This window comes from Choloepus didactylus, chromosome 10 (assembly GCF_015220235.1).
Source record: "Choloepus didactylus isolate mChoDid1 chromosome 10, mChoDid1.pri, whole genome shotgun sequence".
In the NCBI taxonomy this organism is placed as follows: Eukaryota; Metazoa; Chordata; class Mammalia; order Pilosa; family Megalonychidae; genus Choloepus; species Choloepus didactylus.
The window spans coordinates 104,576,127-104,648,215 of NC_051316.1; the positions used below are offsets into that span (position 1 = coordinate 104,576,127).

Here is a 72,089-nt window from a genome sequence, read left to right on the forward strand (position 1 = left end):
CAAAATTTTTGTGTTTAATCTAGTCAAGGAGTTAAGTTACATGAAGAAGAGTCATCTAACTCTATTTCTTTTACTCTCCTGTACTTATATCTGCCTCTTTTCCTTCATGGGTGCTGATGGCTTCAGGCATGATGAGGGCTGGTTCAGCCTCTCTTCTTTACTCAGATGAAAAAATTCCTCTCATCCTTCAAAGCTTTGTAAAAATACCATTTTATCTATAAGAAATTTCCTACATCACTCCTCCCCCACTTTTCAAAACTCCAATGTTATATTTGGTACCATAAAATTAAGCAATTAATTTCATTTTGACATATTATTGTTCTCTGTCCTTTCACATGTGCCAAGAGGCAGCAGGATATAGTGGAAAGAAGGGAATCATTGTAGTCATGTAGAACCTGGTCAAACATATTCTCCAACTGAGCCTGTGCTCTTGCCCTGATAATTGTGGATATTAGCACTTATTCTGTAAAGCTAGTGCCTAATTACATTGTAAGGTATATGCAAAAGTGCCTAGTATATTAATGGTAGATACTCAATAATTGCTGACTTCTTTATTTCTTTCTCCATTATATTTCTTCATTCAGTGATGCATAAGCGCTAAACTTATAATAAGTGTTTAATATTTGCAGAGCACTTTGCAGTTCCTAAACTCTTACAGCAATCTTATGAAAGTGTATCACAATCCCGTTTTAAAAATGAGAAAGATCATGAGATCCTGAGAGGTTAAATACCATGTACAGGCCACAACATTTTTGGAAAAGTCTGCTAACATAGCCTGGCCCTTGTTGCTCCCATATCAAGACTCTTCCCAGAATATCATATCAAATGTTTGAAAACTGATTATGAGAAACCATTTATCCTAAAGGATTACTTACTTGTGTGCCAAATTTTCAGCAAAATATTCAGGATGTAGCCATGAATAATGCAGATTTAAACCATGTTCTCACGGAACTTAGAGGCTAGCAACTGGGACAATGAGTAGGCAAGCCTGGTACAAATGGATCAGTTTATGTTAATGCCAAACTCTTTCTTGTTAATGCCAATAATACAGAGGATTCCTACAAGAGTGATTGGTTAACCTGAGTCAGCAACCCTCCTAACATTTATGGTCCTTATGATTAGTAGTATTCAATTACAGCATTAGTGGCAGAACTGAAGTTAACTTGTCCCTTTGTCAATCAAACCTCTTAGTCCTCATTAGCACATATCAGAAACTTTCAGTTGCTAAGTGCTCTAATAGACAGATTGCTACAATTATTAGAAATAATAACCATTTGCTCTAGCTTCTTCTTCATAAGAGACTGCTTCATTGGTGCACAGAATGAAAGTTCTTCTTTAATGTAGTTCTACTTTCCCTTGGGCAGAAGTTCATCTTGACCTATAAATATCTTCACTTGTGGTTTGTGTTTTATTACAAAGTGGCTCTAAGAGACCCATAATATTGGATGCTAGAAGAGTCTTGGTAATAGATTACTGCTTATGTTGTAAGGAAGCATATATGACAGGAGTTTGAATCTACTTCTCTCCAAACCTGCATGTACCCCAAATTTGGGACACTCGAGCTCTCCCTGAGGATCATGGTTTATGTATAGCCTCAGAGTCTGCTTTCCACTTCTCCACTGGCCCAGGACTCAGTATCCTGTTCTAGATACCTACCTCCAGGCACTTGCTACTTCTTTCATCTTCCTACTGCTCCTAGCTTCTACCAGATTTATAGATATATATATTTTGGGGAACGGAGTATTTGTGGAAATCTTACATAACTTTAGAGAAACTAACATTAATTCAAAATTGTTTATTATCTATCATCTAGTTTCTTCTGAGGCAGGAAGGTCCCTCAGAGCACCTAGTCTACTATGTCTTTGAATTAATTCTCTAACCACCATATGAAAAAGAAAACAATCACAAATAAAAAAACAGCTAGTAATAATTGTTCACCAGGCTCTATTTTCATTTTTAAAGACTTAAATTCTTACGTTTTTTGATTCCCAGTTTTGTTTACAGTCTGCATTTATATTTCCATATCAGTGTATATCTAAATGATTGATTTTGTGTGTTGGCACAGATTTAACAAATGGCTCAAGAAATGTTCAAAAAGGCACATGGCCCAGTTTTTAAGCCATTATAGACTCCTGGGTGGTTTGGTCAAATTCATCAGTAAGTGAATATTGACAATGAGAGCTGTGTATACATCTGAAGTGGAAAGAATACATAATCTAATTTTGGATGGAGAATATATTCCTGATGGAAGAACTGAAGCCAATTATTATGGAGAAGAGATTAAGAATAATAAGGTAGGACTTTCAAGAGACTCTAAACAACAGTATAACCAGTCTACCCATCTAAGTCAGTGGCATCACAGAGCAGAACCCCCTGGAGATCAACGAGCATGCTGTTTAATCACACCTGGAGACACAGCACACAAATGCATCTGCACAGCTGGTGTGGTCAGCACCATGCTGTGATAGAACAAAGTAATCATCTGGTATACCACTTGGCTCTTCCCACCATCATTTCCTCATAATGCCCATTTAGGCCAGTAGGGTTGAGAGGACCCGGAATCATGGAGACCTACAGGAGTGGAGCTTGTGCCAACTGTGCACAAAAGATGTCACCAGGTGCCAGGTACAGTGTGAGTCTGGAGGCTCAATCTATATTAAAAATGCAATTGGATGGATGCTGAGTAATGAGGATGATTTGTATTTCTGGTCCATTTCTTGCTTTTGACTTGCATCTCCAGCAGCCTCCTAGACAACCTCATATTCAATATAAATGAAATTAAACTAATAATTTTCTGCTCCTTATCTATTTTTTGCTCCTATGTTCCATGGCACATCAAATGACAGACCCATCTGCCTTGTTTCAAGCCTAAACTCCACCCTTTCCCTTCACTATGTAAGATTCAGGGTTTTATTCTGTTTTACTCACTGCCTTATCTTAGGAAATCTAAAGAACTATTTGTAGAATGAATGAATGAACAATAAGAATACAAAACATTTTTAATAGATTGCTAGGGTCTATTGCACACAATATATAATTTCACTGAGGAAAAAATTGGAGTTAGAGAAGACAAGCATCTTGGTGTTATCTGATTACTCAAACCAAACCAAAAGAAAACAATGCAAGTAAGCCTTTCCTGTTGAAGTATTAGATTCCCATTGCTGCTATAACAAATTACCACAAACTTAGTGGCTTAAAATAACACAGATTTATTTGTCTTATAAAATAACACAGATTTATTTGTTCAGATTTCTGGAGGTCAGAAATCTGAAAAAGGTGTCACTGGGCTAAGATTAAATTGTCACCAGGGCTGCATTACTTTCTGGAGACTCTAAGGGAGAACATTTTTTGTTTTGTTTTTCATTTTTCCAGCTTCTAGAGACTGTCTACAAACTTTGGTTTATCGTCTCCTTCAATTTTCAAAATCACCAATAGCCAATCATGTCTTTCTCATGATGTCATCTCTTTGGCTCCGACCCTTCTGCCTCCCTTTTTCCCACTTAAGGGCTGTTGTGACTGGAATCATGTGCCCCATATACACATGTTCAAGTCTTAACCCCCAGTCCAATGAATGTGAACTCATTCATAGTAAGACCTTCAAAGCTCCTTTTAGTTAAGATGAGGCCAAACTGAATCTGGGTGGACCTTAGTCCAGTATGACTATAGTTTTATATTCACAGATTCTGGGGATTTGGATGAGAATATATTTGGAAGGCCCATGATTCTGCCTACTTCAGTGCATTAGACAGGTAACCACAAATCTCACATTGTCATATGAGAAGAAATTGCTCTGATAATAAGAAGGCTTGATGAACTTTGCATCCTTGATGAATCTTGGTCCCATTTTGGCATGTTGAAGTACAACCTATCCTTCAAGGGTGATCTCAAATGTCACCTCCACAATTCCTTCTGTGATTGTTCTTGAGAGCATCCATTTCTCCCTTTTGAATTTCTATTGAATTGTAGTCATATGACAGATAACTTTAAATCTCATATAATGGATAGTTATGTTCACATATCTCTTGTCTTTAAGTGTAAGCTTCTTGAAGAAAAAAATCATTTTGGAACCAACATCAAGATACAACTTCCAAATAATACCTAATGACTTTGGCAAGACACTGTACTTCCTGGGGCTTCAGTTTCTTCATATATTTATAAAGTTTCCTCATAACAGATATTAAGCACAAGCACAATCCTGGTACCAGGGGTTTGTTCAAGGAAGTTATTTCTCTTTCCCACATCTGTCTAGGTATATTTACATATATTTGTATGAGGGACTACTCCAGGCTAAAGAATAGCCACCTATACATTTTTCTTGAATGACTGTGATCTCTGAGAATGCAGGAACCCTGTCTTTTATGTTCATGGCTATGTTGACTCTCAACAATAAATATTTGTTTAATTAATGAATAACTCTCAGCAAAATTGATAGGAATGGTTCTCTGTCTTCTGGCTTTATTCTCCTGACTAAATATCTTGTCACAGATTTCTTTGATTCATCTAGCTCAGTCCATATTCCTAAATCATTCACTACCATCTACAAAATGAACCCTGTTAAAGTTAAAAATATTTGCATAACTAAAGCTTCAAACTCTTTTCAATCTGCTTTCCTGCTGCTTCCATCACCCCTCCCTGCAGACATCACTTTTTTCCCCTCCTTGTAACACAAAGACAAAAAGAAGTGTAATTTTTAAAATGAATAATTGATATTTCTTCAGAGCAACCTACCTTATTCTACTTGTTCTCTTAATTTACTTGGTTTATACCAACTGATGACAGAAGCCCATTGTTTTGCTGAAACATTAACTTCACAAAGTCATTCCACTCCCATCTGCAGCACTAAAATTAATGATTCCCTCTGCAACATCTGTTTAATTAACTATCGGCACCATAGAAAAGGCGTCCAAATACCCCAGCGACTAAATCAGACTCAAATTAGGGAAATACAATGTTAAATTGTATCAGGGAGAAGCTTAATTTATCCTTCTGAGCACTGGCATTCATTAGCTAGCAGCCATCCCATGCATCTTCATAATGAAGTAGTGTCAGCAGTGCCTGGCTGTAAAGTTCTCATTTAGGGGCTGCTCAGGTCCCTCCAGCCATGGTCACTGGGGGGAGGTAGGAAGAGGGACTTAGAGACCCCCAAGGTGGCTTATCTTGCCCTCATTTTTCTTGGAAAGAACAATGAGGTTTCAACTGGGCATGTTCAGGCTGAGGGATTCTGGGAAATAGCAGTACTCTGGAGAAAGTGACATTTGTGCATTATTCCTATTAGCAATGGTCCGTCTTCCCTGAATCCTTTTAGTTATACTTGCATAATTATTTGCATTGACCTGCAAAAGCAGGAAACTTGTTTGGCCTCTTAGAAGCACTGGAGAGTCTCTTTAGTTTATTTTCCTCAGAACAGTCATTTAACAAAGATCTATAAAAACGTACTATGTCGACAGCATTGTGCTAGACACTTGAGAAAGGCAAATTAGACACAAATCCTGACCACCAATAATTTACACCAGAGAGAGGACACTGTAAACGTTAGTATAAGCATGTTTGTACATATATGAATAAAATCATTCAAGTTATTTATTGACCACCTAATATGCATCAGGCACTGTGCTAGTTCTAGGGATGAGAGCATACAAGCTAAATATGATTCCTGTTCTGACAGTGCTTACAGCTAATTTAAACTACACACACACACACACACACACACACCATTTAAATACAAAGAATAAAGCAAGCAACATTGTAAGACAAATAGAGTCCTACTGTTATAAGAGTACAGAAGGGGAGATACAGTGTTTAGTTTTGGGAGTGGTGTAAAAGAAGGAGTTCAGGGAATATGTAGCTTATGAGCTGGGTTTCTTTAAGATGATAGGATTTGCACAAGCAGCTATATGGAGAAAGGACTTTTAGAGGTAGAATTCAGGAACAAAGGAGGTAACTATTGTAGAACGTGGGGGACAGTGAACCATCAATATTTTATGATTATAAAAGATTCTTGAAGAGAAAGCATAAACCTCAACTTTCTCCTGCCCTCCTAGCCTCTCACCTGCAGATGGTCTGAAATAATGAAAGCTGGGTGGGCAGGCAGTATAGGGAGAGATCCTTACTTAATGGTGCTTGCTGTCTCTGTCATTTGAATCTGGTGAGGAGATGCCTCCCACTAAAAGGACCTAAGTACCTGGCATCCCTACCTAAGCTTGACATTTTGAATAATCTGTCTGACTGACATTCTCTCTAAGACTTTGGGCCCCTGATCCCATTTTAGCTCCATACCAGATTTTGATTTTGAAACACAGTTCAACTGGTTGGCTTCTGATGCCAAATCTCATGTCCTGACTGAGCAAAATTCATACTTAAGTGTGGTAGGTTGGATTATGTACCCCAACCTAAACATGTCTTTGGTCTTGATCTGTATCCCTGTGTGTATGAACCCATTATAAACAGGACCTCCTGGAGATGTTATTTTTAGTTGAGATGCAGCCCAGCTGAATGACAAAATGACGGTGAGCCTTGATACAGATTACTGGAGTATGTTATAAGCAGAGGAAATTCAGACATAGTAGGTGAGAAAGCCACAGGGTTGAGCTAGAAGCCAGAAATCAGTGGGAACCAGGAAGAGAAAAGAGAGGACATGGCCATGTGATGGGAAAGCCAAGGAACTCGAGGACTGCCAGCCAGCCAGAATGCTACCAACATTGGGAGGAAGCAAGCCTTTCAGTCTCTGAAACTGTGAGACAATAAATGCCTGTTGTTTAAGCAAATCGATTGTGTGATATTTTTCAGAGAAGCCTGCAAACTAGAACAGTAAACTTCTCTCAAATTACAGCATTCAGATTTGGATACAACTCTCTCCATATCATTTGACTGACACAGGTAACTATGATACATGCTACTTCCTAAATTTCTGTTATTTCAGTCTGGGTTCATTTTCTGCCCTGAGGAAGAACTATATAAAACAGGACTAAAAGTTTGGAGGGGAGAAAAGTCTTCTTGGCCGACTACCAAGCCTGGGTAAGAGAACAAAGTCAGTTAAGGAGAAATTGAGACAGGTGAGAATTGAAGGTCAGGCTCTAGAGCTCTTAGGAAAAATACCAGTCCATTGCACAGATAACCTAAAATGCATTGACGTGTTTGACTTGACACCAGCAAGATGCAAATCCGATGGCTGATTCAACAAATTTTCCACTTTGTGGGGTTTTTTTTGTTGCTATAGCAACAAATGTGGTGTGAAATTGCAAGTTTGCAAACTGTGCAGTCAGGGAGCTCCTGAAACCAAAGGCCTAGAAAAGCCAGAAGACAAGAAGGGAGTAGAGGAAACCAATCTTGAGTGGAGAGGCCCAGGAAATCATGACCTTCTCTCTTCCCAACTGCTAAGTCTTGTAATCTTAGCGGCTATGTGCTATTGAATATTGGATGCCAAATGTGCACATCCATCAGTTAAATCACATGCACCAAAGGAGGGATGCCATGTAGGGTTCTGAGTTTACTTCTTAAGGAGTTTCTGAAATCTGGTAACTTCTAGCAATGAAAACAAATGCCTAATGCATTAACATTATTACCGCAGTGAACTTGACTTGTTATCTGTGGGTAATAAGATATCTTTTACCTCCCTCCATTTTTTGCTCATTCTCCTGCCCTGCAGACCACTGTGGATCACCATCTCAATCTGAAAGCACATTTCAATGTGTGTCCCACCTTCCTTGGTCAACAGCTAGGATGTTTTAGTCCGTTAGCATCTGTGCTCTAATATTAACAGACCCAGATTCTAATTCAAAGTAGCAATTGACCTAATCTCCCTAAGCCTCAGGTTTCATTTATTTGTTTATTTGTCTCATTTTATTTTAATTTTATTTTAATCTGAAAAACAGTGGCAAAGTAGTACTTACCTCATAGGATTATTGTAGTAAAGATTATGAGTCATAAAGAACTCTGTATAGTGCTTGTCAAATGATAAACACTCAATACATTTTAGTTACTATGCTTATTATCAGCTGACTTCTAGAATAACTTTTAAAGAGGAGTGGGTATTTACTTTCTCTCTTTTTGTAAATTAAGTGAAAATTAAGTCTCTTTGTGATTAATGGGAAAAGGGTTGTGGTGGATTGAATTGTGTATACCCCAATTTGGACATATTCTTGGTCTCGGTTCACATTCTGGTGGGTGTGGACCCAATGGTAAATAGAATCTTTTGAAAAGTTACTTCAATTATGGTATGGCCCAACTGAATCAGACTGGGTTTTAGTCTAGATTATTGGACTCTTTATGAGAATGGAATTCAAACATAGAGAAAGCAAGCATTGGGGAGAAACCAGAAGTCAATAGAACCCAGAGGAGAAAGGAAAAGACATCGCCATGTGCATTGTCATTTGACTGGAAAGCCAAGGATCAAGAACTGCCAGCAGCCAGCTCCAGAACACCATAGCCTTCAGAGAGAAAGCATCGCTTTGTTGAAGCCTCGATTTTGGACTTCTAGCCTTGAAGCTGTGAGTCAGTAAATTTCTATTGTTTAAGCCAACCCATTGTATATTATTCGTTTTAGCAGCCAGGAAACTAAAACAGGGGTAAAAAGGAAAAAAAAAAAAAAAAAAGTTGAAAGGATTTCTTGCAGCTCTCATATATAATGACAATGACTCACTGCAATGGTCTTGAGGGGCTGGTCCCCAACATGAGGATGCCCTGGGAGTGATGACTCAGGCACAGATGATGGAAGGAAGTTCAGGATGACAGATACAAATAATCTCAAGCACAGATGGTGACAGGAAACAGGAGGGAAATATAGAGAAGGAGTTAGTATTAAGAAATCCTAGGAGAATACCCAGGCAGGAAAACAAATAGGGCACTCACTTGGAGAATCTAGAAAGCTACTTCAGAAATTGATGTGTGGAGGCAGATATTTGATGCCATGACAAAGTGTCTCCAGGCACTAAGATATCAGCCCCAGAACCCAGGATCAGGGCAAGTTGAAAACTGGATACAGATATTACAAAATAAAGACATGACCCTTCTCTGAAAGTGACACATATGAATCTGGGGTTGGGAGGTATGCACAGAGGAAAGAAAGTACGTGCCCTCAAATTCTAAAAGGGAAGAAAATGTCTAAGCTTGTAATGAACCAAAAATGTTGAAAATACAAATAATCCAGTGCATATATGATAGGATGAGAGCTACACTTCTATTTTCTTTGTGAATGTGATTTATAGAAAAAAAAAAATCATAGTAGAAAAGAAAAACAAGGAAAAAATGGCTTTTATAAATGTACTACATTTTAGGAGAATATTCATCTACCAAGTATGTGATGGTTAGATTCATGCGTCAACTTGGCCAGGTGCTGGTGCCCAGGTGTCTGGTCAAGCAAACACTGGCCTAACCATTACTGCAAGGACATTTGTGGCTGGTTAATAAACCAGGAGGCTGGTTTATTAAGTCATCAGTCAATTGATTGCATTTGTGGCTGATTATATCACCAAAGGGACTGTCTTTTGCAATGAGAGAGTTCAGTCAGCTGGATTTAATCTAATCTGTTGAAGATTTTTAAGGGAGAAGAGAGAGACTTTCACTTCCTCTTCAGCCAACCAGCCTCTCCTGGCTGGAGAGGTCAAAGACCTTCATCAGAGTTGCCAGCTCACAGCCTGCTCTACAGAATTTGGACTTCTGCATCCCCACAGTTGTGTGAGACACTTTCACAAAATCTCATATTTACAGATATCTCCTGTTGGTTCTGTTTCCCTAGAGAACTCTGTCTGATAAAATATCCAAGTACTTTGGGACTCCAATAATGTTTATCACACAAATCTTATTGAGTATTAGGCTACTAAGTTATAATGACTTGTATTCCTGTAAAGTGGCCTGGTCACTAGCACTGTAAAGAACAAAGAGTTTTGATCTAAAGAATAATGCAGAAATTGTTACTGTACTTGAGGCATGAGATCAGGGCAGACCAAGACTGACTTGACCTGAAGTCCAAGCTTTCTGGACTTAAGTTCTCTAGCATCTTCCAACTGAGGGAAGAACTGGGTTCAAAGTCTGCAGTCACCTGTGATTTCTGAGATATCTAGTGTATTATATTGCAACATGAAGAAATAAAAAATAGATTTTTAAATTGTTGTATTTTAAGTGTTTACATTGGAAATTTTTATAAAAGAATTTTCTTCAAAACTCACTTATATAAATATGGATTTTATACCAAAACACCATTCATACTGATACAACCATTTCTGTAAAAGGTCATTTATGAAATATTTAATAAATTAGACCCTTTAATACCCAAAATGTACAATGCAATAAAAGTATTAAGTCAAGAGATGGAAATATTTTCAATTAATTTAAGTATATTTATTTATTTATTATCAACAATTTCTTAGTTGAGTCCTATCATTGAAGCTCTGTGATTATATGTACAAGTTCTTTTGTCTAAATTTTCAGCCCTCCTGAATACAAGACTTAGACCAAACTACCAGTGCTGGCCCAAAATAGTCCTTGATCTTTGTTTGGGATTCCCAAGGTTTTAACCATGGATAGACAAGTAACACTAAACAAAATAGAGGCAGATAACTCTTTGGGAAATGTCATCACAGAGGTGACTACAAGATTTTCTTGCTCTTGCTTCTTCTACTTTTGAAAAGGCAGGAAATTAAGTAGGCAGGTACTAGAGCAAATACGCTAGCTTTTTTCTTGGTAGGAAATTGCTCTTTGCCTTAAATAAGCAAAACAGGAGCATGGCGAGGACAAATAGAAGGTGTAGGTCAATGTAAAAATCCTAACTAGATATAGATTGAAGCTTGGCCTCTGGCCAAGAGAAGACAGAAAAAGGTTATTTGAAGATAGGAATGAAATGTTCAAACAGGCAGAAGCTTAAAAGACTGGCAGGGGTGTTTTGCTGCCATCAGAGAGACGTGAGGTAGTAGTAGCTCTATTTTCTAGATCATTTCATAAGAGGCTACTTTGACTGTACATTACAAACTAATAGGAAACAATCTTCTGTTTCCCGTGTCTATTCTGGTTACTTCACTCACTCCTTGGCAGTCTCCATTTTTTGCGCTGTATTTATTCAACAGTGTAACTCTTTGGTTTGTTTTTGTCTATCAAATCAGAGGATTCATCTTTGTCTCCTGGGAGTCATTAAAAAATGTCTATAATTTGGAGCATGTGAAAGATTGGTCTTAGTAGCCCATGTCTGGATCTTCATTGCATTGTTTACTCTTGGATATGAGCTGTTTGGGGTTTCATTTGTGTTCTGTTCACTTGTGTTGTTTTTCCCCCTGGGATGAGAAATGGAGTCTCAGAAAGAATCTTAATTATTTGCCTGTCAATATTGTGTGGGGAGTCTAGGAGAGAGAGAAAAGAGAAAATATCACTGAGAAGTAGAAAGTACTCCAACATGAATCCAATTAATCTTACTAGAGAGAACTTAGCCAGCAGATGAGAGCGACTGAGTTCTGATGCCACATTAACCTAAAGCACAGATATAAAGAATAAGCAGAAAAAAAATTTGGTTATCATCATAGGGCTTAAAGTTGATTTAGAAATAAGCATTTTAATCAAGTTTGTGTTTAAGACCAAGACCTCAATTACCTTGAGCTACTGCTAACTGGCAAGATTTTCTGGGAAAACTTGTAGCTAATACACCTAAATTTTATTTAAAATATATTCACTCAATACTTGCTAATTAATAATGAATGGAAAGTAAATGACTTTTGGTATTAGCCTGCTCTTTAGACTTAATGGACATAAAAATACACTACAATCACTTTTATCTTAATTTCAGTTTCAATCATTTCTGCTGCTGAAATGCTAAATACACCACACATACATACACACATGTTGGAAAGGAGGAATGAATCAATGAGGTTTTACATCTCTGCTGTGATTGACTATAATTCTAGAAAAGGGATCCTAGGACATTTAATACATGCCCTGTACATTGGCCGCATGCAAATTATTCCATTTACTCTCCACAATGACTTTATCTAATAGGCATTTTCTCCATTTTATAGCTTGGAAAACAGCCTGAGGGAATTAATCCAAAGTTACTTGGCTAGTAAATGGAAGAATCAGATTTGTGTTAATACAAATCTTTCACTGTTATCTACTGTACAATGCTATCCAGAATGAGAAATGATTAAATAAATGAGATTGTTAAGTAACTGAACAATCCCTAAATTTGGATATATTGTGTTTAGTAAAACTATTGGACCAAATTTTCCAGTACCAATGTAATTTAAAAAGTGCTAGCCTGGGAATCCAGATATATGGTCTGCTATCAATAGAAAAATTGGACTTATTTAGATGAATATAATAATCTCCACTGAACTCAGTTTCCCTATAAATTGAGACGGTGGCCTAGATAAAATCTAAAGTATATCCTCTGATTGGCCATAATAGATACTTTCTAGAACTTGAGAGATCTTTTTCTGGGAAGGATTCGGAGTTGACTTTCAAGACATTTTGTGTGGGTCATATAACAAAGCAACTTAGGAAACCACAGGTTGCTTGCATTCTGGTACTTAGATCCCCTTTGACATATTATTGAACTATTACATAAATCTGCATTTAGTGCCCTGTATAGTGTGCCTATTCTTTGAGGATGGGAGCCTTGTCAGCACCTCTCTCATGGAATTTCAAAGTTAACATGTGAATGATTGTTTAATGAAATCTTGATTGCTGAATGGGCTGTTTACATGGAGTTCAATTAATAACACTTTGGTTACTAAAATCTACATTTAACACAATAAGGTGGATGGCATATCATAATCTGGATTTCTGATATTCAAATTGGCCTTCCTATAGATTATCTGAATGAGTGAGATTCTAAGCTTGACTACATTTTTAATTACTCTCAAAATTATGATTACCAAATCAACCTTGAGTTAGTCTGTATCAGAGATGACAAATATATAACACACTGGGCTTCACCATCCCACCTGTGTCCTGGTGAACATTGCTAATATGCAGTGGAGCATATGCATCATCACAGTCCTTAGTACTCAATATTGGACTTTAAGCTTCTCACTAGTAATTGATTAGAGTTGACACATGAATTGAAATCTACTTGCCTTTCCTAATCTAGCAGAAATAAAATATTAATAATCCAAGTTGGACCTGGGGTGCAATATTGGACTAAGGGCCTTTATTCTTAAGGGGCACATTTAACAAGCATGAAGTATTAGATGGCACCAGACTCTCTTCTCCTCCAAAGAACTGTATGAAAAATAGAGGAAGTCACAGTGAAGAATGTGCAGGAGCTAGGTAGCTGCCAATGACTTGATACTTGCTATTGGTCTCGTTTAAGTCTTTGGGCACATTTTTCTTCCTGGTGGGAATTATAAACCTGGCACATACCAGGAGAGTCATAAAATCCCCCTCTTGTATCTTTAATCAATCATGACTAGTATATCTACCATACATTCTCCAAGTTTAAAATAGAATAAAGTCACATAATAATCTTTCTCCCAGCCGCTAGACTGCCTTTCAGCACAATGACCCACACTCTATGGCTGTATTAACAGACACAATCTATTCTTTAATGGAGCTCAGCCATGGGGATTAGCTACCTGTAATGCAGTTTGGGCTGTCAAGCTCTCTACCAAACTGCTAACACATTACAAGTTATAGGCATCAATTCTTTCTAAGTGAAAAGGCATTTCACATTCAAAACACTTCAAACCTAATAACAGGAAATTATCGTGATGGATCCCCTTCAGCTGCTGAAAGGTAAAGAGATGGAGAGAAAAAAAAGACAGGCACCCAATCAAAAAATTCATATCAATTCTTTTTGATCTACCTGGGGCAGATTAAACCCGAGTAGTGGATAGGGCTGTCAAAAAGATTGCAGGAGCTCAGCTGTGCATCAGAAGTATTTTTGCTGGATGGGAGAAGGCAAAATCCTAATAGAACAGGAACAAAGTCCAACAGAAGGGAGACTCCAGTTTGCCTGCAGTCATAGCAGCCTGAGAAGTTCAAGAAGGTCAGATAATCCACATCATACTTAATTTCCCCCATGTTCAGGGTTATACCAGGACATTGATTCTGACCTGGAGCAGAAGAGAGCTCCAACTAGGAATGGGGAAACTGGAATATTCTAACTTCTCTGTCCTATTTTGTATGGTATCTCAAGTGTTCTCAAACTATAGAAGGGGCACTTCCCAAATTGAGGTTTGTCACTTGGTGCAGCCAATAAAAGTCAAACCAAACGGGGCGGAGGAGGAAAAGAGGGTTTATTTGGGCTGGCAGGAGGACTGGGGAAGATTTTCCAAATGAGCCTCCCTAAAGTGATTGTTCAATTGGCTTTCATACCCATCAGAGACAAGGAGAGATAAACATCTTTGTTAACAGGTAACAGAGGTCTGGAGAAGCTCAGTAGCTTATTCTACTTCCTTCAAGATTTACATCCTGTAAAACCTGGGAAGGTGCCTCACAGTCTAGGGAGATAAATGAAAGGCTTATTCATAATCTGGGAGGTTTGGGGCAAAAGATTAGAACTTATTCAGGTCTGGGTGCAGACTTTACATTTACATATTGCTCCTTTGTGAGGCTAAGAGCTCTCATTGTAGCCTGCTTCCAACTTTAAAGGTTACATTTTAAGACTACTTTACAATTTCCAGCTTGTTTATAGTTTTAAGATTATATTTTAAAAGTTACTGTTACAAGACCCTCAGTTGGTCAGAAGCTTTAGTTGCCTACAGAGTAAACAATGGAGAAAAATACTGACATTATCCCACATTTGGAACCTCCCGCCAAGACTAAGGGTCAAATTGCTGTTATTCCCACATAACTCAGTTACATCTATTCATTCGTATAGATGAATATATTAATTCATATATCCAATCACTTACCCGTTCTTGGTTTGTGGTTATGTTTGTGGTATGTTCATGGGCATAATAGGTTATATGGAGGTTTAAGGGGCTTTCAGGAAACCAGAGGAATCCCCTACACATCTAAAAAATTTAAACCATCACCTCTGGTACCACTGTCATAGAGATAGTACAGCATTCATCATCTTTTACCATTAAAAAACCTTCTAGTTCAGGGTTGGCAAAAAGGATTCAACTGGATGATTAGAGGGTTGTGCTGAGAAGGGCTCTGAGGCCCAACCTCTGCTCAGTGGGAGACAGTGTTAAGATTGACTATAAGTGTCTACAGTGGGAAGAAAGGGAGTTGAGCACTCCTGCTAGCTCTTCCATTTCTAACCTGATTACATTCTCATTTTCAGTTCTCCTTTTAAACTACATTTTATACAACAACCAAGTTAATATCCCACCTTTTGATGGCTGGTGATCTGGATTATTTAACTAATTTTGAACTCAGTTTCAGAGTATTTAAATGGCATAGCACAGCATCTTCATCTATTCCTCCAACAAATATTTATTCAATGCTTTCTAGACACTTTCAGGTCCCAGAGAAATGATAGTATGTTTAATTGACAAGGTCCGCAGCCTCATGGAGGAGGACTGATGGTAGTCAGAATAATCCCACCAATAAACAATTTCTAATTTAGGTAAGTGCCGTGAAGGGAAAACACATGTAATGAAAAAGTCATATAACAAAGGGATCTGTTATTATCTACGATGCGGAATGTCAAGAAAGGTTTCCTGTAACAAATGATGTTTAGGCTGAGAAGTGAAGGACACATAGAACTTAAGGCAAAGAAGCCAAGCAACAACATGTGCAAAGACCCTGAGGCAGAAAGGAGAGTGACATTTTTAAGAAAGACAGTTCCTTGTGGCTAGAGGACAGAGAAAAAGCGATCGGTGGCAGCAAGGGAGGGGCTGAGTCATAGGGCATCATCAGCTGTGTTGAGGATTTTGCTTTTCATTCTAATAACGATGGAAAGGCACTGAAATCTTGCAACAGGGGCATGCTATGGTCAGATAGATATTTTGCAAAGATCACTGTCACAGTGGTTTGGAATCCTATTGAAGAGAGGCAAGAGAGGAAACAACAGAAGATGGTTTTAAGTACACTAGAGAAATGATGAGTCTATCTGTCATTAAGATTGGATCAGCAATGTAGTTCAAGAGTAAAAACCAGTAGGGACATCGATGCCCAGGATTAGTCACAAAGGGACCAGGTCTACGACTTAAAATAATGAAAAAGAATAATGATATTAATATTTATTTAGTACTTACTCTGGGCAAGGCATTAAGTTATGCTGTGAACAATCCAAATGCTTGTTCTTATTTAATTCTTATATAAACCCTATCAAGCAGTCATAACTATAATCTCCAGCTTATGAATGAAAAAAATAAATGTTTTGAAAATACCCCATAGAAAGTAGAGAAGACTGGGTCTATACTTCAGAAAATGCAGGGAATTAACACCAGAACAACAGCTGAATGCTTCCCTGCTCCAGTCTCCTCACTTAGGCTGGTTTGTCTCCATCTTAGACACTCTGCAACGGATCTTCTACTCTGACCTTTTGCTCCTTATTAATGCCCACTTATCTTCTGAGTCTGCAGGGTCTCATGAATCCCCATCCTGCTACCATAGTCCAGCTTCCAGAATGAAAGGGACAATGTGGCTGAGGTGAGAGACGTGTGGGATGGAATTAATTTTTCTTAGGACCCATTTGATGAAACTCCCTATGATCAAAACACTGTCTTTACTTTTTTGACTCTGCCAGAAGCCCAAAGGGCAAGACAAATTTTCATCACTGTCAAAATGGGGCTGAGGAAGCCATACCTATTTTAGTCTAGTTAGAGGACACAGTTTAAGAGACTGTTAAGACTGTTTCATTAGTCATACAGCATTTGCACATTGATGACTGGAGGCAGAATATGACCTTAATTACATTAGCATGCTAGACATGATGTTTTCTTGAGGGCCAGGGTTTGAATGGAGAGGGATGGAAGCAGCAGCTATGGTCCAAGGGTGGAGGATTCCAAGCTATCATGTGATTGATAATTAAGGGTTGGGGTGGGGGAAAGCGAGAAAAAGGAAAACAGTGTGTCTCCACATATTTTATACAAAATAATTAGTAAGTAAGATAATTAGTAATAATGTGCAAAGAATTTATATTGCAAATAACTAATAAAATACAACCATAAAAATGCATATTCTAAAGCTTTGGACTTGACAAAGCACTTTGAAGTAGGAAGGTAATATATTGTGTTCTGGTTTAAAGAGGTTAATAAGTCACACATCTTTCTTCATTTTAAGGGTTGAAAAGAGCTAAGAAACGGTCCCAGTAATCAGACAGATGGGAATCAAAATATAAGTTTGTCATTGTTAAAACTCTGTGCCTGAGACCATTATCAAGCCTCCTAATAAAGTACCTTCCCTTCAGATTTAACCTTACTTGCTCAGGTACGGGCAGAGGTACATGGGGTAGAACAGTTAACTCTCCCGGCTCTGAAGGCAGGATGTTCCAAGGAGCCTCCTACCTGGGGACCCTTCCCCCATCCCATCAACCAAGTGTGACTTCCTCTCCTTGGGAGAGGAACCAAGACCTGAAGTGTTACTCTCAAAAAGTTCCCTCAGGAAAACATGACGATAAGAGAGTAAGGTTCCCACTATCACATGGCAAAGTCTAAGAGCATGGGCTTCAGAGGAAAACACACCAGGCACTTAACGTGCATGGCCTCCCACAATTCTCTAAACAAATCCCCAAGGCAGGAATCATTACTTCTGTTTATGAATAACTGACCCATATTTATTTTAAAGTTTGAATCTTATTCATCATAGAATCTTTGTATTAATTTTTATTTAAAATATTTTTTATATTTTAAAACTATGTTAAAATAGTATAATATGAAAATATTATTTATCTTTATTGTTGAGATTCAAGTGCCTTAGTAAACTACCTAACGCACATCAGGTTTTCAGCAAAATTCTTGAGTATTTTGCATTGTGTAAGAAATGGTTTCTCTCTGCAAGGACCTAACAACGTAAAATGGGACAGTGTTTTGTAAAGACTGATATGAATTCAATATGTAAAATAGGAACTACTGGTGTTATCCCAAATGACTTGAGGTGATATATAAATAATATTTTAAAACTTTGGTAGTTATACATTTACTATGAAAAGCATCCAAATACATATGCATATATAATAGATATGCAGATATATAATTACATCAAAATTTTAATCTCATAGGTGTGATTGATTAGAGTGAGGCTAAAGAAGTGTTTTTAAAAGTTACTTAAGAAAATATTAAGGAAATGAAATATACCTAGCATAGAAATTTGGGAAAATGTCTTGAAAAATTGCATAATACCTGGAGTTTGGGAAGTTTCATAATAAATGCAAACATTTTTAAGTCAAACAGTAGAGAAATTATAGTAAATACTCTAATAGATATAGAAACATGAGCAGCAGTGATTGAGAGAAAGGGAAAATTAATTCCAACTGGTGAGAGTATGGAAAGACTTCAAGGAGGAAACAATTATTGAACTAGGCTGGAAAAAAGTCAAAAAATAGATGTGAGGGCATGCTCTAAAGATTCTAGGGCCAAACTTCATGCCACTTTTTATTGTGGGCTCTGATTCCGTTTCATTTCAGCTGGCACATCTCTAAGACAGCTCCAAGAGAAGAGCTGGTTGCATTTCTAATCCGCATGTAGAATTATTTGTGTTGCACTTTAAGGTCACCTAGTTGATGAAAATAATTCCCCACCTCTCTTTTAACATTGCCTGATTGTCTTTTAAATTTGTTTATGATTCATTTATAGCCAAGAACCTGATTAAGGGCGTTCATACCCCATTCAAGTGTGATCAGCAGCACCTGGAAAGAATAACGTGTCTCTCACCCCACACTCCCCTTTTTCTTGTAATTTTATATTACAAAATGAAAGTCAGTTTCAGATCCATTAAGTGGGTGTTTGGATTGGGAAGGAGGAGCAATGAGCTCTATCTGGGCTGAGGAAGATAAGCTGCATAAATCAGTGCACCTTACAGCTGAACATTTCTTTAAATAGCTGAACAGGAGAAGAACATGCTTGTGCTATTAATACCACCAGCACTCCCTCCTGTCTTAAGTGGAACCAGCCAGAGAGGTGGGAATGGGGAAAAATGTGACTACCCTGTGCTAAAGTGCTATGGCTCCTTCCCTGATTGTGCATCTGACAAGGCTGCAGAATTGAAATTGGCCCTGGGGCAAACTGTGTCCCAGAACTATTCTTGAAATCTGTCCTCTATCTCCCTATATGATCCCAATTTACCCATTTTATATTTTTAGTCTAAGAGTTTCTTTTCTCTTACCTAGAGTTGACCAGATTTAGGGTTAGTTTGCTTCAGGAGAGAACATAATAATTGCTACCCGGTTAAAACAGGCGCTTTCTCAGTTTAAAAAAAAAAAAAAATTTCATGTCTACAGCTCTACCTAAAGTTTTAATTTAATTTTACTCTATTTATGCTATTTTATTTATTATACAATAAGGCTATTGTAGATTTCTTATCACACAAGAAGTTTGTTGTAAGAAAACAAAAAAGTACAAGATTCAACTAAGGCAAAAGAAGGCAAAACAAAATTCAGTCAAAATCATACCAACAAAAGATAATAGTTTTGGTGTGATGATAGATTTAACATATCCACAGTGCCATGCGTAAAAAAAAAAAAAAAAAAACACAGTGCCATGTGTAAAAAACAAAACAAACAAACAAACAAAAAACTGAGGTCGGAAGCACTTCGGAATTTGTTTAGATTTTAGGAAATTAATTTGGAGTAGGTATGTTACCTGGCATATCACCAACAGTAAATTCTGGGGCAGGATCAGTGAAAATTATGAATATTCATATTAAGAGGTGCTAAAGTCTATAAATAAATTGATGTCAGCTCAGGTTAGGCTTTGTGGCCAAATGTGTTTTGGCAACAGATATGAAAAAAATGCATGTAATTTGTGGAGCGTTTTGGATTTCTGAATTGGACATTAATGCTTACACTATTACCATTCTCCACACTGCTCTTCAAAATGACAAGCTCTCAACTTGAGAAAAAACAACATCTACACCATCATGGAATATCAATGTTTCATGGCTAACATTTTAACATCTTAAAACATAAACATTTTAAATGTAGATTATATAGAATTGCAAAATAAATGCTACATACCACTTCATACCACCTCCAGAGATAACTATTAACTGGCATATGCCCTTGTCAGCCCTCTTTTTACACACATATCACCCTATAAAAAATTATTTCTTTTTAAAAAATGGAATAATATACATACCACTCTGAAATTTTGTAATCTACTTTGGAAATATTTCCATTCCATTAATATATAACAGCTTCTTTCTTAGGAATGACCTCATATCAATAAATATAATTGACATAGTTTCCTCTCTCCCCCTCCTTCCTTCCCTTTTTCTTCCTCCTTTCCTCCCTCCCTCCCTTTCTCCCTCCCCTCTTTTCTCCCTTTCTCCCTTCCTTCCCTCCTTCAACAATTATTTACTGTTCCTAGCACTTTGAACAATACAGCAGAATTTAAATCAGAAGAAATTAGAAAGCATGTTTTTTAGAGGGAGAGACAGGCAATAAACAAACAAAAAAAAACTAAGCAATATATGTAGTACTTTAAATACTAAGATGAAAACTGAATCAGGCAATGGGATAGGAAATATCGAGTGGGAATGCAAACCTTGATAGGAGTGTTAGGAATGCAGAATGGCTGACACTGAGAAGGTAAATTTGAGTTAAGTCCTGCTGTCAGTAATAGGTGAGGGAGTGAGCCAAGTAGATATCTAGGGGAAGAATATTCCATGAGACCAAAGAGATCCCTAAAGATGGTGTTCATGTTAAATGGAAAGACATTATTAAATCACATTCTAATTTGGACATATAGTTTTATATTTTCACTAGTGTAAAGAATGAAAAAATTATTTTACATATACTTTTTCTTTATTATTATTATTATTATTATTTGGCTGGATGTACTTTACTGATGGTACATAACAAGGTAGGCTCAGCTCTTCCCCTTCCTCAGTGAATCTGGAATGGAAGCTATGGAAGATGGGTGATTCTCACTGTTGGGGGATTGAGTTGGGACCAGGACTCCACAGCAGCTTTTGGCCTCTCTCTTCCTCTCATGCTCCTTCTGGGGCTAGTTCAGGGGCTCTTACTCCTTGGAGGCCATGTAGACCATAAGGTCCACCTCCCTGTTGCTGTAGTCAAATTCTTTGTCATACCGGGAAACAAACTTGACAAAGTGGTCGTTGAGGGCAACACCAGTCCCAGCATCAAAAGTGGAAGAGTGAGAGTCATTGTTAAAGTCACAAGAGACAACCTGGTACTCAGTGTAGCCCAGGATGCCCTTTAGGGGGCCCTCTGTTGCCTGTTTCACCACCTTCTTGATGTCATTGTATTTGGCCACTTTCTCCAGACAGCAGGTCAGATCCATGATGGACATATTGGGGGTGGGGACACAGAAGGCTGTGCCAGTGAGCTTCCTGTTCATCTCTGTGATGAATATGCCCACCACCTTGGCAACACTGGTAGATGCAGGGATGATGTTCTGAGCAGCTCCGTGGCGATCACACCACATTCTCTAAGAGGGGCCATCTGCAATCTTCTGGGTGGCAGTGATGGTGTGGATGGTGGATATGAGTCCCTCCACAATGACAAAATTGTCATAGATTATCTTGGCCAGGGGAGCCAGGCAGTTGGTGGTGCTGGAAGCATTGCTGAAGATCCTGAGGGAGTTATCATACTCCTCATGGTTCACACCAATCACAAACATGGAGCATCAGCCAAAGGGGCAGAGATGATGACTCTTTCGGCACCACCCTCCAAGTGAGCCCAGCCTTCTCAGTGGTTGTGAAGACACCAATGCTTTCCACAACATATTCAGCAACAGCAACACCCCATTTGATGTTGGTGGGATCTTGTTCCTGGAAGATAGTAATGGGATTCACACTGACAACAAGCTTCCTGTTCTCAACCTTGACAGCGCCTTTGAACTTGCCATGGGTGGAATCATACTGGAACAAGTAGACCATGTAGCTGAGGTCAATGAAGGGGTCATTGATGGCCACAACCAGCACTTTGCTGAAGTTTACAGTAGCCCTGTGACCAGGCACCTACTATGGCCAAATCTGTTTATTCCAGTCTTCACCATTGTGTCTCAGAGATGTGGCTGACACTGCACAAAAAGATGCTTGTCTGGCAGGCAGGGAGGAGCAGAGAGCCTACAAATACATTTGAACACATGTATGATTGTTTTCTTAGATCAATACCTTCATGTATAATTGCCTGATTAAAGAAACCAGTAAAAGATTGAAGTAAACATGGCTAATGATGCTTCAAAGATGGGGAGATATTTTTGTGGGTAAACACCGTGAATAGCAGTTATGATGCTGCCTGAGAATCAATGAAGGTTTCTTTGAGGAGATGACATTTAAATTGCCTCCTAAAGGCTGTAAAGGAATTTTGCATATGAAGAATTAGAGGGGGAAAGCCCATTCAAAGTACAGAGAATAATATGAACAAGTATTGGATAAGGAAAAAATATCAAATGCACAGAACATAACTAAATACCCAATGAAGGAGCACATGGAATCTGGAGAGCAGCACAGGGTGGGAAAGTGAGTTAATTTGAGACCAGACTTGCCAGGATTTTACATTCCAAGCTAGAGAAGCTGTATTATGGTCTAGAAGTACAATACAAAGAAATAGTATAAGTACCTAGGCAGGGGTGGAGGTTATTTGATTGCATCTCTATTTACGGTGGGGAAAAGCCAGTAGAAATATGAAGGGCAGCTTCAAAGAGAAGATTTAGCTCTAGTGAAAAGTGAATGAGCACTGGATCCAGGAAGGGTATAGATTGAGAACTATTGCAATCTTATCATTCAGAGATGAAAAGGACTTGGACAACAGCAGCATCAGGAGGAGCTGAGAGGAAGGCACTGATCTGAGAGATGTTTGTGACATTAGACAGAGGTATTTCCTTCGTGGCCCCTCTTCCATGTCTTGGCCTGGCCTTTCATTACTGCCCATGTCTCCATCTCTGTGATTTAGTATCACCCACAGCCCAAGGCCATGCTCTTGGCTTTCGGAGAAATTACTCTAAGTAGTGAAGCATCTGAAATAGAGATGCAGTTTTTGTTTTTGTTTTTGAAAACAAAAAGCTTTATTTACTTTCAAGCATGCCCAACAATTATGGATGGCAGCCAATGCAAGGAGATGATTCAACCGAGGTCCCAGAGAGGACCTTGCCCAGCATCTCCCATCTGTATGATTAGCTTAGACAAGCCATCAAGAGTGTCTGAAGCTCCATTTCTTCACCTCTGAAATGGGCAATCTCCTATAAACTCTCCTACCTACCTCAGACAACTTTGCTGTATGAATTGATTGAGATATACATATGGATATTCTTTGTACTGAACTCTACAACTATGTGGTGTTCCATTGAATTGGGTTAAAAGAAAAAACAAAATTATATTTGCCACTGCAAATTCTTTTTGGAACTATGCAGTGCACAATAAATAATTAAATAAATGCAATGCTGGCTATTTGAGATTTTTAGGATCTCTGTTTCAATGAAAAGACATGAATGAATTACTAGTGGCATTATAATTTTCACAGGTAGCAGATAATTGGAAACCCCTTGTTCTCAATTTTTAAAACATATATTCCCCTATTATTAACACATTATTTTTCTTTCCAAACCATGATTTCATAGTCATGTGAAAATAAATTTCAATCTAGCTTGGACTGAATTTGAACAAAATTGAATTAATGACCTTTTACAGTTTAATCAGCCCATTTGCTGGAGTGACATTTTTATGCTAGTTGACTTTCTTCTATGGAAAGAATACAATATTCTTTACAATATCTTTCATGTTAATTCCTTAGAAGGTGGTGGTCTTCCGAAATGGAAACTGATAATATACAACCAAGACCATCCAAGTAAGAGAAAACGAACCCCCTCTATTTAGAGAGATGTCAAGTAAACTAATAACAGATGAGATGAGGAGGGAGAAAATGACAGCTTCAAAGAGAAGCTCAAGCTGGGTTTTCTGTCTTTGCAACCTAAGAAAGTCAAACTGATAAAGATTCTTTTAAAGGTCTGGAATCTACCTCTTAATGGTGTATATAATATGATTCATTCTCTCTTTTTAAATTAATTCAACAAACTTTTAATAAGCTCTTGCTTTGGAACAGACAATTTGACAGGCCCTGAATGTATGAAGACATACAGTCCCATTACTCAAGAGCTATGGTTTTCTCCTCTTCCCCATAAGACTGTAAATTCTTTTAGAACAGGTTAGAATGGGAACTACATCCTCCCATAGTGCAGAAAGAAATAATGGGAGTGTAATATTTGTTCATAAATCACTACTACTCTTTGCCCATACTAGGAACTGACAAGTTTTTGACTGCTTGCTAACTGGGACACAGTCTCTGGTTGGTTCATGATCTTAGCAAAATTCATCAGAGTTGATATATGACATTTTCATGTTAGCATATGTATCACTCAATCCCCTTCAAGTACTCAAATGACCTTGCATTTAGTAAATGCTTGTTTAAGATTGCTTTGAATAAGGTCTTATGCAATATTGATGAGAAGAACAAATTTAAACATTCCTGCCTTCAAGGGGAGCAGAATCAAGGGCAGAAACATATTTAGAAACATATTTCTGAATCAGAACTTAGACTTAAATGCTCTAATACAGTCAAGAGAGATATTCTAGGAGATGCAGAAAAAGGGGCAATTGAATCAGGCCAGAGCCAGAATGAAAGCATCTGTGGCAGATCAGACTCCAAATTCGGAAAGGATAGGGGCAGGCTTTGGGCTCTTGGAGCTTGCCAGGACTGGATTTGTATCCCTGCTTTCTAGGTTTGGGTAAAGTCACTCTTTGAACCTCAGCGTCCTCAGCTATAACATGCAGATTATGAGAGCCCTATCCTTCTATCTCCATCATTGACTTAATGTTAAAATTAGACCCTATACTATGTTCTGAATTCAATGTCTGGTATATAAGAAGAACTAAATAAATGGTACCTATTGATGTTGTCTTAAATTGAACTGTCTTGCCAGTTGATTTATCTTATATTTCCCCTTTACGTGTTGCAAAACCTTTGCCCCTCTAGCATTGTGCTAGGATCAGAGAAGAAAATATCAGACAAAGGCCATTTCTCTTATATCCTTGAACCAATGAAGAAGAGAGGAGTTAAGAAAATGACCTAAGGAAACCTCTCCACAGGAGATTCCCAACTCAGTTTGGAGGTCTTGTGGATGCTCAGAACATCTCAAAGTTAAAGTTGTGAGGATTTGGCTTCCTTGAATCAAAGAGAAACTCAAAACTGTTTAGAATTCAGAAATCAGCTCCAGCTGTTTCCTTTTGGAACAAGTTATTCACCTTCTCCTTCTGTTATCTTGATGACTTTTGTCCCACTTTGATGGTGTGTCTGTTACTGGGGGTCATATCTCCTCTGTATTCCACACAATGCCAGAAATACTGCTGGAATTTATTAAAAGTTGCAACAATTGGGACTCTGATCATTTGAAATCTAAAAATTTGAACAAACTTACTGAACTTTGCTTTCCTTTATTTATAGAAAGGAAGGATGCTGAAAATAGTGCATATTCATTCATTCAATCAATCATTCATTTATTCATCAAATAAAATTATCCACAAATGGAACAAAGCTCCCTGTCATTTTCATAGCATGGTAGAGTTTACAAAATGCCTCACAAGTTTAAATCTAACTTGACAATTACAATGTCCTTATAAGATAGGCAGGACACTCATTACCTTATCAACACTCATCATGCTTGGCATATTGTAGATGGTCAATATATACATTTGTCAACTGACAATGAAAAATTACTTACAGATTCTGAGTCCTGGTTTTCATGTGAAATTATAAAAAGGAAATAAGTTAACAATGTCTAGCTTTCTGGACCATTCTGAAGTTTGAATGAAAGTTTATAGGACATTCTTAGAACTGTGACTTACCTATGTAGATAATACAATTGAACACAAATGGGAACATCCCTAAAAAAATAAAACCTATGAAATAAGGTAGATCAAATTGTTTACTGATTGGTGGGCCATGAACTGGACTCATGATGGGTATGAGCCATAAAAAGTCAAGGCACTCTAAAGACACAGAATTTTTCTGGATCACTTCAGAAATCTAACAGAAGGTACAAAAAACCAGCCCTAGCTATAGAAATGATGTAAAAATATATGTTGGAAGTATTCATTTGCATGGAAGTTAGGCACAATCTTTTGTCTTGCTTTGCTCAGACAAGTACATCCTTTGGTCCAGAAACATCACCTGTCTGGTTTTAATTGCTGGACTATGCTTATTGCAAAGGTGGCCACATCAGGCTCTATTTAAACTGAAGTGTTAAGTATTTGCATCAGATAAACTCATCTCCCCTGTTTCAACCCTGTGTTCTTCAGCCATAATTTCTGCTAATTTAGCATTCCACTTATCTGGTCTTTAGGGAGAAAATATACTGCCCAGTCTGGCATAAAACATAATCTAAATTAAATTTATATCTCTCCATGTAAATTCATATTGTTATTCTGGTTTTATTCATCAGTCTCTGGTGAGCTTTGTTAGTATGAACTAGCTTCCTGAATCTGATAAACACTGAACAGCTTTTAACAGTGAGTAAAAGAGACAGACAAACCAAGGGGGAGTCCCTGGACAGAAATGGATCTGTCACGGAAGTGGCACCCCTTAGGGACAGGTATGACCAAACAACTGCCCTTTGTCAGATGAACTCCTCTGATATCTTTACTTTTATACTCCACCACCTAGCAGGTAGTTTTACATTTTCTACCCTTTGCATTTTCTTTTTGTTGTATCACGGAGGATTTTCATTCACTGAGGAATAGAGCTATTTTACCCGAGATTAAATAGCCAGAGACTCTACTCCAGAAAGGGAAGACTAGGAGCAAAATGGATTTAGGGATTTCAGAGATGAAGGAGAATGAGAAACTTTGAAAAGTGCTACTGTGTCTCCCCCTTTATTAAATTAAGATATGAAAAAAAGTCTGGTTGATTCTTTAGATGAAGATATAATAGATCATTGGCTTTTTTTTTTTTCCCCCATCTCTTTCAGGATTGTCTTTATTGTCACCAAATCCAGGATTAATTTGAGAAGAAAAGGGCTGAACTTGAATCACTCCCCCCACTGATTCTAAGCCCCATTTCTGTTCATATTCTTAATTTCTTCTCTTCCTAATGATGGATTTCTGTTGTGGGCAGAGAAAGATGGCACTTCATTGATTCAAATGAACACTGACAGATGATATGATTATTTACATATAAAGATCTAAGGAATATAAATGTAACTGGTAGAATTAATAAGTGAATTGAGCAAGGTTTCAGGATAAAAATATCCAACACCCAATTATATTTTATATACTAGCAACAGAATTTTTGGAAAATAAAATAAAGCAATTCTATTTTCAATAGTGTCAATAATTGATTGTTTTGTAGAAATTGACAAAATAATTATAAAATGTATACAGAAATGCAAAGAACTTTTAGAGTATCACAAACAATCTTAGACAGAATGAAGTTAGAAGGCTTAACACAGCCTAACTTCAAAACTTACTATAATGCTCTAGGATCAAGGCAATATGGTACTGTAAAAAGAATCAGCAAATAGGTCAATAGAAAAGAATAGAAAGTCCAGAAATAAGGTGATACACTGCCATTTGATTTTCAACAAAGGCAACAAAGCAATCTAATAAGGCAGAAAAGTATTTTCAAGAAATGTTTCTGGCATGATGAAGTATTCATATTAAACAGCAGCAGCAGTAGCAGCAGCACATCTACTTTTACTTCACACCACACACAGAAATTATCTCCTGAAGAATTACAGACGTAAAAACATGAGAGGTAAAATATCATAAAGCATTTACAGAGAAATGTAGGTGAATGTCTTCATATCTTCCTGGTGAGCAAAGGTTTTCTTGGCAAGTGACAGAAAGAAATAACTACTTAAAAAAAATGATAAATTAGACTTCATCAAAATTAAAAACTTTACATCATGAGACACTATTATGAAAATGAATAAGTAATCCAAATAAATGGACATAAATTCTAAAGAGATACTTCACAAAGGAAGACATATAAGTGGCCAATAATCACAGGAAAAATGCTTAGCCGCACTACCCCCAAATAATGCAAATTAAAAGCACTATGAGATACTATTATACCTTCACTAGAGAGGCTAAATTTAAAAGGAATGACCATAACAAGTGTTGGTGATATTGTAGAGCAAGTAGAGCTCTCATGCATTTTTGCTGGAAATGTAAACAGAACAGCCACTTTGGGGAAAAAAATGTTTAGCATTTTCTTTCAAAAAGAAACATACTTCTATACCTACCCCATGTCTCAGCAATTCCACTACTAGGAATTTACCCAAGAAAAATGAGAACATATGTTCACAAATAAACTTGTAGAAGAGTTTTCATAAGGGCTTTAATCCTAATCCCTCCAAACTGATAACAGCCCAAATATCTATCAATAGGAAAATGGGTATACTAGCTGTGGCTACTCACTCAGTGTGAAAATGGGATGAGTTACTGATGCAGAAACATGGATGAATCTCAGAAACATTTTTCCTGGTTAAAGAAGGCTTACACATAAGAGCATTTACTGTGTGATTCCATTTACATGAAATTCTAGAAGAGGCAAAACGTCTAGTGTGGAAAGTAATGAAAACATTGGTTGCTTCCGCAGGGTGGATGCAGGTATTGCCAAAGGTGGATCTGAGAACTTTCCGGGTTGATGAATATACTGCAACTTGGGTTTGGATAAGGTTACAGAAGCAACTGCATTCATGTATTTCACTGTTTGCAAATTTTCTGTTAAAGACTGTAAACAAATATTGAACTCTACAAAATGATATGCATGCCGAAGTATTTAGGAGTAAACACACAGATATCTACAATTTATTTTCAAATGCACCATAAATAAAATAGATTTATAGCTAGAAGGATTGTTTGATATGTAATAAAGCAAGTATAATAAAATATTAATAGTACAATCTAGATGGTGGGTATATGAATATTTACTTAAAATATTTCATCTTTGCTGTATGTTTGAAAAGTTTCGTAATAAAATGTGGGAAAAAAACAAACACTGGTCTGGAAGCCTATTTGCAGGTTAGGGGTCCAACCTCTTAGCATGATGCGTGACCCTAAATGAGCTCATGTGGATTACATACTAGTTTATTCAGGTTTTGTTGTTGTTGTTATAAGAAAAAGCCATTCATTCGAAGAAGCACATATGATTTGTGTGCGTGTGTGTAGGACTGACGGGGAAGGGAGTTGCAAACTCATAGTTTCCAAAACCAGGGTCTCAAGTACAATGAGGACATACTTTTGGAACTGAGGACCCTGTCTCTTCTCTTACAGGACCTGGGTCTCTTGTTCTTCGGATTTTATCAGATTTTCTTTTTCTTTTGACTCATTTCCTCTGGCTTCCTCTGCTTATTCATGATTTTTCCTTAGACTCCCTCAGACTCTAAGAGGCAGTGCAATCCTCAGGCTGTCACAGCATCCAGGTTAGTAAATTTACCTCATTGTCCAGAATTTTCTTTTGCTAAAATGAGGTGCACTCTTGGAGCTCCAAGATCTTCCAGCTCAGTCAGCCATCAGCAGTGATTTCTTTTTGCTGTTCCGGCACCCCTGAGTTACTCTCCCAGTTGTGGTACCTGGATACTCTTTCATAAACTAGTTCCTCTTCCTAGGGTACACCAATCCCCATCCCCCCAGCCTGCTCAGTGCTTTACCTTTAGGACAAAATTTGACTTTCTCTCCAGGATCTAATTCATACCCCCTACCCTATGACATGAATTCTGACTGTGTTAGCTACAGAAGATATTTTGACATCATTTGTTTTATCTTAAGGAACAAGCTTTTATGGGAAGACTGTTTATTAAAAATGAGAAAACAACAATCAAGTGAAGCTTCTTAAGAAAAGGGGAACATAATTTAGGCACTGGAAGATTCGCAGTGTTTTGTCAGCCCTGTTGACTCCCATATGGCTCTGACTCATTTGTGGCTTTTCTTCTTGCAAGGCTTTGACTGCCTCAGGGTTTCTTTGTTCAGCCTCCTCCCAAGATGTCTGTTGTTTTACTAATAGCTACTTAACTATCCTGAGGTCATAAATTTAAAAGTCTCTGAGAGGGAATCTAATTGGTTTACTTAATCTTCAGTCTTCCTGCTGTTTCTGAAAAAATAAAAAACAAGACATTTATGATTTAAATATAAGGATGACATGGGGTTATTACTTAAACCACTGTTAATGGGTTAATTGTAAAGGAAAGAAACGGTATGAAATAAGCGAATCAACAAGAGAGTGACTACAAATTGGTTGATATGTATATGAAAAATGCTGAAGGAGGCCAGTGGACTGTGAGGGCATCCTACCAAGTTGCCTACAGAACTTCTTCACCTCAATGCAATGGAGAATGGCCTGGAAGGCAATCAAGGAACTTGCAATTTTTGGAACTTGAACTCATCTAAATTAAAGACCCTGGAGAAAATATAAGTTGTCAGTACTGCAAAGTAAAATTGGACTTACAAAAATGTATTTTTCAAAGGAATTGCATTATAGGACCCCCCCAAAAAAAAAAAAAAAAAAGAAAGAAAAAAGAAAAGAAAAGGAAACAGCAACTTTACTTTTAATTGGTCGAGCAGGCATCTACATAAGGAATAACCACAGCAAGAGGTTGAAGTCTTGAATCTTTCAAAAGGTGGTCAGGGATATCACCTGCCTTTTGAAGCTTGATCTATTTATGATACTGATAAACCATATGCAATGCTGGTGTAGTATATGTATATTTCAATTATAGCACTGAAATATTTCTTCCCCTACTCATCTTTGGTATTCTAATCAAACTGAATTTTTTAATCACATACAGTTTGTCCCCACCCATGAATTTGACAGAGCTTATTTGCTCTGCAATGAAATAGCCATCCATCTTCTCACTCCCTAACAAAATGCTTCTCAGCCTCCCCACCCCCCCTTTTCTTCCCCTTTCCTCCTCCCCTCCCCACCTCTTTCTCCCTTCTCCAACCTCCTACCCACTAGTACTTTACCTGATTGTCTCATACAAATATCAACTCCTCACCTCCCTTTTCTTGCAGGAAGTGCATAGATCAACTTCATCTGTACTTCTCCACAGTTTTCGGCACCACGACTGTCACACAGTAGGCAATCAATTAATATTAGCCAAATAATAAATGCTTTTTGATGGTGTCATATTTACTTGCTATTTAGTGTGTCTGCTATCTTGGAATGATCCAACTTAGGTTTGGCAATTATGGGTTTCATTCTTTTCTTTCTTTATTACCAGTAATTTCTTAGTACAAAAGAGGAAAAAAAAGACTTTTAATCTGTCTGTATTTAGGTTGAGAATATAATAAATCTCAATAGCCAAAAGACTAATGGCTAAATAGCTCCCATTAGGTCTAGTTGCACAATTCTGTAAAAAAAAAAAAATACAAAAAAAAAAACCTCCTAGAACTAATAAATTAGTTCAGCACAGTCTCAGGATACAAGAGCAGCACACATAAGCCAATCACATTTCTATATATTAACAAAGAGCAATGAAAACTAAAGTAAAAAATACATATGTCATTTACAAGTATTCCAAAGAAAATGAAATAATTAGGTTTAAAATTAACAGAATGTATAAAGGATCTGTATGCTGAAAATTACAAGTGCTGAAGAAAGAAATGAAAGAAGACCTAAACAAGGGGAGTGACACACCATATTTATTGACTGTGAGATCCAATATAGAAAAGATATCATTCCTGAACAAAGAGATCTGTAGGCTTAATGCAGGTCTATCAAAATACCAGCAAGGTTCTTTTTCTCCAGCAAGTTTTTTTTTTTTCTTTATACATTGACAAACTTACTCTAAAATTTATATGAAAAGAGACAAACTGTAATATCTAAAACAACCTTGCAGAAGAAGAAAAAGTGGGAAGAATCTCTCTACTGATCTTAAGGACTAGTGTAGAGCTACAATAATCAAGACTGCATGTTATTAGTGGAAGCATAGATGCATAGACCAGTTGAACAGAAAAGAGAACCCAGAAACAGTTCCACACAAATATGCTCAACTCATTTTTGACAAAGGCACAAAGACAATTCAGTGGAGCACGGATAGACATTTCAACAAATGGCATTGGGGCAATTGGACATCCATATGCAAAAAAAAAAAAAAAAAATGAACATTAACCCAAGTCTCACACTTTATACAAAAATTAGCTCAAAATGAATCACAAATTTAAACCAAAAACTGCAAATTTTAGGGAGAAAAACAATAAAAGAAAGTCTTTAGGATCCAAGGCTAGGCAAAGAGTTCTTGGACTTGTCACCAAAAGCATGACACATAAAAGGCAATATTGATAAAGTGAACTTCATCAAAATTAAAATGTTTGCTCTGTGAAGGGGATGAAAAGATAAACTACAGATCGGGAGAAAATATTGGCAAACCACATATGCAACAACAAAAAACTAATTTCTAAAATATACTTTTAAAAATCTCAAAACTCAATAGTAAAAAAAGGAAAAAAATTCAATTAGAAAATGAACAAAAATACACAGACATTTCCTGAAATTGATATACAGACAGCAAATAAATTCATGAAAAGAGATTCAACTTCATTAGCCATTAGGGAAATGCAGATTAAAACCAAAGTGAGATATCACTACACAACTATAAGAATGAAAAAACAAGCAAACAAGCAAAACACTAGTACCACACCAAATGCTAGTGAGGATGCAGAGACACTTGTTCACTCATACATTGCCATAGGGAATACAAAATGGTACAGTAACTCTGGAAAATAAGTTTGTCAGTTTCTTAAAATATGAACATTTAACACAGCAACTACACTTCTAGGCATATAGCCCAGATAAAAGAAAACTTATTTCATGTAGAAATCTGTATGCAAGTATTCACAGCAGCTTTATTCATGATAGCCAAAAACTGAAACTACCCAGATGTCCTTCAACAGGTGAATGTTAAACAAGCTGTGTACATCCAGACCATAAAATACTACTCAACAGCACAAAGGAAAGAACTATTGATACATGAAGCAACTTGGGTGCATATTGAGAGAATTGTGCTGAGTGGAAAAAAAAAAGCCAATCCAAAAAGTTTACTCACTGTGTGATTCCATTTATATAACATTTGTATTGCAAAATTATGGAAATGAAGAGACTATCAATTGATTATGTATTTTGACTGTATCAATGTCAATATTCTAGCTGTGTTATTGTACTGTACTTTTGCAAGATATTATCATTAGAAAAAACTGCGTAAAAGGTACACAGGATCTCTCTGTATTCTTTACAATAACATTTTAAATCTACAATTATCTCAAAATATAAAGTTTAATTTTAAAAAATCTGTTTATATAAACCATCCTGACAGGATGGGGGTTAGGTAAGTATTTTACAACCTGATCCTTGAAAATAAATCCAGAGCTCTGTTTTCCTCCAGCATGATGTTGGATATAGCATCCTAGATGGTGATTTGTATTAGTGAGGGTCTATCAACAAGCATGGGATTTAACCTGGCAAACACAAAACAAAACGGAGATAGATCCACTCATGTAATCAAACTAGGGGAAGGACAGGGAGACACCTTCCCTCAAGGATGACTAGATTCAGAAGTCTGAATTTTAGCAGCATTCTCTCTCCCCTCTGATAACTGCTTACTTTCATACATTCTCTCACTGCTTTTGTTTTTCCATGGGTTGGGTTACAAGACAGCCTGTCATTCTAGATGTATAGAATTAAAGCCATATGACCAGGGAAGTAAAAGAGAAGTGCCCACAGATGGAAGTGGAAAAAGCCAAGGGAATGATTCTGATTGAACCGTAGTAGGTCTGCCATATCTGGATCAAATCCTGTGACTAGAGAATTGAGTTATGTGATTGGGTCAGCCTCGGTCACATGTCTACAGTATGACCAGGACAGAGGGGTACAAGGATTACCAGCTTACAACAGAAACCTATCATTGAGGTAGGAGATAAGTAATTCCTCAAAATAAGTGGGACACTTTTCTCAGACACCACTCAATGAACAAAATATTCATTACATTTATATTAATATATATTAACTACACAACCATCTCTGTATTTCCAACACACAATTAAACTAAATTAGACTAAATTTGGCTAAATTATCTTTAAGAACTATTCCAACTCTAATACTAGGTTATGCTATAAACCTCTTATTTTTTGCAACTTTAGTATGGGATGCCTTGTGTTTCATCTATTAAATAAAATTATATACCTATATGGCAAACTAATTCTGGAAAGGTTGCCATGAAATTGGTACAAATGCAATTTGCTTGCTGAAATAATTTTACAACCTTTTGGGAAACAATTCTGTACAATGAATCCAGATTTACAAAACCATTGCTATAGACTTCTGGAAATACACATTTTGGTACTGTATTTGAAGAAAAAAGTCCATTAATTAATATCTGCATTTACTGAAAGATGTTCATTGTGCCATTGTTTACAATAAAAGGCATTTAAAATTGGTGTAAATGTCTCCTAAATGAAGAATTGTTAATTAACTGATGAATATTAATGAAAAGTGATAAAGTGATGCAGAGTTGAAGAATTATAATTATAAAATGTACTTTGCCGCTTGGAATATGTACACTTAGGTATATTATTATAATACATAAATTGCAAGTTGTTAAAATGTATATGCTTATACATGAATTTTGGAAAAAAATAGATAAAAATTGGAGGTTGTTATGGATTTTTTGGATGCTTGATTTTTGCTTATATATACTTTTCTCAAACTTTTTAAGTATCCACAAATGGAAATGTGTTAATGCCCCTTAGAAAATTTTTTTCCTTAAAAAAAGAATCTCTTCTGCCCTCCATTTTCAAAGGTATTTCACATTAGAAGGAATTTACTGTCAGAAGTTGATTAGTACAGCTAAGACCCTCTTAGCATGAAAATTATGATGTATGAAGATGAGAAGATACAAGTTTATTACTGCTATGATAAGTCTCCAGGAAAAAAATGTCTGGACCAATTTGAGATGATACCTTGATGATGTTTCTAGCTTTCTGATTTTTGCTAATGTGCTTCTCTTCCAGTTTCCATATTGCTTTCACTTGTAATTTCTGGGTTTCCCTCATACCATGCTGTGCATCTAGATCCTGCATTCTACATTTACCCACGACCTTCTTTTAGTTTCTGTCTTGGGCTTGCTCTTTCTGAATCAAACAGCCAGAGGTATCCCCAAACACCTATTTCCAGTTGTAGCTCTTCAGTACTATCCTACTCTCTCTACTTACCCTCCTTCAAACCCAGACTGTATTTGGAGTGCTTAAAGAAGACTGTCTTGGGATTTGCCAAATTATGGGGATATTAGCAGAATGTGAGCCAAGGTCAAGAGTCCAGAGATCAGAGCTAAAAATTGGTAGGAGGGATTAGCCAATTGGCTACCAGAATTTAAGGAACTAAAAGAGGGCGTAATGGAAACATTAGCCAAAAGTCCAACGCTAGGAATGGAACAACGGAGAGAAGAAAAGATAGTTTAGGCCTAAGAGACTGATCGTTTGCTGTCCTCCAGAGAATTCAGATTGTTGATAAAAGGTCCTAAGACATATCACAAAGCTGGAGAGAGAAACCTAAAAGGGCTTAAGACAGGTGAATGAACCCATTACAGTAAAGCATGGTGCCCTCGGAAGTGGAATTTCTGCAAATATTATCAGATAGTAAAAAACATAACAGACCTCCCATAATCTCCGTGGCTAAACACAATCACCCATGTAACATTTGTATGGCAAATCAAATTCATTCTCCAGAAAACAAAGCTTAACAGATTGAAAATTTATTAGCATCTGCTGTGTTGTGATTATGGCTTTTAAAATGATTCACATCACACGTGTAAAATGCACAAATACAGTTTACCATTGCAAAATACATGGCATTTCGGCCGTATATGATGAAAGATTTTATCTAACAGAGGATGCTGCCTGTTTTTATTGCTCCCTGCCAAGAGAATGCTTGGAATGTTTTTATTGGTTTAATATAATAATAAAATGAGATTGCACCCAATACGAAAGCCAGAAGGACACCCCTACTGAAGAAGGTGGCGTAATTGATTTCTCTGAGGACATAAACTACCCTTTTGTCAATTTAACTTTGAGAAAGAAGGTTGTTTGAGTAATCGCATTTTGAGGTGTCCACTCTCCAAATACAGTTCATGGTTACAAATAAAAAATAGGCTTTCCCCAACAAAATGAAAGGATCACGTCTTTCCATTGAGCCTATGGGGTCTCCAAGGCCACTCTCCTCAGTAGAGAGGCTGTGATAGCCATGAGTAAAAGACAAGAAGAGTACCCTTGGGTTTCAATAAATAAATGGTTTTCAAAAAAGCTAATTCACATTTGTCAGTAAGTCAATCCACAGAGGAAAGGGTCCATAGTAATTTAAACAGCTTAATGCGTTGCATCTCTCTTAGGAAATTATAATTGTAAGAGACAATGGCTTTCATTGAAATGAAATTATTTTTATGAAATTCCTTTAAATAACTATCAAGAAGTGAGGAAAGGAATGCAAGTAGTGTTGCTGTGCATGGTGACTCTTCAACATATGATTGCCAAAGGAATGGATGAATAAATGAATGGTGGGCATTGTAGGGATAAAAGTGAATGAGGATTGATTCTGCGAGTGATATAGGACAAATTTCCTGCTCCTGAATTACAGACTCAAGGCAAGATAATGTAATGACTAAAAGCATGGCCTCTGAAAGCAGCCTTCAGGGGTTCAAATCACAGCTCTGTTTCTTATTAATCATACGATCTTGAGCAAGATCTTTAACATCTCTTTGCCTCTCTTCTCTTATTTGTAAAATAGGAGCAATTAATAATACTATATGTGACTTGTGATCATTATATGAGCTAATATATGCTAGGTGCTTTGAACAACATATGAGTAGACTAAGTTCCACATAAATGCTAGCTGTTACTATATAGAAATGCTAGAACTGTCAAAGCTGGATCTATTTCTTGAATCTCTTTCTGATCACCTATCACATTAACAGGACCTGAAGATATCTAAAAGGTTTCTAAGCAAGCTTGAATGTGTTGATTTCTACATTTTTTAAATTTAATTTTTTAATTAAAGAAATTGTAGGTTTACAGAAAAATCATGTAAAAAATATAGCATTCCCCTATACCCCCATTATTAACACTTTGCATTAGTGCAGTACCTTTGTTAAAATTGATGAAAGAATATTATAATTGCACTACTAACTATAGTCCACAGTTTACATCAGGGTACACATTTCCCCATATAATGCCATATTATTAATAACTTGCATTAGTGTGGTACATTTGTTATAATTCATGAAGGAACATTTTTATAATTGTACTATTAACTATAATTAATAGTACTATTAACTACAATAGGGTTCACATTGTGGTACAGTCCTATGTTTTTTTTATCTTTTAATTTTTATTCCAGTAGCATATATATGACCTAAAATTTCCCCTTTTAACCACATTCACTTATATAATACAGTGCTGTTAATTATAATCACAATGTTGTGCTACCATCACCACCATCCATTTCCAAGACTTTACAGTCAACCCAAATAGAAATTCTGTACAATAAGCATTAATTCCCCATTTCTTACCCCCCACCAAGCCCCTGGTAACCAACTTCTAGATTCTAACTCTGTGAGTTTGCTTATCCTAATTATTTCATATCAGTGAGATCATGTAATATTTGTCCTTTTGTGTTTATTTCACTCAACATAATATTTTCAAAGTTCACCCATGTTGTCACATGAACCAGAACTTCATTCCTTTTAAATGCTGAATAATATTCCATTGTATGTATATATCACATTTTGTTTATACATTCATCAGTTGATGGACCCTTGTGTTGCTTTCATCCTTTGGTAATTGTGAATGATGCCACTATGAACACTGGAGTGCAAATAGCTCTTCAAGTCCCTGCTTTCAATTTTTTTGTTTGTATAACTAATAGAGGAATTCCTGAATCATATGGTAATTCTATACTTAGCTTTCTTAGGAACTGAAAAATTGTCTTTCACAGCAGCTGCACCACTTTGCATTCCCACCAGCAATGAATAAGTGTCCCTATTACTCCACATCCTCTCCATCACTTGCAATTTTCTGTTTCTTTTAATAGTAGCCATCTAGTGGGTGTGAAATGATATCTCATTGTGCTTTTTATTTGCATTCCCCTAATAGCTAATGATGTTGATCATCTTTTCATGTGCTCTTTATCCATTTGCATACCATTGCCTACCACAAGACCCTGATGATGCCTCCCCACATTTTCTTTTAGGAGTTTTATACTCTTGGTTCTTAAATTGAGGTCTTTAATCCACTTTGAGTTAATTTTTGTATATGGTGTGAGATAGGGATCCTCCTTCATTCTTTTGCATATGGGTATCCAGTCTCACAGCACCATTTGTTTAAGAGACTATTCTATCCCAAGTGAGTAGATTCAGCAGCCTTGTCATAAAATCAGTTGGATTTATATATATATATATAGGTATATATATATATATATATAGGTCTATTTCTGAACTCTCAATTTGATTCCATCGGTGTGTGTGTCTGTGTCTGTGTGTGTGTGTGTGTGTGTGTATCTTTATGTCAGGACCATGCTTCTTTGATTACTGTAGATTTGTAATAAGCTTTAAAGGCAGTAAGTCTGAGTCCCCCGACTCCATTCTTTTTCAAGATGTCTTTGGCTATTTGGAGCTACTTCCAAATAAGTTTGATAATTGACTTTCCCATTTATGCAAATTAAGCTGTTGGAATTTTGATCATAATTGCATTGAATCTGTAAATAATTTGGGGTAGAATTCACATTTCAACAATATTAGTCTTCTAATCCAAGGGCATGGAATATCCGTCCATTGATTTAGATCTTCTTTGATTTCTCTTAGCAAAATTTTGTACTTTTCCACATACAAGTTCTTTATATCTTGGTTAAATTTATTTCTAGTTATCTGATTCTTTTAGTTGCTATTGTAAGTGGATTTTTTATTTATTTCCTCCTCAGACTGCTGATTACTAATTACTAGTTGTGCTGGTTTGAATCTATTATGTCCTCCACAAAAGTCATGTTATTTAATGCAATCGTGGGGAGGTGAGTTTACTAGTCTTTTGATTAGAGTGGAAACTTTTGATTGGGTGTTTCCATGGAGATGTGACTCACCCAACTGTGTGTGAGAACTTTGATTAAATTATTTCCATGGAGATGTGAACCCCATCCATTCAGGGTGGGTCTTTATTAGTTCACTGGACTATTTAAGAGAGCTCAAGAGCTGACACAGATGCTGACACTTGGAAATGCTTGGAGATACAAACAAAAGGATGTTTGGAGAAGCTAAGCTAGGAGATGAAGCCCAGAGTTTGCTCTGGAGAAGCTAAGAGAGGACCCCCAGATGCTTAGAGAGAAATGCCCTGGAATAAAGAAGCAAGAACACACAGATTCTGAGAGAGAGAATGAAGACAGAAGCCCAGAGATATTTTGGAGAAAGCCATTTTGAAACACAACCCAGGAGCAAAGGACCAGCAGATGCCAGCCATGTGTCTTCCCAGCTGACAGAGGTGTTGCAGACATCTTCGGCTATTGTTCAGTGAACGTGATGCTTCAGTATGGACACTTTTATGGCCTTAGAACTGTAAATGTGTAACCTATTAAATCCCCTTTATAAAAGCCAATCCATTCTGGTATTTTGCATAACAGTAGCTCAAGCAAACTGGAACACAGTGTATAGAAACACTACATAATTTTATGTGTTGACCTAAAACCTTACCACTTTGCATAATTCATTTATTAGTTCTAGTAGCTTTGTTGTAGATTTTTGGGACTTTCTATATATAGGATCAGGTCATTTGCAAACTGAAAGTTTTACTACTTCCTTTCCAATTTGGATGCCTTTTCTATGCTTAACTGCTCTGGCTAGAAATTCCAGCTCAATGTTGAGTAACAGTGGTGACAGCATCCTTGTCTTGTTCCATGTCGTAGAGAGAAAGTTTTCAATTTTCAGCATTGAGTATGATGTTAGTTGTGGGTTTTTCATACATGCCCTTTTTCATATTGAGGAAATTTCCTTCTATTCGTATTTTTCTAATTGTTTTTATCAAGAAAGGATGCTTGATTTTATCAAACGGCTTTTCTGCATCAATTGAGATGATCATGTGTTTTTTTTCCACTTTGTATTGTTCATGTATACTGCATTAATTGATTTCTTATGTTGAGCCACCATAGCATACCTGGGATAAAACTCACTTGATCATAGTGTATAAATTTTTTAATGTGCTGTTGGATTCAATTTGCAAATATTCTGTTGAGGATTTTTTCATCTATATTCATAAGAGTAATTGGTCTGCAATTTTCTTTTCTTGTGAAGTCTCTATCTGGTTTTAGTATTAGAGTGATGTTGGCCTCGTAGATTGAGTTAAGTAGTGTTCCCTCCTGTTCAATTTTTTGGAAGAGTTTGAGCAGAATTGGTATTAATCATTCTTGAAATGTTTGGTAGAATTCACCTGTGAAGACATCTTTAACTGTGCTTTTCTTTGTTGGGAGTTTTCTAATGACTGATTCTATCTCTTTCCTGATAATTGGTCTGTTGAGATCTTCTATTTCTTCTATAGTCAGTGTAGGTTGTTTCTAAGTTTGTAGGGATGTGTTCATTTCATCTATTTTATCTAATTCATTGGCAAACAGTTGTTCATAATATCCTCCTATGATCCTTTTTGTTTCTCTGGGAACTATAGTAATGTTGCTCCCTCTCACTTCTGATTTTATTCACTCTTCTCTCTTTTTTTCTTTACCAATCTAGCTAAAGGTTTTAAAATTTTATTGATCTTTTCAAAGAACCAACTTTTGGTTATTGCTCTATTTTTATTCTCTATTTCATTTATTCCTGCTCTAATATTTGTTATTCCTTTCCTACTGCTTGCTTTGGGGTTAGTTTGCTGCTCTTTTTCTAATTCCCCTGTGTGTCCAGTTAGGTCTTTGATTTTAGCTCTTTCTTTTTAAATGTAAGTGCTTAAGGCTATAAATTTCCCTCTTAGCACTGCCTTTACTGCATCCCATAAGTTTGGATATGTTGTGCGCTCATTTTCATTTATCTCAAGGTACTTACTGGTTTTCCTTGTAATTTCTTTTTTGACCCACTGATTGTTTAAGAATGTGTTATTTGACTTCCATATATTTGTGGGTTTTCTGGTTCCCTACCTGTTATTGATTTCCAGTTTCATTCCATTATGGTTAGAGAAATTGCTTTGTATAATTTCAAACTTTTCAAATTTCTCAAAACTTGTTTTGTGACCCAGTATGTGCTTTACCTTGGAGAACAATCCATGTGCACTTGAGAAGAATGTAAACCCTTTTGTTTAGGGATGCAATGTTCCATGTATGTGTGTTTGATCTAGTTCATTTATCACATTATTCAAGTTCTCTGTTTCCATATTGGTCTTATGCCTAGGTGTTCTATCAGTTGATGAGAATAATATATTGCAATCTCCAACTATTACTGTAAAGGTGTCTATTTCTCCCTTCAGTTTTGCCAGCATTTGCCTCATATATTTTGAGGCACCATGGCTAGATGCATAAATATTTATGATTGTTATTTCTTCATGGTGGAATGGTTCTTTTACTATTATATAGTGCCCTTCTTTTTCTCTTGTAATAGTGTTTGACTCAAAGTCTATTTTGTTTGATATTAGTATAGCTACCCTGTCTTCTTTGCATACTATTTGCATGGAATATCTTTTACTATCCTTTCACTTTCAGCCTATTTGTTTCTTTATGTCTAAGGTCTTGTAAACAACATATAGTTGGATCGTGCTTTTTCATCCATTCTGTCAATCTGTGTCCTTTGATTGGGGAATTTAATCCATTTAACATTCAGTGTTATTACTGTAAAGACACTACTCACTTCAGCTAATCTGACCTTTGGGTTTTATATGTTATATCTATGTTTTCTCTCTCTTGTCCTTTATTGCAACCTCCTTTTCCATATAGTTGACCTTTTGTGAAGTATTTGACCGATCCCTTTCTCAATTTTTTCTGTATATTTTTAAAATGCTTTATTTGTGGTTACCCTGGGGTTTGTATTATGCAATCTACATCTATAACCTACAAATTTGAAAAGATACCAACTTAGTTTCAATAGCATTCCCATTCTCTGCTCCAATATCACTCCATTTACCCCCTGTATATTGTTTTTTTCCCACATCACCTCTTTATATTTTGCATGTCCATTATCAGGATACATAGATTTTCCTGTTCAATTATAATCTGACTCTTATAGGAATTAAAGAGTAGAGTTGTATACTGAGGATACGGTACTATTGAGTTTTGCATTTACCCTTTTAGTTACCTTTATGGAAGAGCTTCATTTCTTCACATTACTCCAAGCCACTCTTTTCCTTTCAACCTGTAGTACTCCCTTTAGTAATTCTTGTAAGCCAGATCTTTTGCTGACTGACTCAGTTTCTGTTTATCTGTGAATATTTTAAACTCTCCCTCACTTTTGAAGGGCAATTTTTCTGGATAAAGAATTTTTTGGTCATCAGTTTTTCTCTTTGTACCTTAAATATATTATACCACTGCCTTTTTGCCTCCATGGTTTCTGATGAGAAATCGGGCCTTAGTCTTATTAAGGATCCCTTGCATATGATGAATTGCTTTTGCCTTGCTGGTTTCAGAAGTCTGTCTTTATCTTTGGCTTTTGACATTCTGATTAGTATGTGTCTCAGAGTAAGTCTATTGGGATTTATTCTGTTTGGCACATATTGAGCTCCTTGGACATGTATATGTCTTTCATAAGAATTGGTAAATTTTCAGTCATTATTGCCTCAAATATACTTTATGCCCCATTTTCCTTCTCTTTTCCTTCTGGGACATTCATGATGCATATGTTTGTATACTTTATGCTATCACTTAAATCCCTGAGACACTGTGTGATAGTTAAGTTCATGTGTCAACTTGGCCAGGTGATGGTGTACAGTTGTCTGGTCAAGCAAACACTGGACCAACTGTTACTGCAAGGAATTTTGTGGCTGGTTAATAAACCAGAGGCTGGTTTATTAAGTCTTCAGTGAATTGATTTCATCTGTGGCTGATTACATCTACAATCAACTAAGGGAGTGTCTTCTGCAATGAGAGAATCCAATTAGTTGGATTTAATTCAATCAATTGAAGACTTTTAAGGAAGAAGAAAAGAAAACATTTAATTTCATTTTTATCCAGCCAACCTCTTCTGGGGAGTTCATCAGAGTTGCCAGCTTGCGGCCAGCCCTACAGAATTTGGACTCATGCATCCCCACATTTTCATGAGACACTTTTATAAAATCTCATATTTACAGATAACTCCTGTTGGTTCTGTTTCCCTAGAGAACCCTGACTAATACACACTGCTAATTTTTTTGCAGTCTTTTCTCTATCTGGTCTTCTGACTTTATAATTTCGATTGTCATGTCTTCTAATTCATTGATTCTTTCTTCTACCTGTTCAAATCTGGTGTTTTATGTCTCTAGTGTATTTTTAATCCCCATTATTGTGCATTCCATTCCCATAATTTCTGTTACATTTCTTTGGATACTTTCAAATTCTTCTTTATGCTCACACATTGTCTTCCTTCTATCCTTAAGCTTTATATACATATTTTCCTTCCTTTCCTTGAATCATTCAGGAAATTTGTTTGAACTTCTTTGATTAGTTTTTCCAAATTCTGTGTCCCTCCTGAAGCTTTAATTTGTTCCCTTGACTGAGCCATATCTTTCTGTTTCTTAGTATGGCTTCTAAATTTTTTTGCTGATGTCTGAGCATCTGATTGTTTTAATGTGTGAACTCTGAAGGTCAGTTTCTCCCTTTTGTCTAGGATTTTATTGTTGATTGGCTTTGTTTTAGGCTTCTTCTGAGTAACCTATGCTTAACTGTTGAGATTTTCTCAGTTCTTCTTCATCTGTTTCTTGCCCTGGATATGCAGTACAATTTTTAATAATGGACTTTTAAAAATATTGCTTCCTTTCCTGTCTTCCCTCTCTGGGAATTTTGATCTATTCTCTTTGCTTTTTATTCAGAATTCTCTCCCAAGTTCATATATTTGTTTAAATTCTCTCCCTCACTTAGTGCCCCCTTAACCTTACACTTTTCAGTTCTGGGACCCATCCAGTCTTACAGCCATTCAGTTTTGCCTTTCTTTTTCTGGGATGCTTTTCTGTCCCTGGTTCTTCCCAGTTAGGGCATCCTGCACCAGGAACCCAGATAGGGTCAATCCAGAAAGGGGCTCAATCCAGGGCAGTCTGTTTTGCATTTAGATGGCACAGTAACAGAGGCTGGATTGATTGTGTGCACCTCTTGCCAACAGTTCTGCCACAGCCTCTCTCTCCTCTCCTCTCCTCACTTTTATCCCCTGGGGACCCTTTAGTTTGTGGTACTCCACAGCAACTTGTGTTCTGCACTGAGTCTCTGTATATTTGGGTCCTTGTGCCTGGAGATGCACTGGCATCTAACTCACTGCTGTGAGTAGCTATATATTCTGCATCCACAGCAGGAGGGACCTGGGTTGTGCTGCCTCTATGCCATTCCCAGGCTGCCTAGGGCTGAGTGAGGTGGAGAGCTCCAGACTGGTGGGTCTGGGATGGGAATCTCCTACCTGATCTTAGAGATTATTTTCCTTTTTCTTTGATTAAGAATTTTTGGAGTCTTTCTCCAGGTTTCATTGTCCTCCAGAGTTCCAAGCATGTGAGATTTGACCTTTAAGTTGATTCTGAAGGGAGAATTTTCCAGGGGATATCTGATGTCACCATGTTGATGACTGCACCCTGATTTCTACTTTTATAAAAGTGGTGACCTTAAACAGAGTAGGAAGTGATCATTAAATTTTCTAGTTCATTGGTTTCCAAACTTCCAAAAGTAGCAAAAAAAAATCTGTGATGAGATTTTATACAGAGACTAACACAGTAAGCACATAAAAGTTCAACAATCCTACTTTAAGTGGAAGTGAAGGGCCAGGAGTCTTATTGCAATTGCTCTCCTCTTTCTCATTGGGAAAACCTCTTGAGACACCTTCCATGGAAATTTCATGGGTCTTTCCAGCTATAAAACTAGCAAGACACCCTCTTAGTTCCACTGAGGATCTTGAAGCTCTAAATGGAAAAGCAAAGTCTTACCCCAAATTAAGAACAGCAAAACGAAGAATAATGAAAAACTATGCCTTGCAAATTAACACCATTGTACCCAAATGTGCTTTACATATTACATTTGTGGAGTATATTAAAAATATTGATTCATATCAAGAGTTAGAAGTACTTGCCTGATGTATATAAGTAGCATTAAATTTTTTAAGTTAAAAATACAAGCCAATGGCACAAATATTTGCACAAAGAAAATCTACTTCAAAGTCTCATTCATCTTTCTTGAATTAGCACTCTGCCTGACCCTTATCAGCTTCTCCACTTCCTGTGCCCCAAACTAGAAGTCTCCATGGGTTCTGAAATCTGCTAATTTATGTTCCTGAAACTGCTTAGCTAGTTGCCTTCCCGGTTATATGGGTTTTCTTCTATTAGACACCCCTTCTTTGTGCTCTGTCAGCACATGGAATCTGCTGAAGTCAACCTAGAGTGCCAATCATTTAGAACTTTTGTTATATTTGCCTCCCTAGATACTGTGTTAACAGAAATTACTGACTTCCTGCTGCCCCATGCAAACACATTTATTCCCTCACTCACTGCCTTCCACATTAGCTGAGTCCAACACCAGGCCAGACCCTTTGCCTGATGGTCCCTGCTGCTAGATATGACAGGACTAAGCCATGCCTGAAATGTTCAGAAATCATAGGAGCAGGAGCCATATCCTGAAAACCTGCCCTCATTGTCCCATGAGGCCAATGCTCATTGATTAATTAATCATCAATTTTTTTAATAATTAAATATTCATAGGTAAACTTTCAGTACATTCAAAGGGCATCACTCCTGAGGCCCTTATTGTCCTTTCAGTCTCTGGAGTGGTCTGGGTGTGGACTCATGGGGAAAACAAGCTAGGCAGTGTTCTCAGTATATGCCCAGGAATTTAATCTTCTCACCTCTTCATCAGAGCCAGAAAAGAAAGTTCAGTGATGGGGAAATATAAAGGACTACCCCAGACAGATGAAGAATCAGATTGTAATGGAGGAAACTACTTTCATTGCACTTCATGCCACTTGGTTGGCAGCACAGCATTTGCTCTGTGCTTCCTGTTTGTTATGGCTTCATTTAAGGGAAAGGTAGGATGGCCACTAGAGACCTGTGGAGGGCATCTGTCAGCACTGCCCAGATAGAGATTCTGATTAAACACACACAGATGTGCACATGCACGTGCATACACACACACACACACAAGTTTTGCCCATTTCACTTTAAAAATTCAGAGTGGAGACTGCTCCAAATTATAAAATTTAAACTCTTACATCTCAGCTGTTCACTCATTCATTATTATCCACAAGGGGCAAGTGGATATCTAAGTAGAACTGAATGGGTCAGGCAAGGGGAATAAGGCTGACAGTGAATCCCTTTTCTTTCTTATCCAATGCAGTTCTTTGAGAACAACCTGTAGGTCTGTGACTGCCTATTTGCATGAGCTCAAAACAAATGGCTGGATACATTCCTTCCCTCAACAAATGTCTATTGAGCACCTTTACATGTCAGTCACTGTACTTGGCATTACAGATACAACAAAGAGGATGTCCTGTCTTCATGATGCTTGCAATTCGTGAAGTCCATAAGTATTTCCTACTCAATGCATTTTTATACTGATCTTTCAAACACGGTGGTGGGATTCAACCTCCTAGGACTTCTGAGACTTAGGGAAATACACAGGGCAGAGAGAGGAGGAATAGTCTGCCCTACTCTAATACGTGTTTTATTTTAACAAATAATTTGGATGGAGATACACATGTCTCTCATAAAACCCTGTGTCTTTTGTCTCAGCCCTTAGCACACTCCATTATAATTACTTATTTAATTGCATTCTTACCCACTGAATTGTGAGTCCCATGTTGTATGAATGGTATCTATCGCATTCACTGCCTTGGCAGATGCTGTGTCTGGCATTGTATCTAGCACAAAGTAGGCAATTAATAAATATTTAATTTTTTTAATAAATTTTAGTTGTACTGTTGAAAGAAGAGAAGTGTAAAATGAAGATCTTTTCTTGATTTTACATGCAATAAGAATCTATGAGAATCATCAAATGAATTGGATGACAAGAAAAGCAAATAGTAAATATCACCACTTCTTGAATCCTTCCAGCATCCCAGACTCTGTGTTAAGCACTTCAGGGATATTATATCCCAACACTCCTAGAGGACAGATTTTTTTCTTCGCATTGTAGGGACAAATGAAAGAAACAAAAAAAAAACTAAATATTTCTAAGAGCTTTGCCTGGTTGTACAACTGTTTAAAAATGACTACTTAAAAGTCAAGATTCAAACTCAGATTTGCTTAACTTCACATTCTGTATGCTTTACCCATATACTGAATATTCTCGAGCTATGTGGAAGGACCTACAGTAACAAAATGAAATTTAAAGAGAAAAAAATAGGAAATAGGTAGGATGTTGTTTTGATTCTACAATAATTAAATACAGAAGAAAAACAAGGTTGACAACAAATCTTAGGGGAAAAATGAGTTTTGTCAAATGTAAGCTGAATTGGAGTCATCAGTACAATATACCTACCAAAATTTTTTCAGTAATCAAAATCACTAATTAACTGATTAGTTAATTCAGAGTATTGGTAATCTTAATCTTTTTTAAGATGCTTAGAACAGAGTTGGAGAATGATGTTTAGTGCTAGGCAGAACACTTTTAGAGGAATGTCACAAAACTGAAGCATGTGTAGAGGAAAATGACCACCATTGGGAAGGGGTCAATGACTTGTCATAAAAAGAATGGGACCATTTATCCCGCAGTAGAGAAAACATGGGAAGGGAAAGCATTATCACAGCCTTAAGATAGCTGAAGGGCCATCACGAGCACAAGGTGCAGACATGTTTTCCCTGGTTCTCCTGAGGAAAAATAGTTTGATCTGCACTGAATCTCAGGAAGGCAGTTTTGGTTCAAATAAGAAAGAAACTTGGAAAGATGGAAGTGCTCCTGGAAACACTGTGAAAGCCCCATATAGGGACATTGTAAAGGGGATTGTAGTTATGTAGTTGGACTACATTAGGGTTATCAAATACATGAACTGATTGGAGCTGGCCTGTGAAATGGAAACAATATTTCTTTGCCTGGATTAGGTATTTATTGTGTAAACAAGGGCTCTGAACACTGGCTGCCCATCAGAATCAACTGTGGAGACTGTGGAGCTTTCAAAATCACAGATTGCCAGGCTCCACCCCAGCTTCCTGAGAAGGAATATCTAGATTCTGAACCCAGGAATCTGTACTTAAAAACTGTCCCCAGATGATTCAGACGCAACAAGCATAGTGCATATTGGAACACTAGTATTGAGCAACCACTAATAAAAGGTTTGTTCCAATTCTTTGGATCTGTGATTCTGTGAAATCAAATAATCAAGAACAAAATTGGCTGTGTGCCCATGAATACACAAACTAATTTTATTTTTGTTTATTAGTGCATTTATTATCTATACATGTGATAGTCATGTCTTTCATGTTTATCCTCATGGATGAAATTTTGTGTGCACACCATCTCACAATGCAGATTTATGTGTGTGTCATTCTCCTGACTTATATGGACAGGATGAATCACACTACCTGCTAGGGTGTAAAAGAGCAAACATTAGTGAAACTGATAATATGCCTTGTGGTGGTGACTCAACCAAAACAAGCACATCTGTCACAGAGGAGCAGCCTGCCAGCTTTTCACCAGGGGAAATGTGATTGAGTAATAATGCACCATACGTAAAGCAACTTCAATAATACTTTCTGCCAAGTTAAATCCCCTAAAGTTGGTAATGTTTGCACATACTGGGCAAATGCACAGTTACCTAGTACAAGCAGGCCAATGATTTCTATATTTATAATATAGCATCCTAAATGCATAGACTTATCCAACCAGTGTCAAGTCTTGTGTTCAGAACTGGGAATAAAAGGCTGAGCACAACAGACATAGTCCCTGCTCTGTTGGGCCTTCAAGAAGAGTGGTGGGAGCACAGAGTACTATTTCTGGAAGTAAGAGTCAAAGCTAAAAAGGAGTTAAAGGTGAACTCATGTAAAGCCTTACAAGATAAGACATATTAAAGAGTTTGACCCCTTTTACTAGGGGAACAGAGGGAGCGGCAGGCTAGCAAGGGTTTTGAGCAAAATTGTGATAACAAGAGCACCTGGGCTGCAGTTTGAAGAGCTAAGACTGGAGAAAAATATACCCTTTAGAAGACTGCTTGGCAGTGATGCACTGGGGCCATCTTCTCAGCTCAAGAATAATGACTGTGAGCTACCACATCCAATTCCAAGTCCAGTGACTTCAAGTTGGTAGCATGAAATCAGCCTGTTAGGGGTATTTGCAACATGGAATTAGGGAAACATTACAAACAGGAAACCACTTTACCTCCCCTCCCCTAAGATCTGGTTGTTAAACGTTTACCGGCACACAATGCTCGTGCCAGCCATATGTGTTCTGTGTTGCATCTATACACAGTATGAATGAAGGCACCAAAATAAAGGCCAAAGTCCAAGGATCTTCACTATGAATGCTCGACTTGGGGAAAGAGTTAGTTGATGAGAATACCTATTACTTATAAGGGCTTTACCATTTGCAAAGTACTTTTACATCTTTCTTCTATTTATGTTCTTTTGTAACATGAAAAAAAAGTTATCCTTATTTTACTAAAACAAAAATGTAAAGCTTAACAGATAATAGAATTTTTTAAGAGATTGAATAAGAGCTTTCATGCAAAACACTAAACAGAATGCTAGGCAAATAATAGGTGCTTTATAAATTTCACTTGTATTAGCAACAGTTCTTTTGGGGTCAAAACAATCTTGTAAACTAGGTATGGTATGTAGGATTAGCCGTATTTCCAAATGACAATGGGCTTGGGATCCAGAGAATGAAATAACGTGGACTAAAACCCAGATTAGAAATGGCAAAACAATGACTTAAAAACAGAAGTTCTTTTGACTCCTGGTCCAGTGTTATATCCCCAGTGCATGCTAACATTCATTCATTTATTTATTTATCCATCCATGCATTCAGCAGCTGTGTATTAGATGCCTACTACATGCAAGTGATGTTATAGAGAAGCAGGAAGGAAAACCCCAAAATACTTCTTAGGGGGCAAGCCTTCTAGTGATGAATGACAGAATTAGTGCATTAAAAATAAATAACCAAATATATAATAAAGATCAGTGGTGATAAGTGCTGTGGGGAATAATAAATTACCTTTGTGAAGTAGAATGAAGAGGAATGGTGTTTTAGGCAGGGGTGATCTCTGCAGGGTGTTTCTGTGGAAGTGACTCAAGGAAGAGAGGGAGCACCTTCAGAAAAGCATTCAAGAGAGAGGGCAGAGAGCAAGTGCAAATGTCCTGAGGTGGAGAAGAGTGCTGGGATATGTGAGAAATGCAAGGAGCAAAGTAAGCCTGGGAGGGGAGGAGAGTGGCAGTAAATAAAATCAAAGAAATAGTCAGAAGCCAAATTACAGAAGCTTTACAGGCCAAGGCAAGGTCTCTGAAATGTGTGCATTGTGGTGACTGTAGATTAATCATTAGAGCAGAAGGTGAAAGATCTCCATTAACGTTCTGGAATCCTCTAATAGGCTCATAGAATCTTCCCAGGAGAAGGTAGAAGTTAGTTGGTCACTCTGGATACCTTCACTCTTTCAGCTCTAATTTGTGCTGGGCACATGTGTATTCACTCCTTTATTCATCCATTTATTATTTACGACACTGTTACGATGTGCTAGATCCTAGGAATAAAGCAGTGAAAAAGACAACAAAGTTCCTTGCCCTCAAGACAACGGCTGTTCAGTAGGAGATACAAAGTCACAGGAAATAAAGTGCAGAGTGACAAGAATTATATTCACAAAATATTTAGGGAGCAACAATGTGCCATTCATTGCCTTTGTGTGGACATTCTGAAGTGCAATTCTGTGATCTGCAAGAGTGATAGAGCCTGTGAGTGTGGAGCACAGCCTTCTTTGCCAAGCCTGGAGAAATTAGCAATAAACACGAGAAACGTTATTTTTGTTGTTTTTAACTAAACTCTATAACTGGAATAATATTACCCTGTAACGAGGCTGGGGAGCTTCCTCTGAGGAGTCTAAAGCCCTTTACCGATGCTATTCCATTAATTCTCCTTGTGCTTGGAACTTGGCACCTGAAGCACAATGCATTATGCAAACCAAAGCACACTTTGCATAGCGAAAAGATTGTTTCAATGTTTTCCCTAGTGCTCAACTTCAAAATGCAGGGCAGATCTGCCCATCAGGACATTGCATTCTATAGCCGTGTTCTAGATGTTAACATCACCCCAGATGTCATATCATGCAAACAGAGAAAGAGAGAGAGAGGGAGGGAGGAAGAGAGAAGTTGTGGGTTTGGGGTGGGCAGGGAGATGGCAAACATGGGCAACATTTTACCTCAGATCCTTTACTGGATTAAGAACAGGATTGTACGGAACATCCTATGAGATAGCATGATTTTCAAAAACCTTTTCAAAGTGCTATGCAAATTCTAAGTGCTAAAATGTTAGCTAAATAAATACCCGGACAAGTATATTTGACATACCTTCCACGTGCCCAGTCTGGTGCTAGACAACTTGAAAAAGGAAAGCAGGAGCAAGAGAAGTTCACTGTTTCAGGCTGTGAGAAATGACTGCCTTATATAAAGCAGTTAATTTACAATGCAAAATTAGAAAAAGTGCTAGATTGGGCGGTTTAGACTCGAAGTGCTTCTTGGAGTTCAAAGAAGGCAGAAATCAATGTCAACTGGAAAAGAAGAAAATCTTTATTTTGAGCAAGAGATTTGAACTGAACTTTGAAGTCTAGGGAGGATTCTGAAAAGCACTTTTGCAATGCAGCTCCAGGGATAGAGAGGTAACCTGTCATCCAAATATTCCCAAATTCAAGAGCAGCCTGAGGTCACCCATTCTTCACCTGGGCGGTGGGGGGAGGTGGGGGGAGAGGGGACAGAGCCCCACATGAGATAATTCCTGTGAGCCCAGGATTTTTCTCATACTTTTAAGTATTTCCTGAATGGTGGTGGTGATGTTTAAATGATACTGTGGGCTGCATGTCACCTTCCAATCCAAGCTCCTTTTTGTTGAGATTCTTTGCTTTTCCTTGATCTGCCCGGGACCCTCCACCCTGCCCTTACTCACCATCTTGTTTATGACATTTTTCTCTCCTTGTTCAGCTTCTTTCCTCTTTTCTCTTGACTCAGCTTCTGTCCAAGCATAGGCTTGTTCTCCAGTGCCTCACTCCAGACACCTCTAATCCAATGCTTTTATGGGTAGCATGCTTTTTTTTTTTTCCCTGAAAGATTAGGAATAATGGAGGGGAAAGGAAGGACCAAGAAAGAACAACTTAAAACTGGACCACGGACATTACCCGGCTGCTGAAGTTCGTTGCTCATTCCCTTCCCAAGTCATTCTTACGTGGTTTCTGGCTCTGTAACTTCTGGTCTGTCACTTATCCTCACGGTATACATCACAGAAAGTTTTTGCCACTGCCTGGAGCCAGGCTATTTGGATTGCATCTCAGGGCCACCACTGCCTAGTTGTGAAACCTGAGCAAGTAAGTTCCTTCATCTGTAAAATGGGGTGATAGATACCACAGGATTAAATGAATCCATATAATTAAAACACTCAGTACTTGTGACACTTTCGAAACTGCCAGAAGTCTATTTGCTACTACCATTATGATCACCTTCACCAGATTTCTAGGTCTTGATATATTTCTCCTGGGAAACCAGGAGGAACCAGAATTCCCTATTATTTTTGTACTCAGAACAATCTGGCTTCCTCCGTTTCAACTTCTCCAGATCAGCTGATATCAGTCCTACCCTTTTATAACCTTTCAAAAGATCTCCTTAAGAGTTTCCAAAAATAACAAAACATTTATTCCTAAAACAACAACAAAAAACATAGTTATCTTCCTTCCATGTTTAATACCTTCAGTGTTTTTCTCCCTGCCAGAGTTTCATAGTGGGCATATAATCATAGAAAATAAATAAAGGGTCCTTAGACATGTGTGGAGGTCAACCGCCTCATTTTATGGACAAGGAAACTGAGGCACAGAAAGGTGAACTGAATTTCCCAGTCACTTACATGGTTTTTAGCAAAGACAGAACTAGAAGTCAGATTTCTTCCTCTTTCCTCCAGCCTAATGTCTCTAATGTCCTTGCTTATACTCTACTATGGATGAAAATAACTTGCCTCTACTTATTTTGAAACTAAAGCCAGGGAGAATCTGAGCATGAGTGCTCAATGTCTTGAATTATCATTATTATTTTTTTTTAACATTTTTGAAGTCCAAGGAGTAGAGGACAAAGGGTTGCTCCAGCTCAGTTTTCTCCTATGTTTGGAAAAGCACATGCAAGTTAACTGAAAGCAGCCCAAATGCTGCTAGATCATTTGCATTTAAATTGCCCAAATGGCATTTGGTAAGAGCTATCTGATGTCCAAGAAGGCTTTGGAGGCTTTTAAGCTTCAAAACAGAAGGTCAGAATTGATCATCAGGAAAAGAAACTCAGTGCTAAGTGGCAGGGTTGAGGTCAAGCTTCTGACATGGGAACCTGGGTTTCAGCCTGATGCCTGAGGGAGTGAGCACACCAGCCAGGAAAGATGGACAGGGTTGGGCCTGGGTGGGGGATGCCTTGGGGTCTCACTTTCTAGTATGCCAGTGTGCAGTCTACTCCTCTTTTACATGATCTTCTGGGAAAACGCAAGAAACAAAGGATCACACATGGATTCGCTAACCTCTCCCTTTCCTAGAAAATTATGCAAGTAATTCATCTTTACTAACCTCAATCATGTGTTATCTGAAAGAATTAGTGTAACTTAATCATTGATTTTTCTTTTGATTTTTAAAATATGGATGCTAACTTTTCTTATCTCATAAAGTTAGCATAAAGAATAATAGCAATGTTAATAATATGATGGTGATGATGATGGTGACAATGTGGATGATGATATAAACGTGCCTGCCACTTTCTATGTGCCCAGGTTCTCTTCTAAATATTTTATATCCATTGTCTAAATCTATGCTTCATGGCAAACCCTATGTGTTAGATGTTATGATTCCCATTTTATAAAGAAAAGGACAAACAGAGAGGTTAACTTAGCAAAGCTCATACAGGCAGCCAGGATACAAACATAGGCACCCTGGCTCCAGAGAGTTAACAATGCATATAAATTATTTAGCTAGTGATTTTGTCCATAAGAGGCATCAAGAATGATAAGGTCATTAGTATTAAAAGTAATAAATTCCAACTGCACTCTTGTTAGTACAAACTTTCCACACCAAACTGTCTTTGACTTCTTACCTTCCTATAAGTTCTTGTCATAGTAGATCTCCTGTATCATTCTCTAGAGAACCTCCTCTAACCCAATTCCAGATTTGGGTAAGACTCTTATCAAAAGTTTGACCCTGCTCTCCAGCTCAAATCATGCCTTTATTGCTGACCAAACTATGCAGGAGAGAAACAAACAAACAAAATAAAGAAGTGGAGTAACAAATTTTGGAAATGGTAATCAAAGGAAATAGGAAATGAATAAAATGTTCACCCTTGGTGCTTGATGACAGGGAAGATGTTAGAGGCAGAAGGAATGACATGGGGAGGGCTAGGCAATGTGACAGTACTGAGGCATGACAGTGCTATTCTGATGGGGTATGCATGTAAGGAATTGGAGCAGAAGGGTAGAGGTGAAAGATGATGCTTAAATGAAATGTGAGAGACACTGCAGGATTCTTACAATGACATACTACAGACTGCAGAAATTCAAGCATACTTCTTCCAAACACAGGATGTTACTTAGATCACCATCACTGAAGGGGAAGAAAAGGTTTTGGATTCTTAGCTTCTAGTCTAACCTGGTACATCATTAACTTCCCTAAGCTTCTGAGATCCACAGTGAATTTATATGCCACCTACCCAGTTCTGTGTGTTTACAATTTATCTTGTCTTGCTTCATAGAATAGCAGTGCTAAAACAGGCCTTAGAAATCATCTGGCTCAATTTCTTCATTTTATCAGTAAACACAATTTAGCTTAAAGATGGAAAGTGAGGAATTTCACCAAGGTCACATAGCTCAGTAGTGGCAGATCAGGGCTACAAACAGGTTTAGGTTCTTTTAGTAATGGGGCTTAATGAACACCCTGACATTATTTGCATTTGCATTTCAGGAAAAGGCATTTTTTTTTTATTCAATGAAATCCACGTATCAAAAATTTTAAGGAAGGCAAGGAGAAGTGATGTCATCAACATGGCAACATAAACAGCTACTGGAAACTCCTCTCCAAAGACTCAATGAATAAAAGGACAATTCTGAATTGTTTGAATCTCTGGAGGAGGATACAGACTGGAAAGGGACTCTGCAAATGCTGAACTGATGAAAGAGAAGATATATCAGGTAGGAATCTTCCATCCCAGACCAGCTCAGTGCAGGAAAGGCACAGAATAAGCAGATGGGAACCCTCCCACCAAGGACAAAGATTTAAAAATCTCTCACAGCAGTGAGACATACCACCACTGTTTGAAGACCTGGGGAGCAGGGCACAGGTCACTGAGGGACAAAGAGACTGAGAAAAATATGGAAGAGCTGTTTTTCCAGCCCTTGATCTTAAAACCCTTCTCCCATCCTTGAGGGAAGTAACAGCCAGCAGCCTTGGGGACACTGGAGTACTAGGTCAGCTGAGAGAGTACTCTTCCACAGGTGTAGTCCCCCATCAAGCCAGATTTTGGATGGCAAAGCGAGGGCATAGGAATCTGACAGTTTCAGCTCACCTGTGCAGATGCAGCCTGTGCTTGCAGGCAAAGCAGCTTCTGAGGACGATTAAGTTATCAAACAGTCCCATCTGCTGGACAGTCTGGAAAGTGCAAGAAAATAGAAAATTTTAAAAAGATGCTTCAGACCCTTTATTAGGGCCACAGGAGCTGATCTAGATGCCCTGCACAGAAACCCAGCCCAGTTTTGGCTAAGAAATATGGACAACCCAACTTTCAAAGCAGGGCTCTAAAATTAACCCAGGTCTTGCTGAATGGTGGAAAACAGAGCATTACTGAAAGCCAAAAGATCTATATTACCAGATATAGTGAACCTGCTGGGGTGCCCAGTGCCTACCTCCCATTCCTGTGGTAGATCATGGTGAGTGCCTAATTTGGGGAAGTTTGCAGGGCAGAGCCAATCTGACAACTGGCCAGTGAGAGAAACAAAGAAAGATAGAAATCAAAGAAAACAAGAAAACCCAAGGTAAAAGAGAGAGAAAAACTTCCAGACTAAACCAGTCAAGAAAATAAGATGCCTAGATGGCAAAAGAATCAAAAGCCACACCAGGAAACACAAAGATATGGCCCAGTCAAAAGAACAAACTAACCTCAACTGAGGTTCTAGAGTTGAAACAACTAATTAAAGATGTTCAAACAAATCTTCTAAATCCAATCAATGAGTTGAAAGAATACATGACAAAAGAAATGAAGGATATAAAGAAAACACTGGGTGACTATAAGGAAGAACTCATAAGCTTGAAAAAACAAATGACAGAACTTGTGGGAATGAAAGGCACAACAGACGAGATGAAAAACACAATGGAGACATTCAGCAGCAGAGTTTGAGAAGCAGAAGAAAGGATTACTGAACTAGAGGACAGGACATCTGAAATCCTACACGCAAAACAACAATAGGGAAAAGAATGGAAAAATTTGAGCAGGAGCTCAAAGAACCGAAAGACAACATGCAGCACATGAAAATACATTTTATAGGTGTCCCAAAAGGAGACGAGAAGGGAAAGGGGGCAGAAAGAATAATAGATGAAATAATCAATGAAAATTTCTCAACTCTCATATGAAAGACATAAAATTACAAGTCCAAGAAGCACAGTGTACCCCTAACAGAATTGATCCAAATAGACCTACTCTAAGACACTTACTAATCAGGTTGTCAAATGTCAAAGATAAAGAAAAAGAGAGAATTCTGAAGGCAGCAAGAGAAAAGCAATCCATCACATACAAGGGAAGCTCAATGTCCTGGTTTGCTAATGCTGCCAGAATGCAAAATACCAGAGATGGATTGACTTTTATATAGGGGGTTTATTTGGTTACAAAGTTACAATCTTAAGGCCATAAAGTATCCAAGGTAAGGCATAAACACAGTATACCTTCACTGAAGGATGGCTGATGGCATCCAAAAACTTCTGTTAGCTGGGAAGGCATGTGGCTGGTGTCTGCTCCAGAGTTCTGGTTTCAAAATGGCTTCCTCTCAGGACATTCCTCTCTAGGCTGCAGTTTCTCTCCAAAATGGCACTCTCAGTTGCTCTGAGTTCCCTCTGTCTGTCAGCTTGTTTTTATGGCTCCAATGATTTAATTCAGACCCACCCTGAATGGGTGGGGTAACACCTCCATGGAAATTATCCAAAGTCTTGCCCACAGTTGATTGAGTTACATCTCCATGGTAACACTCAATCAATAGGTTCCAAAAATCTAATCAACACTAATACGACTGGCCCCACAAGATTGCATAAAAGAATAAGGCATTTTGGGGGACATAATACAAATTCAAACCAGCACCCTCAATCAGCCTAAGTAAGGATTTCTCAATAGAAACCATGGAGGCATGAAGGCAGTGGTATGATTTATTAAAGATACTGAAAGAGAAAAACTGCCAACCAAGAATCCTATATCCGGCAAAACTGTCCTTCAAAAATGAGGGATAGTTGAAAATGTTCACAGATTGATAGAGAGTTTGTGAACAGGAAACCTCCTCTACAAGAAATACTAAAGGGAGTTCTACAGACATAGGAAAAGACAGAAGAGAGAGATTTGGAGAAGAGTATAGAAATGAAGATACCAGGAGATAGAAAGAGGGTAAAGAGCAGGCATTTGATGCTGAAGGAGTACAGACTGTTCAACAGGATTGATTGCACAGATCTAGAAATGGATAGCATAATACTGGGTGATGGTAGCACAATGTTGTAAGTACACTGAACAAAGTTGACTGTGAGTACAGTTGAGAGAGGAAGATAGTGGTGCATGTAGGACCCAAAAGAAAAGATAACAAGATAAAAGACGGGATGGTATAACTTAGTGAAACCTGGAGTGGTGAAGATTGTGATAAATTAACAAATACAAGAAGATTTTTACATAAGAGAGAACAAATGAATGTCAAATTTGCAGGTGTTAAAAATAGGATATATTGGGGGAAACATACAAAAAGTATGTCTATAGTTAATAGTAACGTTATAATATGCCTTCACATTAAGTTGTAACAAAAGGCAATATACCAAAGCTAAATGTCCTATAGAGGGGGATATAAGGAAGAGGTATGGGATTCTTGGAGTTGTTGTCTGACTTTATTGATATTTTATTTTAACTTTATTTTTTATTTTGTTGCTTTTTAGTTGTCATTTTTTCTTTCTTTTTTTTCTCTGTTTTTCTCCTTTCACCTGTCCCTCTTTCTTTGTGGAAGAAATGGAAATGTCCTCATATAGATAGTGGTGGTGAATGCATAACTATATGATTATGCAGGGAACCACTGATGGGATGTACGGTGTGTGAATAAAACCAGTTGAAAACTAAACAAAGAGATACAAGTTCTGGAGAAAATGTGGAGAGAGGGATGTACCTAATCACCATTGGCGGGGAAGTAGAATGGTGCAGCCCATCTGGAGGGCAGTGTGGTGGTTCCACAAGAAGCTAAGCAATGAGTTGAAACTTCTCCACCTGGGGAATTAATGATGTTCTCACAAGCATTAGGGACTACCAATTTAGAAGGCCAAGCCCTCCATCTTGGAACTTGCCCTTATGAAGTTTGTTTCTGCAAAGGAGAGGCTAAGCCTACTTAAAATTGTGCCTAAGAGTCACCCCCAGAGAACCTCTTTAGTTGTCCAGATGTGGCCTCTCTCTCTAAGACAACTCTGCAGGTAAACTCACTGTTCTCCCCCTCCTATGTGGAACATGACTTCCAGGGGTGTCAATCTTCCTGGCAATGTTGGACATAACTTGCGGAGATGAGCTTGGCCCTGGCATCATGGGATTGAGAAAGTTTTTTTTGGACCAAAAGGGGGAAGAGAAATGAAACAAAATATAGTTTCAGTGGCTGAGAGATTTCAAATAGAGTTGCAAAGTCATTCTGGAGGTTATTCTTATGCATTATATAGATATCCCTTTTCAGTTGTTAGTGTATTGGAATAGCTAGAAGGAAATACCTAAAACTGTTTAACTGCAGGCCAGTAGCCTTGATTCTTGAAGATGAATGAATAACCATGTAGCTTACATCCTTTGACCATGTGATTATGAAAAACTTGTGGCTCCCACTCCCCTTATTCAGTGTCTGGACAGATGAGTAGAAAAATGAGGACAAGAAGTAAATGAATAATGGGGGGTATGGGATGTTTTGGGTGTTCCTTTTTACTTTAATTTTTATTCTTATTCTTTTTTTGTGTGTGGTAATGAATACATTCAAAAATTGTTTATGGTGATGACTGCACAACTATATAATGGTACTGTGAACAATTTATTGTACACTGTGGATGATTGTATGGTATGTGAATATATCTCAATAAAATTGAATTAAAAAAATTAAAAAACCAAAGCTATAAACTTTTCTAAGAAAATCTCAACAGGTAAAAAAATTACATTTAGCCATCATTGTTTTTCATTGACTCCTTTAAAAACCACAATAGCAGAAGAAAATTGGGAAGCAAACACTAAAATCAAGTAAATAACCCTACTCTACTTCCTTTGGTTTACTGACTGGGAAAAATATATTTCCCAGAAATACTGCAAAAAGATCAGAAACTGCATAGACGAATCCAAGGGAAACAGAAGGATTGTTGCTGATGCCACAGTTAATTGCAAATGATTCCACACCTCTTCCGACTGCCTAAACAGCTGGGACATCTGGTGTCAGACCCTCCACACACTCTTCACTGCATGGCATTACTCTTTGGGCTGCATGTGTCACAGGAAACAAAGGCTTTGCCTAAACTATTGCTTTTTTCAAAAAAATTCCAACATTAACACGAAAGAAAATGGGAGCTGGAAAAAAAAAGCAACTGTCATAATGACTCTGCAGATGTTTGCTGAATGCTCCTCAAACCCAACTCACAGAGGAAAGGAGATGAAGGAAACTTTTCTGAGGTTTAGTCAGAGAACAGATATAATAATAATGATAATAATAATAATAATAATAATGCCTACAGGCAGATTCCCTGCAAAGATGTAAAGAAATGAAAGAAGAAACTGCTCATTGATTTACATATGAAAATGAAAGATGAGAATGATGGCCTAGGAAATGGATTTAGAGGTTTTATTATACACTTTATGTATTTATTTATTTTTATTCATTCATTTCCTTATTCAAGAAAAAATTTCTAGAATCCTAACCTCCTATCAAGTGGATGTTGGGCATATGCTTTCTTTGTAGACAATCCTAAATCACCATGTGGTCAAGCAGGGACTCATGTCAAAGTTCAGAGAAAGAAAGCCCTTAGAATATTTAGCTATGCTAACCGAGTAACAATGGGCAAAGGAATATTAATACAAGTGTTTTCTAGGAAGTTTTTTATTGCTCCCATTTTACAGATGAAGAAACAGCGACTCTGAGAAGTTAAGCCATTTGCCTAAAGTCACATGGCTACTATCTCTCAGACATAGGATTTAAAACCATATTTTTCCACAAAATCCAAATATATCCATTGCCCCATGGCCACCTCTTAACATAAAAAAAAAAAACAACAACAACAACAAAAAAAACAGCAACTTCATTTATTGACTGCCTCATTGCTTTTGTTTATATTTTCCCCTCTGCCTGAAATACATTTCCCCCACCCATTTTAATTACCTAACCACTTCTCTGCCTTTGAGACTTAGTTCAAAGTGCTTCCTTTCTTTAGAGTTTGACACAAATGTCCCTAATGAGGAGCTTCTTGTACCTTTGACACCTAACGGAATTTTATATCTACATTTCTTACAATTGTTCTTGCTCTCTACCCAGTATTACAGCTAATTAAATAAATGTCAATCTCTTCCTGGGAACTGAAAATTCTTATTTTTCTCTGCAAATCTCACTGTATCTTAACCTGCAACATTACAAAGCAGATTGTGTGCTATAAGAGCAATACTTTTGGGTTTGGGGTCAGAAGTGCCAAAACTTCCAGATCTTTCACTTCTAAGCAGTGTGTAAATCAACCAATATCTATAAGCTTCTTTTTCCTAATCCCCAAAATAAAGATAATAAACAACAAATGTCTTTCTCTCAGCATTTGTGTGAGATTCATGTCAGTTATGAAGAGGTAAAAATATTATGTATTTATTGAATGTGAAGGAGTGCATTTTTTAAAAGTAAATGCTAGGTTGCTAAAAGAAAGAGGCCCCCAAATAAATGGAGAACATGGAAGTTTATTTCTCTCTCATGTAATGTCCTTGGGTGAGCATTTCAGGTTGGGAGTAACTCCATTCATGCAGTCACGTAGTGTCCCGGCCCGCGGGATGATCAACGGAAGCTCCAAGTCCTGTGAAGGAAGAATGGTATGGGACAACAGACACGAGGAATGACAGCAAGACAGGTTTCTGATCAAGCTGCAAAGCTTTATTGAAAAGGCAGGGTATATATGCCCTGGAGGGAGAGGGGGTGGCTAATAGGGACAGGTGGCGGTCTGGGATTGGTGGTAGCTGTTGCTGGGGGTCTGGGATTGGTGGTAGCTGTTGCTGGGGTGGATGGTAGATGGGCGGCTACTTGTTTAGGCGCGAACTCTTGGCGTGAACTACTACTTCCATAAAGAAGGCTGACGCTATTCAAGGTTATTCTTAGCTCTAGCGGCCATGTTGTGCTTCCGGCATCACTGAAGGTGCAAGCGTCCCAGAAGGTGCAAGCGTCCCCAACATCTCCTGCCTTTGTTTTACAAAAGGATGGAGAGAGAAATGCCAATCAAGCATTTCGTTGGCATTAACCTGCTGGGGGAAGTAGAGGCCTCACTTCCCAAGCTGCTTGTGGCTCTGTTTTTCTGGGAAGGGGGATGTTGTGCAGAGCAACCCCTATGCAAGTGAGGCGTACTTCTCAAGGAGCTCGAAAACGGCCTTTGACTGTATTTTGGCCCTCCTTTGCAGTGCTTTGCCTCGCACCCAGCGGTACCAATCATGGCATAAGCTAGAAGCATACTTTCGAGTGATATGCTGCTCCCGTAGGAGGGGGTTGCTTACCCAGTTGGGGAGGCAACATCCTGGTTTGAATCCACACCTTGGTCAGCGAGGTGAAGCCGGTGATAATGCACTTGAATAGGCCTGCCTAGCGCAGAATCAATTTGGTCCTTTACTAGCTGTATTATTCTTTTGATGGCCCAAGGTGCAAAGGATATTATAAGGAGTATGGTTATTAAGGGGCCTAGTATAGGGAGGAGGTAAGGAAGGATTCCGTCGAACCCCCAGGAGGCACCTCCTTGGGTTGCCCGTTCACGTTTGCGGTTTGCAATTCCTTCCCTAAGTTTGGTCATGGAATCTCTAACTATGCCAGAATGGTCAGCGTAAAAGCAACATTCCTCACCCAGTGCAGCACAAAGCCCTCCTTGCTTAAGGAAAAGTAGATCTAAGCCTCTCCTGTTTTGGAGAACAACCTCCGATAAAGATGTAAGGGATTTCTCAAGATGGGTGATGGAGGTTTCAATGCGGGCTAAATCTTCATCTATAGCAGCTCTTAGGTGGGAGAAGCCTTGGCGTTGGAGAATGATAGAGGCGGTTCCAGTGCCTAGGCCAGCAATACCTAAAAGAGAGGCAATAGTGACAGCCGTGACAAGTTCTCTTTTGTTTTTTAGCAAGGTTGGAGGCTGCACGTCCCAGTGTTGATAAAGGTCCTTTTCTTCATGGAAGAGGACACAGGGTAGCACAGCCACTAAGAGACACATTTCCTTAGTTTCAGTGAGGGTTTTTGCTGATACGCAAGGAGTAAGCCCCGTGGAAGAGCACAGCCATTTTGCCCCTGTTGGGGGAATATAGAATTTACCTTGCGATGGAAAGGACGACTGTGCACAGACCTTTTTTAAGGAGGGGGAAACGTTACCAATACAGTGCCCAGAGTGAATAACGGATTGCATGGTGAGGCCGATTTTTGTTGTATTTCAAGGACATTGGGGAGGATTGTTTTCGTTAGAAATATTAAATGAGGTATTAAGGGCTACAGCGTCATAAAAAGGGGGGTTGACAGAGAAACATAGCCAACAACTGGGAGTAAGGTCAGGCTGGGAGAGAAAGGTGGCTTGGAGCACTGACCAAAGTGAGTTATAGATTGGCTTAAGCTCTATGGAAGAGCTTGAGGGTGACGATGTTGGGTTAGTAGTAGAGGGAGAATTAGCTGAGATGGTAGTAGAGTAATAATTGGCGGGTTTGCGAGGAGGGGTAGTTGGGGGCGGGGGAGCGAGCACTACATTTGGCCCAATGGTGAATGGATTTTGCTGTACTGCTTCCTTTTTTATTATGATAAGACTCCCTGGGTCGACTCCTTCCAAATAGACTCTGAAGCCCCAGGTTCAACCGATTAGCCAAGAGGGATCAGTAGGGAGCTGTACGGTGAGATTTAGTTTTTGACAATTATATTTATCGTAATAAGGATTGATGGAATGGTCACGGGGCTTGCAGCCAAAAGGGGCCCATTTTAAAGTTAGGTAATGATCAGGGGTGTAAGGCTTCCAAGTAGTGGCTAATGTTTCACACCCCCAGTATGCACAGTAGTATTGGTTGGGAGCATTGCAGTACTGTTTCCCGGGGTTTGAGGATGGGCACATGTAATATTGGGCCTGGTTAAGGCAAGGTGTGCCCTCCGAGAACAGGATTAGGTCACAGGCGTAAACAACAAAGGAAGGACGTCCTGCGGTAACGTGGGTTTGCACAATCTTGGAATCTTCCCATCGTGCCAAGGTCCATTTCCAAGGCTGGTGGGGATTGGGACTGTGGATAGCGGTACCTGGGTCATTAAGCACACTCTGCAGGAGAAAATGTAAGGTGGCAACCTTAAATGGCAGTAGGCTTAACAAGGCCATACTAATAGGGGTTATAGGTTTCTTCTGTTAAGGAAAGCAAGCTAGCAGAGTGATGCACCCTACAACGCACAAGTACGTTATAGCAAGCAGGAGTCTTTCTAACGGGCTCCAATGTTCTGGGGCAACAGCTGCCAATCTGGCTGCAAACAGCAAGGCCAGAGAGCCAATTAGTAAGAGCCAATAGTTCATGTGGCCTTAGCGATGGGGCAAACCTGTAAGTTGGGCTTCTCTTGGTTGCCAGCTGCACGTAGGTTGGGCGTGTTCTGGGCAGGCTACAGCAAGGTTGGCGATGTGCTGGAAGAGAAAAAGAAAAATTTTTTCTCAGGGAGGGGTTTGTTCCCTGGAAAGGTTATTGTCAAAGGGAAGTGGGGATTTGGGGGCTTGTTTTGACAGTGGAGGATTAACATGTCTAATTAGTCTTTCTGGAAGCCAGCGAGGACCCTCTTTTTCTTGGTCATATATGCAAGCAGAGCCTCGTCTCCAGATGATAACAGGGTTGGGCCCGTTCCAGTTTGATGTTAAGGGGTCGCACCACATAACGGTGGCTTGCTGCGTTTGTGTTTTGGGATGCCAGTGTCTATCAGCTGCAGAGTGCCCTTCATTATCCAGAGTTAGGAAGTTAAGAACAAAAAGAGCATGATGTAAAAGATCTCGGGGGTGTTGTTTTGTGAGATTGAGAGTGCTATTAGCTAGACGACACAGGGCATTTTTTAGGGTGCGATGTGCTCGTTCTACTACTGCTTGCCCCTGGGGGTTATATGGTATTCCTGTAGTATGCTTGATTTGTAATTGTTGACAGAAGGTTTGAAAATTTTTGCCAGTGTATCCAGGTCCATTGTCTGTTTTAATGAGCTTAGGCTGGCCTAAGATGGTGAAACAATGCAGTAAATGAGAGATAACGTGTTTTGAAGCTTCTCCTGATTGTAGGCTAGCTTGAATGAATCCACTATATGTGTCAACACAAACATGAATATATTTGAGTTGCCCAAAACTGACAAAGTGGGTGACATCCATTTGCCAGATTTCATTTGGGATGAGTCCTTTTGGGTTGACTCCCAAGTGAGGGACTGGCAATTGGGTTACACAATTTTTGCAGGTTTTAACAATTTCCCTTGCTTGTTCTTTTGTAATATTGAATTTTAGGTGGAGAGTGTTTGCATTTAGGTGGTGTTGATCATGGGCTTGGGAAGCTAAGGTTAGAGAATCGCAGAGATTGGGGCATATTAACTGAGTGGCAGCGTCTGCTAGCGCATTGCCTTTTGCAAGAGGACCCGGTAGGTTTTGGTGGGCACGGAGGTGCCCCACGAAGAAGGGGTGCTGTCGTTTGAGAATTAGTTTTTGTAGCTGTGAGAATAAGGGGACTGCATTGGAGGAAGTTTTGATAAATGGAGTTGTCTCTAATAGTGATATAGACTGGGCTATGTATGCGCTATCAGTGTATAAATTAAAAGGTTGATTTTGAAGGTGGGAAAAAATCTGCAGGACTGCATAGAGCTCGACAAGTTGAGCTGAAGTATAGGGAGAGCGCACGGAAAATGCTTGACCCTGGATGACGTATGCTGCGGTCCCATTTGCTGAACCATCAGTGAAGACTAAGGTAGCAGAGTCTATGGGTTTTGCTTTAGTGACCTCTGGGAAGGTGAATTGATGGATTTTGGTGAACTGAATTAATGGATCGCCGGGGTAATGGTTATCAATATTGCCTGGAAATGAAGAGCATGCAATAGCCCACTTGTCGTCGGTTTGGGAGAGCCAATGGATTTGATCTTGAGTGTACGGGACGATAAGGGAATCGGGGTCTTTTCCAAACAATTGGCGACTAGTTTGTCGGCCTTTTATTATGAGGGCAGCTATAAGAGAAATGTATGGCGAGAGCACTTTTGATGGAGTAGCGGGGAGGTGAACCCAGAGCAATGGGTGGCCTCACCCATTTGGCTGTTTTAAATTAGATTGCCAGAAAACTCCTGTAGGTGTGTGAGTTGTAGCAAGAATTATAAAGATTAAAGGTTGGTGGTAATTTATTTGATAGCAAGTTTGACTTTGGATAGCTTGATTTATGATGGTAAGTGCTTGCATTGCCTCTGGAGTTACGCTTCGGGGAGAGGAGGGGTTTGCGTCTCCCTTTAAGATATTATTGAGTGGCAGAAGAGTTTCAGTGGGCAGTTTTAGGTAGGGGCGAAGCCATTGAATGTCCCCTAAAAGTTTTTGGAAGTCATTTAGCGTTAATAGATGGGAGGTTCGCAGTTGAATGCGGGGTGTTAAAACTTGCTGGTGCCAAAGCTCGAACCCCAGATAGGAAAAGGGGTCCGAAGTTAGCACCTTGTCAGGAGCTATTTGAAGATCTCTTGCTGTTAAATTTTTTAGAAGGTCTTGAAAACAAGAGTGTAAGTTGGACATGTTTGGACCTGCTAATAGGATATCATCCATGTAATGAAGGATGTAGATTTGTGGCCATAGGTGCCTGATGGGGTTAACAGCATCTGCAACAAACTTTTGGCATAAAGTTGGACTATTGGCCATACCTTGTGGCAGGACCTTCCATTGAAATCGGGGCATAGGGCCTTGAAAGTTGATTTGAGGAACACTAAAGGCGAAATGTTGCCTGTCTTCTGGGTGAAGCGGTATGGAAAAAAAAACAATCCTTTAAATCTATAACTATTTTGTGAAAACCGATAGGGATAGCAACTGGCGAAGGGAGACCAGGTTGTAGCGCCCCCATGGGCATCATTGCTTTGTTCACAGCTCGTAAATCCTGTAACAGTCTTCACTTGCCTGATCTTTTTTTTTTGACAAAAATGGGAGTGTTCCAAGGGGACTGAGTAGGCTCAATATGTCCGGCATTAAGTTGCTCCTGTACTAACTCTATAGCCGCTAGGGTTTTTTCCTGAGTCAGGGGCCATTGATCAACCCATACTGGTTCTACGGATTTCCAGGAGATTTTTTCAGCATGGGGTACAGGGATGTCAACGGCCCTCAGGCTAAATTTTGGGAGAGCCCGAGTCCTGTTCTAGCTGTATTAGGTGTTATAGAGATGGGCTGTCTTATTCCTTGATTAGCTTTGCCTAGGCCTTTGTCAGGGAGAAAGTTCATTTTGAGCATTTGAGCAGTAACTGTATCACTAGGGCTGCACATAAAAACTTTCATTTGAGTTAGGATGTCTCTACCCCAGAGATTAACGGGGAGATGGGGGATAATATATGGTATAACTGTACCAGCGTTCCCTTCCTCATCCTCCCATTTTAGGGCTTGTGAACTTTGTAGAGGATTTGTGGCTTCGCCTATTCCTTGTAAGTGGGTGGCAGCAGCTGTGAGGGGCCAGGACTTTGGCCAGTGGTTTGAGGATATAACTGTGGAATCTGCCCCTGTGTCTAAGATTCCTTCAAATAGCTTGCCATTAAGTTTTAGTTTTAAGGTGGGCCGATTATGGGATATTGGTTGTTCCCAAAAGATGTCGGAGGATCCAGGGCCCTCTGTGGGGCGCTGGAGTTTTTTGAAGTTGGAGTTGACATGCTGAATGGGGAGTATTATAAGTTGTGCTATTCGAGTGCCAGAGGGAATAGGGATAATATTGTTTGAGGTGGCTGCGATTATTTGTATTTCACCTTTAAAGTCATTATCTAGCACACCTGGGATGACTTGGACTCCGCGCAGGGTGACACTAGCTCTCCCTAGAATGAGACCAAAGGTATTTGGGGGTAAAGGTCCATAGACCCCTGTAGGTATGAGGAGAGGGCTGGTTTCTGGGGTTAATATTGATTCGGAGGCGGTACAGAGGTCCATTCCTGCGCTATCTGCTGTGGCTCTCCATAAGTCTGAGATATGGCAGTGTGGTTTGTGGTTGGGAGCGCAGGGACTGCGACTGGGGATGGTTGAACAAACCATATTGCCCCTGGGTTTGTTCTGATTGGGGCCTGGGGCCGGCCCCATTGTGAGTTTCCCTGGGGCTTAGGCTTAAGGGGTTGGCCATTAATGTCTGCGCGAGAGTGGCACTCAGATGCCCAATGGGACCCTTTTCTACAGCGGGGACAAATAGAGGGTGGCAATGGGGGTTTTTTAGAGATGGGTGAAGAGGAACTGGTTCTTGGCATGGGGCAATTTTTTGAAAAATGGCCAGGTTGCTTACAGTTATAGCATGTTGGAGGCTTAGTTTGTGCTGCAAAATTTTGAAGGGCCGCGCCAATGGCTATTCCAAGAGTTCGAGTGGGCCCGATGCCAGAACAGAGTTTTATGTAATTATTAAGATTGGTATCGCGAAAGGGGCGGATTGCTGCTTGGCAGGCAGCATTGGCATTTTCATAGGCCAGGTGTTTAATGAAATCACTCTCGCTTTCGCTGGCCCCAAATAGACGCTCAGCCATGTTTTGTAGGCGGCTGAGGAAATCGGTATATGGTTTATCGGGTCCCTGTCTTAATTTAGCAAGAGAGGCAGTGGCAGCACCCTTTTGTGGAAGTTTTTTCCATGTTCTAAGCACGGCCGTTTGTATTTGTGCTAGGAGGCCTGGGGGGAATTGAGCTTGCTTATCATTTTGATGGTAGGGGCTTTGACCTAAAAATTTGTTTAATGTCCATTTTTTAGAGGTGGCTTTACAGGCATTACGGGTGGCATACTTTTTACAGTGCTCTTCATAATCGGATTTCCACAACAGGAAATCGCCGCCGGGCAAGGCAGCTCTGGCTAATTGGGACCAATCGTTAGGAGTGAGTTCCTTTTCACTGAGGCTTTCTAATAAGGTGAGCATGAAGGGGGCGGTAGCGCCATAATCATTCACTGCCTTTTTTTAATTTTTCTAAATATTTTAAACTGAGTTTTTTATATTTAGCTGTTGGGGTAGTACTAGCTTCCTTTTGCTCCTCTTCATCAGAACTGGGGGGGTTTGATTGTTCCTCTTCCTCGCTTTCACTACTAGAAGCGCCATTTTGGGAGCTAGCGGCGCCATTTTGGGAGCTAGCGGCGCCATTTTGGGTGTCAGCGGAAGGGTTTTGGGTCTGACTACGTGTAACTGGAAAGGCGTAGGTGTGGTGAGTGCAATGGGGATGTGGTGAGTGGGCATTTTCCGGGAGTGCAAGGGCAGCAATGCTTTGAGTTGCCGACCAGAGGTCGGCGAGCAAATTGGCGGCTCGCAGCTGCTCTTGATTAAAGGTTTCTTTAAAATTATCGGCATGTAGCTGGAGATTTTCTGCGGCCTCTTCTAAAGCGTGGAACTGAGGCAGAGACGTGACTGGATAAAAACGAGGGCATGGATTGGGAAAATCAGGATTATAAGGGGGTGGCTGAAACGGGGGAAGGGAATTGGTCTCAAAAGAGGAAGAGATTTTAGCCTCCGGTTCGGCTTCGGGCTGATCGGGCGATAGACTGGCCTGACTGGTTGGGGTATTTGGCCTACTATTGTTGGGGTCTTTGTTTAGGGGGTTTTCAGGTATATTAATAATTACTGAGCTGCATGCTGAAGCGGGACAAGAGTGTTCCCTTAAAGCTTCCTCTCCTCTTTTGCAGAGTTTTTGGATGTCTGGGGCGGAAGAATGGACTCTTAGGATTTCATAAATTAGGTTCCAATAAGAAAAGGCAGTAACCGGGACCTTTTCAGGACCAAAGGTTCTGAAGTAGTCTTTTAGACAATCTCCGACTCTTAGCCAACATTGGTGGTCTATAGTGCCTTCTTGAGGGAACCAAGGGCAGGTTTTTAGCAGAAAATCAAAGAAGCGTGTGAGATCTTTTTTCTTAACTCTAGTTCCTCGTGTCTTGAGCGATTGTTTGACCTGACTAACATATAATTTGTGTTGGGAAGTTGCTTGTCCCATGGTGGGGACGGGGGGCCTACCTTTTTCTTCTCCTTTTCGCCGGCGCTGGTTGACTGCTGAATGGATCTGTCTCACGAGCGAGTTCCTTCGTGGCGATCCCGGGTGCGGTGAGTGTGAGAGCTCTCTTCTTAAGCACAGCGTTCTATCCTTCACAAGGCTCCAGCCCCACGTTGGGTGCCAGTTGTCCCGGCCCGCAGGACGATCAATGGAAGCTCCAAGTCCTGTGAGGGAGGAATGGTATGGAACAAGAGACACAAGGAATGACAGAAAGACAGGTTTCTGATCAAGCTGCAAAGCTTTATTGAAAAGGCAGGGTATATATGCCCTGGAGGGAGAGGGGGTGGCTAATAGGGACAGGTGGCGGTCTGGGATTGGTGGTAGCTGTTGCTGGGGGTCTGGGATTGGTGGTAGCTGTTGGTGGGGTGGATGGTAGATGGGCGGCTACTTGTTTAGGCGCGAACTCTTGGCGTGAACTACTACTTCCATAAAGAAGGCTGACGCTATTCAAGGTTATTCTTAGCTCTAGCGGCCATGTTGTGCTTCCGGCATTGCTGAAGGTGTAAGCGTCCCAGAAGGTGCAAGCGTCCCCAACAACGTAGTCAACCAGATTCCTTGCAACTTCTTGGTCCTCCACTATCACTACCCTTTTCTCTACCAATAACCACCTGTGTCCCTTGTTCTGTGAGCTGAGTCACAGGCCCCATCCATGTTCCAGCTTGAAGGAAAAGGAAGAAGAGATATTAAGATAAAATATTTCCTGAGTTAAGTGAGGTAGGAGTTGTACACATCACTTCTGACCATTTCCAATAACTTAGTTTCCATGGCTGCACCCAACTGCAAGTCACCAGAAAATGATGCCTCTTGCTGGGTGTCCATGGGCCCAACTTGAACTCTATTATTGCAATGAAGGGAAGAAGAGATTTTGGTGGACAACTAGTAGTTTCTGCCATAGGAAGTATAGAAAAATGAAATATCATTGGAAGTACAGTAATCATCAAGGAAATAAGACTCGAAATGGACTTTGAAATATATTTTCTTTGTGCAGATATCCAAAATTATTAGGTCATTGGTGTGCCAGTTTGAGTGTATTGTGTCCCCCAAATGCCATTATCTTTGTAGTCTTGTGTGGGGCAGAAGTTTCGGTGTTGGTTAGATTTGCTTGGAGTGTGCCCCACCCCGCTGTGGGAGATAATTTTGATGAGATGTTCCCATGGAGGCGTGGCCCTGCCCATTCGGGGTGGGCCTTTGTCAGTGGAGCTATATAAATGAGCTGACTTGGGGGGGAGGAAAGGGAGTGCAGCTGGGAGTGATGTTTTGAAGAGAAGCAAGCTTGCTAGAAAGGAACGTCCTGGGAGAAAGCTGTTTTGAGGCCGGAGCTTTGGAGCAGATGCCAGCTGCCTTCGTAGCTAACAGAGGTTTTCCGGACGCCATTGGCCATCCTCCGGTGAAAGTACCCGATTGCTGAGGTGTTACCTTGGATGCTTTGTGGCCTTAAGACTGTAACTGTGTAGTGAAATAAACCCCCGTTTTATAAAAGCCTATCCATCTCTGGTGTTTTGCATTCTGCAGCATTAGCAAACTAGGACAGATTTTGGTACCAGAGAAGTGGGGTGCTTTTGCTGCTGAGTTTGCAAATACCAAACATGTTGGAACGGCTTTTTAAATGGATAAGGGGGAGTTTCTGGAAGAGTTGTGAGGAGCTTGATAGAAAAGGCCAAAACTGCTTTAAAGAGACTGTTTGTGGAAATACAGACTCTAAAGATACTTCTGATGAGGACTTGAGCAGAAATGATGAATGTGTTGTTGCAAACTGGAAGAAAGGTGATCCTTGTTTTAAAGTGGCACAGAATTTGGCAAAATTGAGTCCTGGTGTCAGATGGAAGGAAGAATCTGGAAGCAACAACCTGGAATACTTAGCTGAGGAGATCTCCAGACTACGTGTGGAGGACATATCCTGGCTTCTCCTTGCAGCTTATAGTAAAATGCGAGGAGAGAGAGATAAACTTAGAACTGAACTCTTGGGTTCAAGGAAACCAGAAGTTGATGGCTTGGAAAATTACAGGCTTCCAGGGGGTGGAATCCCAGAAGCTACAGCCCAACGTGAGGATGTAACCAAACATGGAACCCAGCCACCATTTC

General features: G+C 38.8%; 1 pseudogene; it reads right to left on the reverse strand.

The window, feature by feature from the left end:
* Positions 1-21,053: 21,053 nt before the first annotated feature.
* Positions 21,054-51,719, reverse strand: LOC119505689 (annotated as a pseudogene).
* Between the last annotated feature and the right edge of the window lie 20,370 nt (positions 51,720-72,089).